The sequence below is a fragment of the Acinonyx jubatus genome, chromosome B1, assembly GCF_027475565.1.
Source record: "Acinonyx jubatus isolate Ajub_Pintada_27869175 chromosome B1, VMU_Ajub_asm_v1.0, whole genome shotgun sequence".
Taxonomy (NCBI): Eukaryota; Metazoa; Chordata; class Mammalia; order Carnivora; family Felidae; genus Acinonyx; species Acinonyx jubatus.
In genome coordinates, this window is record NC_069382.1 from 13502422 (window position 1) to 13574363 (window position 71942).

Here is a 71942-nt window from a genome sequence, read left to right on the forward strand (position 1 = left end):
TTTCCATTTCCTCGTGTCATGACCTAACGCTGTTTTAGCAGAACTTGTGCATATTCAATTGCCTTTTAGCCGCCGGGAAGGGGGTGGCTTGATCTGTGGAGAAAAAGGCCCCTCATGTAAATGGATGACGGCTGACACCACCCCACGGAGGAGAGAGGGCCAGATCGGCTTGGAGCCCCGGGGGTCAGCACCCCCCTGGGAAACGTCACTCTTTACCGCCACTTGGCCCTCCTGGAGTCAAGAGCCGCTGTCCTGGGCTTCTCGCCCCCAGCAGCCCCGCCCCAGGCCTGTCACTGCCTTGTCCTCCCGGCGGCCGTGGCTGGCGACAGGGCTGAGGAGGTCTGAGGGGGAAGCATCGGGAAATGTTTTGGGTTCCGAGAGCTTCTCTGCGGTTCGGGTACCGGAGAGAAAGCAAAAGGCAAATTCCCCATCTGTCTCCTGCGGCGGACGAGCGCCTGGACCTCGGGCAGAATCAGGCTGCAGATGAGGGTCCCCACGGCCACTCAGCCGCTCCGGGCCGGGAGGGGGGCCACGAGAAAGCCTAGTGGGGCGCCGTCTCTGTGGGCTGGCGAGGTTTTTGCAAATCTTTCTACGAATGATGATCTCTACCCGCATAAAGTAGCATAATAGCCTCTTCGCTTTACCGAGCGGGGCTGGCTGTTCAAGTGCTTATTTCTTGATTCTTCGCCCATTTGCTTTCCATTAGCAGTAATTTCAAGCCCGCAAAACTCCAATTACTAAGTGATAATAGAAATGCTGCTCTGCCTCGAATTCTCTAGAGCGTGGGGTCCAGAGCCGACCCGGGTTCCGTGCACAGCCACATTGCAATTATATTTATGCCACGGGAGCAGGACATCTGGCCAAGCCCTGGGTGGAAGGCCCAGGGGGAACGCTCACAGCAGGTGTCTGCGCGGCAGGGTCCTAAGGAAGCTGGGTGAGACGGGAAAGGTGCCCCTGACACGGTCCAAGGCACTCAGGCAGGGCCGTGGCATCTGGGGGAACCGAGGCATAGAGCAGGATGCTGAATGTGCGCTTCGCGGAATTCTCGACTCGGGGGCAAGGATGCTGGGGAGGGAGCGATTATAGAGACAGACAGAGCAGGGGAGGGGGGTGGGGTGGGTAAAGTCAAGGGGGCAGTTCGGAACTTCACCCAAACTCAGGAGACAATTCACCATCCCTGTCACCCCCTGGTGACCACACGTGGCAGGCGGGGGAGGGGGGGGCAGCTGGTTTTAGTTTTGTTCTTTGTTGTGTTAAAACACCCATAACATGAACTTAACCATCCTAATCACTTCTAAGTATACAATTCAGTAGTACATTCACATCAGTGAACCCAGTCTGTAGCACTTTCTCATCTTGTGAGACCGAAACTGTGTCCACTTAACTCCTTTTTCTCCCCCGTCCGCCCCGTCCGCTTTCTGCCTGTGTGAATTTTAACTACTCCAGATACTTTGTCTAGGGGCCATGATACAGTATTTGTCTCTTAGGGACTGGCTCACTTCGCTTAGCAAAATACGTCCGCATTGTAACACGTATCAGGATTTCCTTCCTTTTTAGGGCTGAATAATATTCCATTGTGTATCTATTCTACATTTTGTTTATTCGTTGATGGACTCGGGTCGCTTCCGTTTCTCGACTATTGGGACTCGCGCATGGGTCTCCTTTATAGAGGATACGTCAGTCATCATAACGGCACACGGGGGGTCCGTCGACCTGTCCCACCTGGCTCCTCCTGAAAAAGTCTGGCCACTCTCTTCCCCTAAGATTTCCCGCCCTCGACACCAAGTTCCCTACGCCCCGATCAGTGCTGTCTGTCTTCTTTCTTTCCGAGGCTCCCATCCCTCCAAATGTCTCCATTTCCCCGTTTCTGGCCTTCGTGAATAACTATTGTTTTTCTCCCCCCATTTCCTCCTCAGCCTTAAAACTACTCACCATCCTTAGCTTTTTTCACTTCCAAGCTCTTCTGCTGAACTTCACCAAGCCCTGGCCTTTCCTCTTCCAAATTTTTCTTCAAGTGTTCTCAACTGCAAAATCTTGTCCTAAACACACTAGAAAGGTAGCCTTAGGTATACGTACAGGAAAACAGACAATAGAATTTCTGGTGATCCGTATTCATTTTGATGAGTTTCGGTTTTTTGGCTCAGACACGTGTATACCCATCCCCCTTGGAGAGCTCCTAATTCACGACTGCCATCCTGCAAAACTGTGAAGGCTTTGTCCCCTGCGCAAAGTTCGTCCCAACGGTGTGTCCTCCCTCACACTGAAAAGTAGCAAAAAAAAAAAACAACCCCAAAACGATGAAGTGCGTGTGGTCTCTTTCCAGCCCCTTTGAGCTTTTCTGAGATGCTTCTCGCTCGGGTTGCTCATTCCACTTTTTTTTTTTCTCCAGATATTTAAAAAAAAAATAACAGACGCTATTCTGGGGAGCAGTTTTAGGTTTACAAAAAGTATAGAAAGTTCCCATATTATCCCCTCAATTCTCTACCCCACACCCCCCAGAGATTCTCCCGTTATTAACATCTTGGGTTAGGGTGGCACATTTGTTATAACTGATGATACAATATTGATACATTATTATGAATGGAAGCCTATAGTTCGGGCTTCACTCTGTGCTGTACATTCCGTGGGTTTCGATACATACATATATATATATATATATATATATATATACACGTGTATATATATATATATATGACCACATGTATCCCACATTATCACACGAAACCGTTTCGCTGCCCTAAAAATCCCGTTTTCCCTCTATTCATCCCTTCCCTCCCCTTGAGCCCCTGGCACCAGCCATATTTAAAATCACTTTGGACCAATTTTCATGAGACTTGCTACTGATCGTCTCTGGTACGTCTGGCCTCATGCGTCCTTGCTCAAATCCAAAGGAAGGGAGAGAGCGCTGATAGGACGGAGTGAACTCCATTTCTGCCAGGGTTCCTGCCCGAGAGGCCATACACCAGGAGATTGGAGCAGAAAACTGACTTACAAATCCTTTCTTCCGTGTCACTGCGTAAAAATTGTTAATTGAGAGAGAGAGGGAGAAAGGGAGAGAGAGAGAGAGAGAGAGAGAGAGAGAAAGGCGGTATGTATTCTTCTGACACACCATCCAAAACAGTGTAATGGCATAAATGTTCGTGAAGTGGAAAATGGTCGTATGTAATTTCTTAGACGATCAGATTTTTTTCCGCCTCCATACGGTTCTCAGTTGTGATGCCTTCCTGGGCCTGGGTCCTGAGTCCAAGCCCTTCTGGTTTGCTTCCCCTGACACGCTGGCAGGTTTCTCTACCCTGCGGTCTTAGGACCAGTCCCAGCTCTGGGCCCCAACAAGTTTGGGTGACACCCTGCCCGTTCCCAGTCCTGGCACTCGCGCCGACCTGCCTGATAACCCAGCCCCTGAGGTGGCCTTGCCTCGCTCCGGGAGTTCCCCTCTCCAGGTCCTGCCCTAGGGGCTGGGTCCCCATCAGCTGCTGACGAACCTGCCCCCACTGCCCATTCAGACGTCCCACTCCTGGACACCCTCACTGGCTCCTCTCGGCCTCCAGCCATCCTCACTCCGGGCTCGTCCCCTCGAGCGCCCACTCCCTCTTGGACCATCGATGGCTCTCCTTCCCATCTATCATCACTGGACCCAATTCCTGGAAGTCCACACCCGGCACTTGATTCCGACTCTGGGGCTGGCCCTGTCTCCAAAGCTGTAGCTGACCTGTCCCCCCAGCTGCCCCGCTCCAGGAAAGGATGTGAGGCCAGGGTCCAGAACCTCAGTCTGCCTCTGCTGTAACTGGCCTGACCACCATCAGCCCTAGGACAATGTGGCGAGGGTGGCGTCATAAATGCCTCTCTGGGAAGCACATTGCCAATGAGAAACAGATTCCATTTACATCACCCCTCCCTCTGCAACGTCTGTCCTCCGACCTCAGAGGCGGGAAAGAGACCTGCCTGAATTACAGAGAGCATTTCTGACCAAGACTTCCAGAGAGAAGTTCATCTGCTCACTCGGTCAGTCACTTCAGACCTATTTTTTTCAGAACTGCTCTTCCCACCCAGGCCCTGCTCTAGGCACTGGGGAGTCAACAGATAATAAGACAGACGTGGCCTCTGCTGTCTTGGGGGGGGGGGGGGGGACAAGTAGAAAACAACACAAAAAGCAGATGAAATAAGGACGATGGAAGGAAGTCGGGTGCTGTAGAAGCTGGGGGATGGGGCTGCTGGGAGGGCAGGTGGTCAGGGGAGGCCTCTCTGAGGAGTAAGGCCTCAGCGAGTGTGCACATGGGACTTTCTGGGGCGGGGGCCGGGGAGCTCCAGTCCAGGAAGGAGAAATAAATAGTGCAGCAGCCTTGCCTCGGACCGGGGGTTCAAGAAACAAAACAGACGCCAGCAAGGCCAGAGCATCGAGAAGAGGAGGGCGGGCAGAAGGCCGGAGACGCAGCCACGGTGGAAAGCCAGCGAGTGTGGGTGCCCTCCTGCCCTCGTGGGGCCGCGGACCCGGCTTCACCCCGGGTCACTTAGCCCGCGATCGCAGCCAGGCCTTAGCGTCGGGCAGCCTGTGTCCTCACCCCGGGGCTGCGTCTCCAGCTGCGGGAGCCTGGCTGGGCCCTTCCCTGCGCGCCCCTTCTCCACAAAGAGGGAGCGCCGGCCCACACGAGTGTGAACGCTCCGGTTCTCCGATGACAACGGTGCCCCGCTGCTCACCCACCACGGCGGACTGGCGGGAGCATCAGGACTCCGAGGGTCAAGGCGCCAGGCGGGCCTGGGATCCTCCGCGCGCAAACCCGGCGCCGCTCCTGGGAGAGTGGGAACCTGCCAGGCGCAGCCCAGGGCCGCTAACAGCTCACTTGGCCGCCGAGCGATGTCACCGCCGCGTCCAAGGGAGGACAGGCGGGAGGAGAGAGCAAACAGGCAGGAAGCCCACTCCCAGACAATGAGCCTCTTCAGCGTCCTGACGGAGCAGGACTCTAAATTGAAACATCATCCCGGGTCAGCGGAGTGATTGCACTAAAAGCAAGCTGGCAAAGCGTCAGACCAGCAGGTAACGCGGCGGCCCGCGCGGCGGTTCCAGCTGACTTCCTAACGGGGCCAGAGCGTCCCGAGCTTCGGATGCACGAGTGCACCAGCCGGGCCACCGAGCCGAAGCAGCTCAATGAAACGGGGCTTCCGAGGCGGCATGCTGCCCTCCCCGGAGGGTCCTGGGACTGACTCTTCTCATCTGCTCTGGCCTTGAGACCCACATCCAGGCTGCAAACCTCGGGAGCCTGGGGCTCACGCCCAGGCCTCTGCACCCGCCTGGCCTGGGCACTCTGCACCCCCCCACCTCCCTCCCACACCCCGGCAGACAGGCCTTAGCCCCGGAGGCATGCTCCACACTGAGTCCTTTCTGCAGCCACACGCCCATCACTGGGGAAGAATGTGCCCCGTGCTTTGAAATCAGGGTGCTGGTGCCCTTTGAGAACCCGGTCTCGGGGTGCCTGGGGACACACGTGTCACAGTGCCGCTGGGTACTTCTTTCCTCTATTGCACAAGCTGGAAGTGCGTTTCCAGGGAGGACAGGCGCTCATACTGGGCAGCGAAGGGCCGGATTTGTGTGCGTGTGTCTTTTCATCAGGCGCTGTTCATAAGGCAGCCTGCACCTTCCTCCCAAAGGCCCTGGGTGTGATGTGGGGCTGGCCTGCCTCGGGGCAGCATCCCAGACACGTGCTGAAGGGAGGTGAGCAGAACCGGCAACGCGGTCGGTGTCGTCCGTGAAATCTGTGGGCTAAGGGAGGGCTGCACTGTGCCCCCTCCCCAAACCCCTGCTTCCCTCTCCGAAGCCAGGGCTAAGGCAGGGCGGGCACTGGACCAGCTCCCTGCTCCCCTCCATTCCTGACTCCTCCATAGCACGAAGGAATCAAGGTCACAAAACATGCGGAGAACAGGCTCACAGTATGGAGTTTCTTCTAAGCAATACTTTTCTGATTCATTTCATTAAGAAATTAAATAGTTGGTCCATTTGAACTCTCATTAATAGATATTAAATGTTGCTCGTTATAAAAATGCTAATAAATCATTAGGTTTTTTAAAAATTAACCACCAAATGGCTAACAAATTAAATTTGAATAATTAAGTCTGATATTCCTAGAGAGGGATCACAGGGGGTGGTACATTAGAGAACCTGTTTTTTTATTTTGTTTGGATTTAAACAAAAGGAGCCCGTGCTGACTGCTGGCTCGGGCCTCCCCGGCCCCCTTCCAGAAGGCCAGGAGCATCTGCGAGGCAGCTGCCTGGGCGGAGGCTGCCGTTTGGAGGGTGGCCGGGCTACCTGGGCTGCGGGGCCGCGTCCGTGACCTTGGCCTCATTAGTCCTCGCTCTAAGCAGCCGCGCTAATCAGCGCCGACATGTGTTGTTCAAGTGCTGATGGCTCTGTTGCTTATCGCCTCTTCTCCGCCTGCCGCGGGTAATTAAAAGCTCTAATTCTACCACAAGGATGGCCAATCAGCCTCATCTGGAGTTAGAAGAACTATGGTCCCCACTCCACGAAAAAGAAGCAGGAAAGAGGAAGGGCCCAGTACGGAGACAGTTTTCCTTAGAACTCAGAGCCGACCTTTCCAGCAGCCCGCCTGGGTGGCTGATAGACTAGAGCCGAACACGGCTTCCTCTTGAAATACAAGGCTGCCGCCTGATTCAATTCACTGTCTTTTATTAACATTTGGACACAGGGGCATTAAATAAGAAGAGAGTCGGTGATGTTCTAATTTGCAAACCATTACGGACGGCTTCATGTGTTCAGCTGCAGCATACCACGCGAGCCTGGTATCTATCAAGGTTGGGTCTATTTTTTCTTCTCTTAAAGTGAAGATATTAATCAGACCTTGCATGCTCGCTGTAGTACGAGAGGAGATAAAATGACAGGGGAGGGGGAAATGATCGAGTCTTTAATACAAAAAACCTCAGGCGAGGTCACCCAGGCCGAGAAATGCATAAAGAGAAAGGGGCAAAGCCAACAGTGGACAGACATCCAAGGCCGCTGCCACACTGTCATCAGAGCGGTTGGTTCTCAAAGCACGGTCCTGCAGTCTTTTCCGGGGTTTCGCATTGTCAAAACTATTTTCTTGTCTTTTAAAAAAAAAAAATGTTTTAGTGTTCATTTTTTTTTTTTTGAGAGAGAGAGAGAGAGAGAAACAAAGTGTGAGAGTCGGAGGAGCAGAGAGAGAGGGAGACACAGCATCCGAAGCAGGCTCCAGGCTCCGAGCTGTCAGCACAGAGCCCGATGTGGGGCTCGAACGCACGAACTGCGAGATCATGACTTCAGCCCAAGTCAGACACAACTGACTGAGCCACCCAGGCGCCCCAAAACTATTTTCGTTACATTACTGAGATTTGGCCTTTTCACTGTGTTGCTATTTGCACGGATGAGACAGGGGCAGTGGTGGGTAAAGTGCTGGCGAATGAATCAGGGCAACGGCACCAACTTGGGCAAGTACCGTTACACTACACGCTGGGGGAAGGAAAGAAGAAAGAAAGGAGAGAAAAGGCCCGTTTCGCTTAAGAATGTCCTTGATGAAGCCCGGGAAAGGTATGACTTGTACTAAACCTTTGCCCTTGAGTCTCTCCATCACTCCCCGCATACCCAAGAGCCTCGATCGTCTCCAGGAAAAGTGCTCATTCGGTTGCTAGGTTGCTTGAGTTGCAAGCCAACCTAGCCTCTCGGCTCACGGAACACGTTTACTGGAAAGACAGACGGACAGACTGTGGTTAATCAGCTGTGGGTATATGGCAAACGTTTTCTTGAAAATGAACAAAGTAAGCCTATCGCTTCAAGGAAAATGAAATGACAAAACTCCAGCTTTCGAGATAAAATTAAATTAGAGTTTTGGAGAACTTGATATCTGGCCCTGAGCTTGATAGTTTCCCAATACTTAAAAGACTTTTCTAATGAGATCAGCTGTGGTATTTGTAAAGAAGTGATTTGGGGATACTGTAGAATGAAATGAGTCAACATACGGAAGATCTATCTAACTAAGTGAACCAGCATTTTCCAAATGACCAATGTTAATGTCATGTATGGGTAAAACATCAATTCAATGTACTAGATAGACCAATGGATTTTAATGTAAGATACTAGGAAATGTTCACTGATATCATTTCAGATTTTACATAGCAAGTCATTTTTTTCTTTTGTTTTTTTAATTTTTTTTTTTAACGTTTATTTATTTTTGAGACAGAGAGACAGAGCATGAACGGGGGAGGGGCAGAGAGAGAGGAAGACACAGAATCGGAAACAGGCTCCAGGCTCTGAGCCATCAGCCCAGAGCCCGACGCGGGGCTCCAACTCACGGACCGCGAGATCGTGACCTGAGCTGAAGTCGGACGCTTAACCGACTGCGCCACCCAGGCGCCCCAAGTCATTTTTTTCTTAATGTTTCTTTATTTTTGAGAGAGAGAGAGAGAGAGAGAGAGAGAGACAGAATGTGAGTGGGGGAAGGGAAGAGAGAGGAAGACACAGAATCCGAAGCAGGCTCCAGGTTCTAAGCTGTCAGCACAGAGCCCAATGCGGGGCTTGAACCCATGAATTGTGAGATCATGACCTGAGCTGAAGTCGGACACTTAACCGACTGAGCCACCCAGGCGCCCCCACATAGCAACTCATCTTAAAGAAAGTACCATTTATCAAGTTGCGATGTGAAGACTATACTTCCGGGGATCATTTCTATAGTTCGTTATCAAGTTGTGTTTTACAATTTTCTGAAAAGGCTAGTAAAATGCTCCTCCCCTTTCCAGCCACGTATCTGCATGTAGCGGGATTTTCCTCACATACTACAACTAAAATATTGCCACGGACAGCAAGCACTCACAGAAACGAGAATCTGTTTTCTACTAAAACTCATTTAAAAAAGGCAATGGAAGCCAACGCTACTCTTTTCACTAAGTAGCTTTTATTGTTCTGGAAAATAGGTATTTCTCATAGAAGTGTGTTAACATGTAAAGGGTTTATTATTGTTATTTGAAATGAATGAAAACATTTTAAAAATTTGTTTTAATCTCTAACATGGTACATATCAGTAGCTATAACCCACATAAACAAAAGCGTTTTAGGGTCAATATCTTTTTTAAGGAGGAATATGTTAATTTTCTTCCCTTCCGATGAGAACTCTTAGGATTTAGTCTCTTGGCAACTTTCCTGTATATCATAAGCAGCACTCCCTAGTCACCGCGCTGCCCATTAGAGCCCTCCTACTTCTTTATCTTGCTCAATAATTTTTAAGAGTGAAGAGGGACCCTGAGACCATAAAGTTTGAAAACTGCTGCTTCTAAGGAATCTAGTGGAAGGCAACAGGAGAAAGGGGCTCTCTTAAAATAAGCAGTGCCACTGCGGGAATGTTCCAGATCAAAGGAGCTAATGAGACACCACCACTAAATGCAACTCCAACCCCTAGATTGCATCCTGTACTTTCATACCGTAAAGAAAATTATGAAGTCAACTAACGAAAGTGGAGTAGGAATGGTAAAGTATCGTTAACGGTGTTAAATGTACTGAAGTCGATAAATATGCTGTGGTTATAGATGAAGATATCCCTGTCCTCGGGAAAGACACACAGCATTTAGGGGATGATATAACTTACCCCCAAACGGGGTGTGTGTGTATGTGTGTGTGTGTGTGTGTGTGTGTGTGCGCGCGCGCGTGTGCACACACATGTACATGTGCTCGTGTGTATTTCATTTTTATAGTTCTGCCCCAGCTGAGACATGAAGATATTTTTTACACAGTTTGAAAGCCGGCTCAAAGGTCCACAAAATTCCCAGGGAGCAGATATCACCGCCCAACTCAACAAACATTTTAACCCCCGATACGTGAAAACCAGCTGCGTAAATTGCGTAATTAGGCAACTTCCCAAGCAAGGCGTACGACGTGGCCCACGTCGTTACCACCGCTAACGCCCGTCCCCCTCGCGGCCTCCACTGCAGACCCTGGGACGCAAGTGCCCGCAAGGGGGCAGCCTCCCTTGCAGCCCAGGGCCGTCACGTGACGCGCGTGTGACCAACGAGGACAGAAGCGCATGCGTGCTGAGGCTTCTTCTGGGAAAGCTGCTTTCCGGGTGGGAGGAACGCGCCCACCCCACCTCCCGTCCCCTCGTTCTTGTGCTTAGTGAGGACTCTCGGCGCTTGATCACACAAACCGGAGGACGCAATGCCAGAGATAGCCAAGTGAAAAGAAGATGCCCAGATCTTTGCTGACCCGCTCTACCAAACGCGTGCCTTGTATTTCCTGCTCCTTGCGGGAACCGTGTGCTAGGTGTGGAAGCCACTGAGAGTCAGGTGTCTGTTAGGTACAGCCGCGTAGACTCCTGATGCCTGCCTGTTCGGGAGAAAATGGGGAAGAGACCGGGGAATACAAAGGGAAGGGCTGTATACACCATGCACGACTGTCTAGAGGAAGCAGCCCTGTAACGAAACACCCACCAAAAACGTGGACCAAGTGGCATTTTTAACAATACCAGAGACGTAACAGTTTTCATGCGCGAAAGTTAAAATCCAGAACCCCTGCTCAACAGTAAGCATTCTCTGGTGATTTAAGACCTGGAAAGGTCAGGACAGCCCCTAATCAGATGGGTTTAAATGGAAACAACATCTGTGGGTGTTCTGACAAGAGTGTATATTATTGCCAGATTCCTAATTCAAAACCGTATGTAAGAATGCTTCATCTGAAACACTGAAGTTAAAAATACGACATTTAAATAGCGATCTCCCTTCTCTCTCAAAAGATAAATGTGCCCATTAACCCTGCATGCTAACAGGAAGATTTCTTACATTCTCTTTGACCATTTTTTTCCCCAAGACACTCAAGAGGAAGTCAGTACAGAAAAAATAATTTAGAAAGTGGGCTCCTGATCAGCGACTTCACTGAATTAAAGTGCAATCAGGTTCATAACTTTTAAACAGAGATATTAAACATGGGGCCCCTGGGCGGCTCAGTTGGTTCAGTGTCCGACTTGGGCTCAGGCCATGATCTCCCAGTTCACAAGTCTGAGCCCTGGGTCCTGCTGTGTGCTGACAGCTCGGAGCCTGGAGCCTGCTTCGGATTCTGTGTCTCCTCCTCTCTCTGCCCCTCCACCTCTTGCGCTCTGCCTCTCTCTCTCAAAAAATAAACATTAAAAAATAAATAAATAGTAAACGTGTACATTATAGCCCTCTGTGTAAGGTACCTACCGAGCAAACACGTGCGTGGGTTGGGAGGCAATGGGCACAAACGTACACAAGGCACAACACCTGCTCTTGTGGAGTTAATCATCTAGTTAGAACAGGAAGAGAGCAACATGAAAAGTGAAATGAAGTGTTTCAATAACAGTTCTAGACAGTAGAAGAGATGTCATAAAACAGTGCACGATTCATTGCCAAAAAGATTGTTGCTGACAGTAACTGCTATAGGATTTCAGAGAAGAAAAAGGTCATTTTGAGCCGAGAAAGGCCTGGGGAGACTTTAGAGCAGGCAGGATCCCAGCTCAATCTGAAAGATGTATAGGAGTCTGTGGGTGGGCAAAGGAAGTGTATTATTAAGAGCCTCTCAGAGAGGCTGTTTTTAAATCTCTCTCTCTCTCTCTCTGAGCTCCTTCAGGATGTTTGGGTGACTAGTGTAGGAAGGGAGGCGCCCAGGGACTCAGGCGGGTGATGCCAAGTTGTAAAGAAACATTAAGACGTTCAAAAGAAAACGCGGCCAAAGGCCGGAAACAACCCAAGCGTCCACCAACAAATGAATGGAGAAACAAAACATGGCGCACAATGGAATAGTATTCAGCCCTCAAAAGGAAGGAAGTTTTGACACATGCTACAAGACAGATAAACCTTGAAGGCGTTATTGGCTGAGTGAAAGGAGAAGTCACAAAGAAAATTCCGTACGACTCCACTTACATGACATACCTAAGTAATCTGATTCACAGAGACACAAAGTAGAAGGGGGGGTGGCCAGGGGCTGAGAGGAAAGGGGAAGGGAGACTTCGTTATTTAATGGGGACAGAACTTCAGTGCTGCAAGCTGGAAAGAATTCTGGGGATGGATCCTCGTAATGGTTGCATGATACGAATGTACTTAATACCACTGAACGATACGCTTTAAAATGGCGAAGATGGTAAATCTTGTGTGCATTACACCACATTAAAACATGTATTTAAAAGTGGAGAGAGGGGCGCCTGGGTGGCTCAGTCGGTTGAGCATCCGACTTCAGCCAGGTCACAATCTCACGGTCCGTGAGTTTGAGCCCCACGTCGGGCTCTGGGCTGATGGCTCAGAGCCTGGAGCCTGTTTCCGATTCTGTGTCTCCCTCTCTCTCTGCCCCTCCCCCGTTCATGCTCTGTCTCTCTCTGTCCCCAAAAAAATAAACGTTGAAAAAAAAAAGTGGAGAGAGAGTTGGGGTGCCTGGGTGGCTCAGTTGGTTGAGCGTCCGACTCTTGATTTGGGCTCGGGTCATGATCCCAGGGTCGTGGGATCGAGCCCTGCATCAGGCTCCACACTCAGCGTGGTGCCTGTTTAGGACTTTTCTCTCTCTCCAGGGTGCCTGAGTGGCTCCATCAGTTGGGCATCAGACTTCCGCTCAGCTCACGATCTCACGGTCCGTGAGTTCGAGCCCTGCGTCGGGCTCTGTGCTGACAGCTCAGAGCCTGGAGCCCGCTTTGAATTGTGTCTCCTTCTCTCTCTGCGCCTCCCCTGCTCATGCTCTCTCTCCCTCTCAAAAATAAAGACTAAAAAAAATTTTTTTTTAAAGATTATCTCTCCCTCTGCCCCTCCCCTTCTCCTGCACGCGCGTGAGCACACGCGCGCTCTCTCTCTCTCTCTCTCTCTCTCTCTCTCTAATACATACATACATACCGACAGAGAGAGAGTAGCAGCAGGTGAGTGTTAGTAGGTCCTGGGGATCAAGGAGAATGGGGCTGGAGGGAAGAGATTTGGAGGCCAAGGGCAATAAGGGCGGTGACAGCCCTGGGCCCCACCCCCTAATTCCACTACTGAGTGGGGAGCAGGTGGTAGAGAGAACCCCTCTCCCAATTTTCTTTGGAAACACCGAACTCAATTTAATTCAGGACCTTTAAATTCTTTTTAAAGCTTTGACCTTGGAGAGGGGGTAAGAGCCAGACACCTGCAAGCATTCACTTCTGCCCCCTGCCCGTTCCCCACTGGCCTTACTCACAGGATGTGGACCCTAAAAGTAGACCACTCGACCCCAGAGAACGTGCAGGTCACAGGCACGTTGACAGCATTTTTGGTTCTTTGTTTTAAATACTCACTTAAGTAACCTCTACCTCCAGCATGGGGCTGGAACTCATGGCCCCGAGGTCAAGAGTCACACACTCTTCCGATTGAGCCCGCCAGGTGCCCACCCCCCCTTTTTTCCTTAGTATCTGGGTAGCGTTTTATCTGGCTTAGCAAAGAGGTCAGCAGAGCCAACCCAGCAGGACGGCGCCATCCACATTGTCGCACCCGTTCAGGCGCTGGCCCGCCAGCCCCCGAGGGGCTCCTCAGGGAGGGCAAGGTTCTGTGCTTGAGAGCCGCCGCGTGACAAACCCGGCTGGCGGAAAGTTGGGCCGACCTTGGGTCCCCTGCATCTCCTTGTCGCTCCATCCCATCCAACAACCTACTGAAAAAGTTTTAGAGTGTGAAAGAAATGGGCTGGGGTAAACTTTGCAAGTACCAACACGGTGTTCTCCATACAGTGATTAGCGGTCCTGTTGGATCCACCAATCTGTTGAGTTCAACGACAGGGAAAGGCTGAATGTGGAGGCAGGCCACCATTTTACACGAAAAAATAAAAACATTTTTGTTCTCTTCAGATTGTCTGTCCCGTGACGGGGTGTAGAAAACGTCCACTCTGAGGCTCATTATTGGATGCACTTCGGTGTGGAAGTTACCATCTGGTAACAGAGCCAGTGGAAATTAAGGACACGGTAAGAAAACTTGTTAAGGAGATAAATTTTGTAAATCACTACTTAGGAATTTACTCCTATATCAACTTGGAAAAAAATTTTTTTGAAAGGGAACGCACGTGCGCGGGTAAGGGGCAGAGACAGAGAGAGCGTCTTAAGCAGTCTCCATGCTCAGCACCGAGCCCAACTCGGGATTCGATCTTGCGACCCTGAGATCACGACCTCAGCCAAAATCATGAGTCGGACGATTAACCTACTGAACCACCCAGGTGCTCCAACTTTTAAATTTTTTTAAATTGTTTAAAAACATTTATTTATTTTTGAGAGAGAAAGAGACAGAGCGCAAGCAGGGGAGGGGCAGAGAGAGAGGAAGACACAGAACTGGAAGTCGGCTCCAGGCTCTGAGCTGTCAGCACAGAGCCTGACGTGGGGTTTGAACCCACGGACTGGAGATCATGACCTGAGTGGAAGTCGAAGGCTTAACGGACTGAGCCACCCAGGCGTCCTCCAACTTTTAATTTCTAATCAAAATAGTCTTTAGTGGATCAGGGTGTAGAACTACTTTATTATTCAAAATACAAATGAGCATTTCTTCTGGAGGAGCCACTTTGGTAAGTCAGAAAGTAAACAATGAATCCTAGTACCAGGAAAAAAAAAAAAAAAAACGTTGGCCAAGTTGGGCTTCATCAAGCGAGCAATTCTATTCTTGTACTACCCAGCCATCTAGGCCATCTCTAACTGTAAATAGGAGTCACCAGAGAATCCACCTGATGGCAGGTGGGTTAGAAATCTCTAATTTCTTAGAGATGCATATACTCTCGCGGCGAAATGGCTTTGGATCCCTCCAGCAGTTACAAGGGAAAACTAGGGCTAGCTTTAGGTCTTTCCAGAATTCTTGGGCACCCCTCAATGGGTAGGAACGTGTTAAGCTTTTTCCTCTGAATGTGATCCTGGATCCCAAAAGTCCTGGGCTCAGGGTTATTCTGCCCTGCCTCCGCCAACCATCAGGGGGCGCCAGCCATCAGGGGCGCTGGGCCCTTGAGCTCGGCTCTGCCCACTGAGTCTTCGGCAAGGCCTCCTGGCTAAGGACTTGCTAAAACTGCTCATTTTTTCAGTGGCCTTACGTTAAAAAACAAAAACAACCGAATCATGACTATTAAAGCTTCTTACCAGTGTTGCAAATAGACCTACCTTCTCTGCATCCTTGGGCCCCCCCTGCAACAATCTATCCTTCGACCGAAATATTTTTGACCCTCAGGTGGATGAGGACATCGGCAGATCAGAAATTATGCCCGGAATTATTAACCGGAAGTTTAGATCACTGGTGGTAGAAGCCTACGTTTTTATTCAAGCTCCTCTCAATTTTCCTTTATACGCTTGTTCCTCATTTGCAATTTAGGAAAAGATGGCTAATACATTATATCACTTTCGTTGCTGGGTCTTGTTGGGCTTCGGAAGTCTTTAAGGGCAGACTCGTTAAAAAAAAAAAAAGAAGAAAAGCATAAAATGTGTCAGGGAAATGGAGTTCCTATAATTTCACTCACAAATGTTGCCTTTTAAATGTAGTTCTCCTGCCGACAGTTTAGTGAAAGATGGTTTCCTTATTGTCATTTATTAGCCGTGACAGGTAGCAACACTGCTCTCAGATATAGTCTCCCTTTGCCACAATTATCTAGTAATGCCCGCAAGGCAGAAGACTGCTCAACCCTCCTTCCTTCTGGAATGCTTTTCCCAAAGGCAACAGTTCAAAGCAAACCTCTATTAACTGGAACACCGACATCTGCAGAATTCTCTGGACAGGAAGATCCCACTACTCCTATAGTGATACAAGACACGAAGTCATACTTGCACTCCAGTCACCAGGAAATCAAGGTCAGCAACCAGTCTATATGTGAAGCCTTACATACCCACACGGAGAGGATCACCACCACATAAACCACCCAACCACACTGGATAGACGTACTTCCTTCTTAGCAAAGATCTTTCCTTGTTAAACCCGTCCCAACAGGGGAAAAAAATTTTTTTCCCCTGCTAAAATTCAATGTAACCAATGGGGACAAGATACAGTATCGAAACGAAATAAATTAGATGCACTACTGGCTTATTAGTCTGCCGACATATTTACAGACGTGACATAAAAATTACACTCTTCGCCAACAGGGCTCACAACTCATAATGTACAGCCACCTACAAATCTAATGTATTTTCTACCTTTAAGCATCTTCACTGATTTCTTTCTTCTACATCCTTTTGTTTCATGCATTTTGGAGCAGAAGGCAAGTGGTTTGGGAGAGATAAGCGAAAAAAATGCAGGAGAGAAAAGAAGAGAGATTTAGAGAATAAGGTGAAGAAGACAGCAGGAGAGTGGGAAACAGAGGTGTCACGGGAGCGGGAAGCCTGGGGCCCACCGGATGGCCTGCGTGAGACGAGGGCACAGAGATAGGTAAGTGAGCCTTTCTTAACACCTTCAACTTGGTCCATAAGGAAGGGTCGCCCATCCACCCTGGGGACAGCACCCTTACCTCCAACTGCTCTCTGAGCATGAAAACATATGCCGTGTGTTTCACAGACAACACAGAAATGACAGAAACGGAGAGCTAAGGACACGATTACACTATAAAAACGAACATACTTCAGTGTGGTGGATTTTAATAAGATTTTAATAATATTGGTAAGGAGCCAAGTTACAAAGACATCCTGGAATACAGAGTACAAAACCTCAGAGACAAAACAAAAACTCATGAGAACACAAGAGCGCTTGAAAACGGTAATAATCTCCAGGATAAAGAACCCATTTTTCTCAACAAAGCTACCAAGTGTGTTTAATAAAATCTAAAGGAGAGTAAAGACAAGGTGCACAGCCACGCCCCCAAGGCCAGCCACGCCCCCGAGTCTGGGAAGACACTGGGGAGGTGTGCTGCTGGAGGCTCGGCGGCCAGGAGCCAGGAGCACAGAGGAGCTCCCGTTACCAGCAGATCTGGACTATAAACCGACTGGAGGCAGGCTGGATTTCCTCCCATCTCACTTACAGGGTGGGAAATCATTTATTCCCCGGTTGGAGAGCAGCCTTGGCCATGAACCTTGTTGGCACGTGGGGGCGCAGAGACTCTTCCCACAGGATGGAGGAAGCTGGTGCGTGCACCGCCTCGGTCCCCACAACCCTGATGCCCCAGCAGGCGCGGTCTCGGGGGCGAAGAGGGGAGACAGGCTGTCTCCTCCAGGAACAACTCATTGTTCAGAGAAGCTAATGTAAGAGCGCTGCGTGATGAACACACTGAAATTAAGAAACAAGAACAGGAGTCCCCACCCCCCCAAGAAGAATGTGCCATTACACCGCGGGCTGCAGGACAGCAGAAGCGGAGGAAGTGTCCCCCGCTCAGGTGTGCTCAGCATTTCTCAGGACAGATGTGCTATCCTGCCTAGGGTTTTTGGGTGGGTGGAGGGGGTTTCAACTCCCTGAAGCAAATCTTCCGCATTAGCTGCCGTCATGTGGGTCCTATTTTTGTCTTTTTTTTTTTTTTTTTTCCCAAGGGCACTACATGTTCTGCTTCATTGGGGCCAGGTGTTCAAGTCAGTGTGTCTGATCATCCTGCCAGGAACACGACAACAATTATTTATTTGTCCTTCCAGCACCTGTAGCGGCGAGGACCAGCTGTGAAATGCAGGGGAGCCACCAGCGTCCTAAGCAAACCAGGACACGGAGCGAGAGGCCACTCCTGCCCTGTGCGACAGGCCATCTACAGGCTTCTTTACTTTAAACCCTAAATCAATAGTTTAAACAGATGCAGATTCCACGTGACAAGAGAGACAGGAAGATTTGAGGCTTTATATTCTTTAGATGTCTACTTTTGCTGCACTTGACCATTAAACAGTTATGTGTAACTTCAAGATGGAAGGCATTAGCAGCTTCTTAGGAGAGGATAATCCCAATCTTTTGGAGATTTAATGAGATGTAACTCACTGAAGCTTCTGGCTCGGTCTGCTGTTAATTGAATCAAAGTCAATGACAATCTTGCTGCACTTTGGTGTGAATTTCCTAAACATAAGAAACAACATATATAGAGATATTATCCAGTGAGTAGTTTAAAGCAATTTGTTTACTTTGGCTTAACCTACATTTTCTGTGGGGAGGAAAAAATTTCCCGGGATTCCCTTGATGTCTTATCTCTATAGGAGCCAATTATAGTGCACCATACTGAGAGGGACACGAACCAGAAAAGCCTAAGACAAAAAAAGGGATACATGGGGAGTTCATGAATTATCAGGGAGTCAAAGGATTTCTAACAAGTTAGCTGCACAACATGACACCCGATTACTAGTTTTCCCACCAGATTTATCTTCCTTCCTGGGAAATTTCTGCAGCCAACCTGGAATCGCTCAAAGGCAAAAAAAAAAAAGAGCAAATTTTCCTTTGCCTCTTGTACACAGCAAAAAACCCAGCCAGCTTTAGTGTGGAGTAATTTTTAAAGTCACATTTTAAAAATGCAGAAGTAAAATAAACCCGCTATATATTTTTACTCATTGATGTACCTTCTTAAAACAGTTAACAGGACAGTATTTGCGGACTGACTGTATTCTTTTAAAAACCAGTAAACAGTGAATATCTAATTATCATTATTATGCAAACAATCTGCATGTAAAGTCTCATAAGGCAAAGCAATTCAAGAGATCCGTCACATCTAACCTCTATCCCTAGTGATGAACAGAAGTACGTTACTAATTACAGCACCCCACTGCTGACCACCAATACTGCAAAGGAATTGCTTTGAAAGCTTTCAGTCTCAAACGAAGTTTCTTACCATGAATCGAAGGTGGTAGAACTTACCTGCAAGTAAACATACCTCCCAATCTTTGCCCAGCAAAGATAAGCATAAAGGTCGAAATAACTTCAAATCTCCATTTAAAATGTTGTTGTAAAAAGCATTTTTACATGGTGTTTCAACCTAGCGGGTTACTCGCATCCTAAATTTTCAATGCCAGAGTTGTTACATTTGCAAACTTCACAGAAGTTTAACGTTAATATGGTAAAACTTGTGACGTTTAAATTTTCTCCCTACTAGAATAATTTTAGTCCAAACCCCAGAAAGCTACTAATATTTAAGGGCAAGATCATTCCTCAGATCATCGTCAGATACTTCTGTCACTGCTCTTAAAAATCTACCCCTAAAATAACGTTGGGATCCTTGGCCCATCGCACGTAAAACGAGGCTTCCAAGTGTGGAAGTCAGGCATCACAAGTAGAAATGAAACATCAGCGAGCTCAAATGTTTCGTCAGTAGGCCTTCGACGACCTTTACCCCAAGCCCTTCTGCTTACCTGAAGGCCACCCCAGCCATATCAAACAGGAGCCTCGCGGCTGTGGTCTCATCGCTATCGTGGTACTTATCAGATATGAAAATAACTTCTTTGATACCTTTGACACCGAAAGAAGCCCCATTAGTACATGCACAAATAGACACGGCAACAGAACGCAGACATATACCGAGCCCTGCCGTGTCTATGATTAATCACCTTTTCCCAGTGTGCTTACACAGTGTCCAGTTACTGAAATACATATCGGCCACTTTCCAATACGGCAGACGATGTTATCTTTAACCTGCCCTCCAGTCTTTACAGATTTTTTTTTTTTTAACACGTGCAAAGTAAAAACCTGTCAGGTAGTCGAGCCTTGATCCGACTAACAAAGTTTCTTTACTTCGGGCAAATACTCTTTAGTCGCAAGACAACTTCTGTCCGCTCAGGAGGCTGATGCAGAGGAGTGGACATGTTGGCGAAAATCAGAGGCAAGTGCCATCGTGGTTCCCAGGATGGTTCTGCAGACCAATTCCAGCCAACTCCATGGACAGCAGATTTGTTTTCTTTTCCTGTCCCGCAGGGCAGGGCTAACTGGAGGGCACCTGATACACCACCCTGCTCCTCCTCCAGCCCCTGAAGGGACCACAGGAAGCTGGGTACACGCTGGCGGAGGAAAACTCTACGACGTTCTTTAACAGGGGCCGGCCTCTGAGTCTGATATCACCAGACCTCTTCTCCTCGAGACCCCCGGGCTCATGATGAACAGCCCCTTTAAACCACACATCTGGCTAACATGGTAAGTCTTTAAATCTCAAGCTGAGAGCTTTATGGAGATAAAGTGTGGCTGAATCTTAGATGTGACAGTATGAAAAAAGGTGAACTATTCAGAATACAACGGTGTAGATTTATGGTAACTGTAGCGTAAGGAAAACTTAAAGTAGTACCGTTCGAGTCTTATGACATTTATATGCGAAGATACGTTTAGGTCCTAAAACATCTACCATATATTAATACAAATTAAAATTGCATATGCAGCCTCCCAGCTGACCTTGCTTCTGACAGAAGTTCATTCCTCTCCCTCCCCCTAATCTATGCACAATATGTCAGAGAACAGTAAATTGACGGTAATTATATGCAACGCCGGTGTGGTTTTTTAGCAGCTTGCAGTTCAGGTTGCAAACTAAATTAAAAACATGCTAAGAATCGCGGAGGATACAATTAGTCTTAGAATACCTGGCACCGTTCAAAACCAAAACACAGGAAATACCTTGCAAAGTTGATAGTGCAATTAATTTCGGTCCAAACAATAACAATTTAAGACCAAGCACTTTTGCAATGAGCCGCCGATGAGCGGGCAGCGACGCAAATGTGACAAATGGAACCGGCCCAGCTCCTACCTGCCTGGATGATGAGCTTAGCACATTCATTACAGGGAAACAAGGCAACGTACATAGTACAGCCTTTCACGTCGGCCGAGTTTTTGTTCATGATGGCATTCAGCTCGGCGTGGCACACTGCGGGTTCGAAAGAGAAAGAAAAGAAAAACAGCATAACTCACGAGGAACGTACCAACGCTGCCGAAGCATTCCACTCGCCCCTCTGAAGAAGACGCATGGAACAGACTCGGTTTTTAAAAAAGTGATTAGAAACGGAAAGTACCGAGAATACCAAATGAGCGCCGCGTGGTCTAACAGGTTGGCTTTTAGCAGTAAAACCGTTCAGGGGGGGCTGCAGCCCTGGGTCTGTAAGCACCTGGCGCGGCCAGGAGGGGCCAAGGTCAAGTATCTCTACCCACCCTAAGCACGGCAATAGCTCATGGCTCCACAAGACCCTGGGATACGGAACTGCGCACATAAAACGGCTCATTTGTGCGTTGCTACTCACATGCAAGGATATTCGCGGTGGCCGTTAGGAGGGCAGGGTGCGATTTTAAGAGCAAGAGAACCAGGAAGTGAAGCTGAGTATTTCTATCCCGAGGGATCCGCTTCACCCCATGGATCTCGGCCCACATACACACAAGAAAAATGCCGGCAGACAACCAGCGGCTTTTCGTTTAGAAGGAAACATTCATCCACTTAATGAAACGTCAAGTTCTTGCCACACTGGCCCGTTCCGGCAGCCATCCCCAAACAGCGATCCCCACACGGGCCTGAGTTCAAGGGTGAAGGGAGCACCGCCTCTCCTCTCCCACACCTGGAAGCCCACCCATCTTCCCCAGCCGTTGGCCAGGTGCTCCCACCTCCTAAGCTTCAAGGTGCCCTCTCCTCAAGGAAACACTACTCCCAGCCCTGATTCTGTTTAGAATCCCCTGCCCGCTCAGTGAGGTGGCCGCTTTGCCCTCTTCTGTCGTGATTCAAGTTTCTGGGTGCATCGCTCAAACTGTGTCATAATCTGCAAACTCGTCTGCACTTGTCTGGGGTGTGGCCTGCCTGGGATGTGGATTTCCAAGAGAATCGCCCGCATGATTCTCATGTGCAGACACGTTTCAGAAACACTGCGTTGCAGAATCCTCTGGTAACTCCAAGGGGACTTAACACACACTAAGCACACAAGCGGTAAAATAAATGTCTGTTGAACAAATTAACGACAATCCGGCCGTGGTCCAAATCATACAAAACTGCCAGAATTATAAATATGGGGGCCCTCCAGGGGGGCCCCCCACCTTCTCCAACCCACCAATCTTCTACACTTAACACCTTCTTCTGATGAGTACTGAAGCTTTAAATGAAGAGCAGCCTAAGCTCGTGGCTCTTGTCCACATTAGCTGTGACACAGTCGGTCCCTGAATCGGTATTAATATGGCTCAGCCATATTAATTATTCTGGCTCAGCCAGGATAAAGCCCCTGGCCCACCTTCCGCCCCGGGGCCGCCCGCTTTTCAGGTACCGGTAGAATTGCAATGCCCGCCTGTGCCCCTGTCCTGGGGCCCTCTCAGGAAGCATTGGGAGGGCTCCTTTTAGTCTCTGAATGCCACGACTGAGGGGGTCTTGGTCATATGTGTGGAAATGAACAGTTGCCGGGCACTGTAAGAAATTCTAAAAGTAAATAAATAAATAAACTGCGCTTAATCAGATCACAGCCCATTGGAGAATAATCCCCGCCGGCCACAGAGGGACCTGGGCCACCATCCCTGAGATGCCACAAGAGAGAAAAGAAAGGCTCCCAGGCTCAGTGGCTGTGAGGACACTGGCCTCAGAGAGTCCCCTTTTCGCCCCCATTTCCATCCCTGGTGACCGGGTTGTTCCCAGGCTGGGATTAACAACGGCTCCCTGTAAAAAACAATTAGATGTAATTGTTTCTTTTATTTCCCCCTGGAGGGCAGAGACCAGTCTTCTAGGTTCTTTGTAACTCCCCCAGAGTCCAATGCGGTGCCATGAACATAATGGGTGTTAAATATTTATTGAATGAATAAAGGAGGAAATGCAGATTCCAATTATTGACGGTGACATTGGGAAATGCAGGAAGTCCTCTTAAATTCAAATATCAAAACTATGCTTTCCCATCTAATAAATATTTTTTGATAGTGTTGGTATTAATATTCAGAACTACAGAGTTTCCGAGTCTGTTAGGAAACACTATTCTATTGCTTTCGTTTGAATCTCTAAAAATGGTCACAGTGACTCCAACTGTCTTCCTCTAATTCATCTGAGGCAGTTTGGGGACAAAATTTAACATCGTGTGGTCTGGATTCATTAATGAAAATTACCATAGGAAACAGGTTCTCGGGGGCGGCCTCCGACATCCCCGTATAAAGGGTGGTCTACAGAAAGAATACACGGGGTCACAAACAGACTTCCTTTCTCTCAGCTGCTTCTTGTTTGTTGGAGAGATGTGAGGTCTACTGGGCACTATGACACTGAGGAGGCCCCTGAAAAGGGACCATTCCAAGTCCCCAAACCCGCGGATCCAAAACTGGACAAGACGAACGCAAAGCTCCAGTGTTCCATCCACACTTGACTTCTCTCGCTCATCCCTGTGCCCCCTCAACTTCGGTCCTGACAAATGCCCCCTCCAGCCTTCCCCCCAGAACCCCTGGCCCGCCAAACCTATCTGGTGAACACCAGCTTCCCAGGCTGAGGAGGGAAACCCCAGCCCAACCTTGCCCGGTGATTTGCAAACTCCTCACGTCTGTCTGTCTGTCTGATCCTGAGGTCTGAGACGTTTCTGGCCTGGCACTGGCCTCTGAGGTCCGCGCTCCACACGACCTCTGCGGCTAAGCGCCCTGCGTTTCCCTGCAAGACTGACCCATCGACGAGGCACCATCTGGTCAGGCCTCAGGCCCCCACCACGTCCTCACTGAAGAACGGGCAGACTCACGTGACTGTCCATCGGATTCGTTTACAGTAGGCCGGTCAGAGTGGGGTCTGAGGACTCTTTTCACCACCAAATGCCAGGTGACCCCCAAATCTGCCTCGGGCCACAAAGAGCAGGCTGGCCTGTGAAGGGCTGGCCCCAGGGCTCTGGCCAGCCTGACTGCAGGCTGAGAACCTTCCCTCTACTCTCCACCTCCCAGGCAGGGGTGGAGGAAGCGGGAGCTTTGCAGTCAGCACCAGGGTCAAGGCCCAGCTGCCCCTTGAAGCTGTGTGACCCTCACCGAGGCATGTGCGTGCCTTTGGCTGGCAAGAGGAAGCGACGCTGAGAAAGTGAACTGCCAAGGAACTAAATAAAAGCGAGTTTTGCAACACCAGGTAATCTAATTTTTGGCCGTTTGCTCTCGTGTCCAGTTTCCTCCCTCCATCTACTAGAACAGCTGGTTCTTCTCCAAGACAGGCTCTCGATGGCAAATCACGAGGCCCTGCTCCTGAGGCCCAACGGCCTCGTCCCTGCGCCGCGTCTCTCCGTTACAACCGTGGCCTCGGTCTCCACTCTGACCGGGCCATCTTCTCAGCATTTTCCTTTCGAGATGAAACTGTCCTGTCTACAAGCGCTAGGCTAATTCATTTTTAAAATTATCAGCTCTTGGGGTGGCTGGGTGGCTCAGTCGGTCAGGCATCTGACTGCGGCTCAGGTCATGATCTTGTGGTTTGTGAGTTCAAGACCCACATCGTGCTCTCTGCTATCAGCACAGAGCCTGCTTCGGATCCCCTGTCCCCCCCGCCCCCCGCCCTTCCCCTGCTCTCGTGTGCACTCTCTCTTTCAAAATAAATAAATGTAAAAAAAATAATAATAAATAAAATAATCATCTCTTCACCCAGTAATGAATATAAGCTCGAGTTTTCACTAAATCAATCCTTTGCAAACTGTAGGTCAAGAAATAAGTTTACTGAGTTACAAACAGCTTTTTCATCCCTCTGTTTAGTGAAATGTTTGAAAGCAGAAGAGATCTGAATGTGTCCATATGACAGAGGTTAAGTGCTGTTCCTAAAAACTGTTTCAGGTGTGTGTGTGTGTGTGTGTGTGTGTGTGTGTGTGTGTGTTTCAAGTGTGAGCTATGTGTGCTGGGTTGCCATGTAAAAAGTATGTAACTATGGAAACCTGTTGACCTCTGTAATATGTTAGTAACATTTACAATCATTGGGCGGGGGGAGGGGGAAAGGCCCTGATTTATAGAATCTGCTGATTTCGGGGGTGTGAATACTCCCACGTGGCCAATTTCAAGCTCCCGACAGACAGACAGTTGGGAAGATAGAGCGCTCAGATGAGCGGGGGAAGAGCCAGCTCCCACATACGCCCCTGGACGGCCTTATCTTCACCAAAATGCAGTCTCCCTCTGGTTGCCATCTCCGGATGGGCCTGCTCGCCAGGCCCATGCTTACGGCCGGCTCTCCACTCGAAACCCTCTCGGGTGCGCGCCAGGCCCTGTGGAGTCTCTTATGTTTCTGTGGGTCCTTTTCTTTCTCTTGTCTTTTGGGGCCTTTCCCAAGGTCCGGTCCTGCTCTTGGATTTTTTTCCTGTGGTCACTAAGAATCCATGCATTTGCAGATTCTCAGAGGGCGGATCTATCGGTTAATAGCCTAGACTCTGCATTTCCAACCCACCTTCTCTCGGCCTTTGCCTCAGGTGTTCTGAGGCTTCTCCGTAACTCTTCTCACTATGATAAACACTCCACAGATATCTGACAGCAATAAATGAAAGAATAAATCGATCTTTTCCCAGTGCCAGCATTTTCATTGTGTTGCCTGGGAATAATGACGTCAAGAGTTGCAGAGAGGTAAGAGCAGAAACCAACCAACCGGGAGAGGTTCTGCTCGTGACCTTGAGATGAACGTAGTTTTTATACTCCTAGCAGGAATAGGACCAAGTATCCCAAACATACACAGGCCCTAGGAGGTATTCCTAAGATAGTCCAAAAAAAAAAAGAAAAGGACAAATTTTCCAACTCTCTACCCAGAATTACTCATCTCTGACTCAGTTATAAGCAGAAGAAACCTCCAAGTACAAGTATATTTGATAAGCACAGAGGATGACACACAACCTTTCAATTGTTCTCAACGTTGTTGAAAAGGAAAAGAATCAAATGCTGGAAAATATCAGATTAATGCTTATAAAGTTCTTGATTGCCAGAAAGAGAACCTCTATTTCAGGTAATTATAAGACAATTCATATACTGTGGTCTTTTTTTTTTTTTTTCCTTTTCTATTACTAACTGTCAGAATTCAGAACTGCATTAACCTGGGACCACTGAGAAGAGATTGTATAATTAGAAAACTGTATTTTTCAAATTCCCTCTTCCTAGGGCTTGATTAATCCTCACTGTCTCATGTAGGCGGTTCTCTGGAAGTTTGACAAATTAACAGGATATATTCCATCCTGGCTCGATGTGAGAGACTCACCATTTTATAGACTTGACTTTCATCTCATGTGAGACTAAGACAGTATCTGTTTTAGATGGCGGTATTATTAAGGTTACTTAAATAAGTGTAAAAAAAAAAAAACAACCCACAAATAACGCTAACCAAAGGCTAACTGCTGCACAAACAGTTCAGCAGCACTAGTGTGGCCCTGGCCTCAGCTGCTCTCCGTGTGCTACCAGGGTGTGAGGGGAAACGCTGGGCTGGACAGAGGTGGGAGTTGGGAAAACCAAGGTTCTCTTCCTGCTGAAGAAAGTCTCCAGGTTGGTTAAAACTCCTCGTTTTCAGTGGTCCAGGTTGAAGCAGATGACTTGGTCGGGCCTGAGGGGTACTCTGGCAAGGCTGACCTAGAACGTGGGGCAGGCTGGCGTGCGGCCCAGGCTGACCTAGAACGTGGGCTCCAGTAGGGGCGGGTCGGAGGTTCACACCGGGAACACCTGCTGCCCCTCGGCAGGTGCCCGCGGTGCTTTCCGCTGACGCTCTCCAGCATGCACTGCACGAGCCTCAGAAAGTCTCCGGGGAGCAGGGTGGGGGGGCGGGTCCGCCTCTGCCCCGACTGGGAGGGCGCTCGGGCGAGGCGGCCACCCACACGACAAGCATGGGGCAGTTCGCTCACTGCCGGGACACAGGGTCAGGACTCAAGTGCCAAGACGCGTCTGCACGTGGCCTTCCAGGCTGAAAAGGTGGCAGGCTTCACCCTGCAATTAATAATTGACATAGGGGCACTGGGGCTGAGCGTCCGACCTTGGCTCAGGTCATGATCTTGCAGTTCGTGAGTTTGAGCCCCACATCGGGCTCGCTGCTGTCAGCGCAGGGCCCGCTTCGGATCCTCTGTCCCCCGTTCTCTGCACCTCCCCCGCTAGCATGCTCTCAAAACTAAATAATAAACATTAAAAAAAAAAAAAAATCATTCACATGAAATGGGGCACCCGAGTTCAAAGTTGACCTATGCGTTTTAAAAAATAACTCAATGTTAATTTTTACAAGATATTCCATTTCCATGCTGATGATGAAGCTGTCGTTATTTCTTGGGGCACCCAGGTGGCCCGGTCGGTTAAGCGTCTGACTTCGGTCATTTCACCGTTCGTGGGTTCGAGCCCTGCGTCGGGCTCTGTGTGGACAGCTCAGAGCCTGGAGCCCGCTTCGGATTCTGTGTCTCCCTCTCTCTCTGCGCCTCCCCGACTCATGCTCTGTCTCTCTCTCAGGAATGAGTAAACATTAAAAAAAATTTTCTTTAAATCCTTTCTTGAAATGACGGTCTAAGTGTTTTTATTTCAGGGGTCCTATAGCTATCAGAGTCACTGAACCCCGGCACATCTCTCTGTCGGGGCTCAGGCGCCCTCTTCCCTGTGCTTGAAGCCCCACAGCTTTGAAAAGTCCACCGAGGGGTGTGGCATGTACATCCTCCTCTAACAGATCCATTTAGGGAACTGGGGCTTCTGGAGCTAAAATGGAATTTCAACTACTTATTTCTTAATTATTGAAAGATACCCTGACAGGGCCTCATACATCACTGCCAGCCTCCAAAGGACCCATCCTTCATATCAATAATTTAACAACAGAGTAGCCTCTACATTTAAGCACCCCCCCAACCCACCCCCACCCCTACAATATCGCCCCCGAACGTTATCAAATGCTCACTATTACGGCTACCCCAAGATCCAAAGCGAGCATCCCGAGAATTTCGTGCCCAGGCAAGGCCAACTCTCTACCTTATCTCCCCTCCGTCAAGTTTCCATACCTGAGAAGTAGCGACCAGACTCAGTACGAGAGTGCCCGACGGACTGGGGACAGAGGTGGGGTGAGGAAGAGGGAGAAGCGAGTTAGAAGGCAGTTCATCAGTGCCTGAAGCCAGCCCCAACCACCCAGGCCCACCCACCGCTGGCCCTCAGCCTTCCGTCTGCCACTTTCCGGCGAGTTCCGAAGCCCAGCTCGCTCTTCGGCTTCTCAGCTAGAACTCGGCACCCCAGCCGACGGAGCCTCCCTTTGTACCGGGAGGAAACGGTTTTAAACTGAAGCCATGTGGTGTATGCATGTCGCGATGAGTTCTGGTCGCGGGCAGGGCACCCACGGGGCAGGGCACCCGGCCCCGGCGGAGCTCAGGCCCGGCCCGGTGGGGGACACCCAAGACACATACCCGAGCACCCAGCAAAAGGCTGCAGGTGCCAGAGAAGGCGCACCGAAGAGGTCAGGTGGTGGGAACGGCCGGGAAACGAGGGGTTAAACCTGCAGGCTGGTCGGTAGATGGGGAACTGAATTTGCAGGGAACAGTGCTTCCATGGGGAAAAGTACCTGGCTTACAAATGGCATTTCAGGACAGAGTGGGTCGAAACCCTGGCACTGGCCACACGGGTGTTCCAGTCCCGGCGTCGCTCAAGGACAAACAGGAGTAACAGTGGCCTCCTCCTGGTCTCCCAGGGTTACAACAAGACCCACGTGAGGAGAGTGGCAGAGAAAAGCTTTGGGAACTAAAAAGAGCGCTGCAAGCGAAGCCATGTGCCCAGGGGCAGACCTGGGCCTGTTTCCCGAGGACGGACGGCCTCAGCCCTGGCTGGTCCCCACTGATGAAGATGCGTGGGCATCAGGTCCCCGGAGGAGGGTCTTCCGGAGCGGAGGTGACAGGTGATGGGTGACAGGTGACAGCCTGTCACCTGACCACGCCCCAGCTGTTCCACTCCGTGTGCTTAGACGCAAACACCACTGCCCCCTGCAACCCCCCTCCCCCGCCGCGCAGTGGAACGGGGCCGCACAACCTTCTGGCTTTGAGGGACACACGATTCGAGCAGAGAGACGTTCATTATTCCAGCGTGAAGTCTGAGGGTGGGAAAAGGGCAGGTAACAGCGACAGCCCCGAGCCTGGAAAACGTCCTGAGTCTGTTCTGCTAGGCCCGTGCCCAGAGGAGGTCTCGGCCAGAGGAAAGGAATTCTGGCCAGGTCTGGGAAGACGGACGTCACTCACTCACTTAGAAGGCGGCCAAGTCCTCGGGCGTCTGGTGTCCCGGTCCTAGAGGGCGTTCACACCCATCCCCGCCGGCACACGTCCTGGGGCTGGACCCGAGGCACCCGGTTCTTGGAGCCATCGGCAGAGGGCCTCTGCCGTCCCCTTGCCTCCTCCCTGCACGTCCCCTCGGCCACTCCTCACACGCTGCCTCCCCCACCTGCTCGCTCTAGGTCCCTACACCTCTTGTGGAGCCTCAGCCTCCCGGCCTGTGAAATGGGCAGCAAAAGGCCCGGCATCGCAAGGACGAGCGTCCGTGAAGAGCACAGCACAGAACCTCTCCGTCCCCGGCTGCTCAGCTCGGAGACGGAGAACGGACGTTCCTCCCTCTCTGTCTCTCCTACTCTGATCCCCATCCCCTGCCTCCGTCCTCGCTGCCTCTCACCAAGGCTGCTGGCAGCAACTCATGGCACCCAGGGGAGCCACTTAGCCCCAATGGTAGTGCTTAGGGCTAAAGAGAGTTCTGACTGTGGTGTTTCCATTATTGACAATAAAGCCCCCAGAACTCTAATTACATCGCTTCCCCATGTGCTAAGGGCACACAATCAGGTCAGAGGGAGGAGGGTGTGGAAATGCTGCAGTCCATCGGTGGGTAAGCCAGGACAGCTCCCTTCCTGCGGTTCATGAGAAATACAGGCTTGAGGCCTAAAAGCTACTGAAGAAACATGAATAGGAACAGACCGCTAATCGCTGCTTGACAGCTTTGTAATGCAAATATGCGCCACAAAGATCCAACGCCTCCCTCTTGCATTAATGGCTTTCAAAGGGTAAACTGGGACTGAGCAATGAGCACTGGAATAGGAGTCAGGATGTGTGTGTTCTAATTAATTCCAGCTCTACAAGGCCCGCCTCAGGCAACTCACTGATGCTGTTTCGGCGTGCAGAAAATGGGACTTAGCCGACCTGACTCAGGCTTCTGACATGAGACACGAGCTGGAGACCCTGCCCTACTTTCCCTACTCTGTGCTCCGCACCGCATTCTTTTCCCTCTCCCCCCAGCGTCCAAGCCCGAACCCGCTCACCCCTCTCCTCCCTCCTTGCGGCTGATAACCTTGCCGCATCCTTCACGGAGCTGGGACTGATCACACTGCCACCTGCCACCCACGGACCTCTGTCAGCTGCCCCGCTCGGTGTCCCTCTTCTATCGCTCATCAGTGTGCCCGCAATCTCTCTCTGCTGAACCAGCCCACGTGCGTGCTGCAAAAACTAACAAGACCCAGGCCCTCCCTTCGTAGAAACCCTTCTCTTGGCCCCATCTCCCATGCGGCTGCCACTCTAACGTCTTTTTTTACGTTCTTATTTATTTATTGTGAGAGAGAGAGAGAGAGAGAGAGAGAGGCAAGGAGGGGCAGAGAGAGATGGAGAGAGAGAATGCTGCGCTGACAGAGCGGAGCCCGACACGGGGCTCGATCCCACGAACCGTGAGATCATGACCTGAGCTGAAACCAAGAGTCGGAGGCTTAACTGACCACTGAGCCACGCAGGCGTCCCAAACATCCTGCTTTCTTAACAACCATCCCAACCCCCTCTCCATACAGGGTCCTGCTTTCCTCGCCTGCTTTTCTTCCTTCAACAGGCTGTCCCCTCCCATCCCCACCAATCCGTCAGCACTGCTCTCTCCAATAAGACCTGTGTGTCGCTGACCCCCGAGGGACGCACAGCTCCCTCCTCCTTAGCGGGGGGGGGGGGGGGGGGGGGGGGGGGCTCCGAGCGATCCCTGCGAGCAGGCTCCTTCCTCCCCTCCTCCACCCACCCTCGTAGTGTTGCAGTTCTGAGACCAGCCCCAGGTCCAGCCTCTGCACACACTCCCTACGTGCGCTCATGCATTTCCATGGCACAGTGTCACCCGAATGCCACACATGCCCACAGTGACGTCTCGGACCGAGACCTCTGTCCCCACTCACACCCCCAACTGACACTTCTACTGGGAGGTCTCACAGACACCTCAAACTTCAGGGGCCAAAGCTCCCCCCATACCTAGGCACTCAGGCTAGGACTGCCCGGGGGAGTCAGACTCCCTCTCTGAGCCCCGTGTCACCCAGCCCTCTTGATGCTGCCTCCATTCCTCTCCATCTCCTATCCCCCGGACCACCCACAGGTCCCCCCGCACACCAGCTTCATCTTGTAAGTCCAAACTCCTTACCTCCGCCCCCTGCCGGCCCCCAACCTCGCCTCTGTACTCCGTGTGGCCCAAATTCTTTCCCTCTCACAGAAAGTTCCAAGCGCCCTCCTGCCCTCTCGCAGCGAATGTCCTTCCCAGCCCCAAACACTGACTAGCCAACCCTGACCTTTGGGAACCCATCGAATCCTTCAGCTCTCAGCCTAAAGGTCACTTCCTCAGAAAGGAATAAGCAACAGCATCTGTTTATTTCATTAACGTCTGCCTCCATCACTGTTAGTCTGCCAAGTCCTTGAAAACAGACCTTGTACGTTTTTATTTGCTGGCGCGGGGTGCTGGCATGGGGTGTGCGGAGAGGATGCCGGGCCACAGGTCAACGTCCTCCGAAAAATGTATTGTGATATAAAATATAGTCGTGACTTTTGGGCGCCTGGGTGGCTCGGTCGACTGAGCGTCCGACTTCGTCTCAGGTTCATGATCTCACGGTTTGTGGGTTCGAGCCCCACATGGAGCTCGCTGCTGTCAGCACAGATCCTCTGTCCCCCTCTCTTTCTGCCCCTTCCCTGCTCGTGCACTCTCTATCAAAAATAAATGTTTAGAAAAATAAATAAAATACAGTCATGATTTTTAAAACGGAAACAAGTGACTTGAGAACTCCCCCATCACCAACAGACAACTCAAACCAATAGAAGAATGGATGTTTCCTTAGTATTTATTTCAGCTCCTAGAAAGTTGTAACTCGCTCGCATAAGGAAGAAGGACAGTGAGAGATTCTGCTTCCCTTTTCCACCTGAACCCGAAATTAATGGCATTCTGAACAAAGTCTTTTAATTGCAGAATTAAAAAATTCATGCTCAGTTATCATATTCAATATTTTAAATTTACTGTGGCATCTATCATTTGGAAGAAGCACAGAGACAAAATTCACACCTCCGCTAAGTGGCCGGGACGACCCTCCAGAGCGCAAGCTGAGGGGAGAGTGTGTGAGCCCTCCCGTCTCCACTGCCTTGCTCTCACCAAGACTCTGCATTTATCACGGGATTTCCCGATGCCCGGCAAGCACCCACGTTTCAGTAAACGTGGTCGCGCAGACTCACAGAAGGACTTCTGAAGTCCTTCCCTTCCATCTGGTCTAAGACTACCCTCTTCTCTCATACAGTTCTGTACCTGCCTCCTCTCTTCATTTATTTTCCTGCACTTCGATGTGGGGTCCTTTTCTTCACTGCTTATCTTCCAACCTTTCTTCATCCAATGTCTTTGAATCTCCAGGTTTGTGGGGTAACCTATACTCTTCGACTGCCCCCTCCTGCTTGTGCGTCCTGTCTTGTCCCATGTCGATTCATCTTAGGACTGGAGCAGATTTCCAATCGCTGGAGGGAGAGAGTGAATAAAGCCTGTTTCTCTCCTTATTAATTTGTCCCCACACATGATGTATATTCTCTCCGTGTCACGGCCACCAGCAGCGTTTTACAAACCTGCAGCTTTCCCCCAGTATGGCTTCAGAACCCCCTGGGACCCCGTGAGCAGAGAAATGGCACTCTAATCCAATGTGATCCAAGCTGTATTGTTGAATTGCCTTAGAATTCTAGCACTGAAGGGGTCCTCAGTGATCATTTGTTTCATAAAGATACTGAGAAATAAACAGCAAGTAATACAGTAACATGCCCACAATCACTGGGTATAAACATACCACACCTAGAACCTAAGTTCCAGAAGCCCTGTCCAGGATCCTTCCCCTTGAATCTGACAACTGCTGCTTTAAGCACTGTGGGGACTTTCTCAGCTAATATGTGTATTAAAGACATATATAATTGGGGCGCCTGGGTGGCTCAGTTGGTTAAACATCTGACTTCGGCTCAGCTCAGGTCATGATCTCACAGTTTGTGGGCTCAAGCCCCACATCAGGCTCTGTGCTGGCAGCTCGGAGCCTGGAGCCTGCTTCGGATTCTGTGCCTCCCTCTCTCTCTGCCCCTCCCCACTATCTCTCTCTCTCAAAAATAAACATTAAAAAAAAAAAATTGTAAAGACATATATCATCTCATCCAAATATAAAACAAAAGTCCTACAAAGTAAATGTGAAAAGCGATACAAATATCCACAAAAAATCTCTAGGAACCAGGTTTTACTGCATATTTCCAGGAGCAAACAATATACACATATTCCATTTTGGTACCGGTATCAACAGGGTATAGGAAAGAGAGATTCTTGATGAAAAAAATTCAAAATAAAATAACACCTTAGTAATTCAGACCGATTTCAGAGAAGATCAGCCCAAATCAGCAAAACAGATAAAGAACAGATCAAGAGAATAAAGACTAAGGCAGCTCATCATTGTCAGGTCCCCCCTGGAACCCCACTGCATGGTGGCCCAAAGTTCTAGACAAAGACTTATCGGAATTAAAAAATTTGAAAAAGTTATATTTATCACAAGGAATAACGGCAGGGGGGGTGTGGGGGGGCCCCTGGGTGGCTCAGTCGGTTAAGCATCTGACGTCAGCCTGCAGTTTCTGAGTCTGAGTCCCGCATCCGGCTCTGTGCTGACAGCTCAGAGCCTGGAGCCTGCTTCAGATTCTGTGTCTCCCTCTCTCTCGGTTCCCCCCCACCCCACCATTCGTGCTCATTGCTCTCTCAAAAATAAACATTAAAAGAAAATTAAAAACAACAAAAAAAGGAATATCCACTTGCACTCAGACAATGTGCTCACGTACGTAAAAATCTAAAACAGATTGAAGGTGACCCTGAAATTTTATTGGTACTATTAAATTTCCCAACAAACTGTTTATTTTGAGAGACGGTACAAAGATAAAACTTCAGCCCACTTCCCGTTCGTTAACTTGGAAATCACTACCCTTGGATTATTTAAGGTTTGAATGCAAATTTCCATGAGGTAAACTGGTTCTTTGTAAAACGAAAGACAAATGCCGTGTATTTTTATGAGAAGGTTGGATGCCCAGAGATGAGCATTTTAGCTTTTCTTGCATATGCTTCTCAGGACTTAACCTGTTCCTATCTATACATGCTTTGTAGATACTCCTAATGAAATAGTAATCTCTAGCTCTTCAAAAACAATTAGCCCTGAATCTATAGATTAAAACACGCAGATAAATGGGCTCCCGGCTGGCTCAGTTGGTGGAGCACACAACTCGATCTAGGGGTCGTGAGTGGGAGCCCCACATTGGGCGTAGAGATTACTTTAAAAAAATAAATAAATAAAATACATAGATAAAAATCTAATAAACTAACCCCCCAAAATCATGATTTATTCTTAAGACCGTTTATAAACAGCTACACCTGAATGTGAAATACGCTTCCATCAAGCTGATTAATTTCCAGGGGGAGCCTCCGACATAAGCCGTTATATTTCTACGATTTGTCTCAAGCATCACACAATGAAACCTGAGTTGGCCCCTTGAGTCATAAAAATAATCTACTTTATTTCTTTCTGGGGTACAGTCGCTCAAAGGTTTCCTGTTGGCTATTCGTTATTTGGTGCAAAAGGTCCTCCCGGAGCCCACTGTCAGGGCCACGGCTGCGAAAAGGCCGAGCAGGGGAGGGGCGGTGGAAAGCCGCGACGTGAAATTAGAATTCAGTAGGAAAGGAAACAGCAACTCATCAAACCCACGGATCTGCCTAACAAAACCGGAGGGTGTTCAATTTCAGCCGGCTGAAGGAACAAATTTGATCTTAATTACGAAGAAGCTCTTACAAGTTTTGAGGAAGTCACAGCTTAAGAAGGATCAGCTGCCTAACTTCTTGATAAATTAGTTTCTCAGGACTAACCTTTTGGATGCCGAAGAAATACATCACATGCGTGGCAGTCAGGAAAATGTCAGTGTTCAAGGGGGTAAGGTAAATGGCTAAGTAATCACTGAAATGACATCTCTGCATGCTTAACAATATGCTAAATCTGAAAAGACTAAATTTAAATATAAAATTTAAAGAAGCTCCACCATGCACTGGCAAAACCGATCAAAGTTGCTGCGCTGAACAATGCCTTTAATTAACTCCTCCCCAGCATGATATCCTCTTCTGAGTTTTCCTACGGAAATATGAACGGACCCTGGAAGGAGCCCCACGTCTCCCATTTCTGCCTGATGCACCTTGAGTGTGGCCACCGCCCACTCTGGGCACATCAGAACCATGGTCGCCTCCATGATGAGCAAGTGGGATGCGGCAGGCAGAGCGATCCTGGCTTCTCGATCGGTTGGGACAGAAGAGGCGGCCAGGCAGAGAGGCAATCTTACCCGCACATCCCTTACCAACAGGAAACGACGTAACAGTAAAACACAGGCGAGCTGGATGAGCACTGGAACTACTATTGAAAATGGGAAGCCTGGTTTTTCTTTGAACTGTTTGTTTATTTATTTTGAGAGAGAGAAACCCAGAGTGAGCAAGCAGGGAAGGGGCAGAGAGAGAGAGAGAGACAGAGAATCCCAAGCAGGCTCTGCACCGTCAGCACAGAGCCCGATGTGGGGCTCAATCTCACGAACCATGAAAGCACGACACTCAACCAACTGAGCCACCCGGGCGCCCCCCCAAACGGGAAGTTTTTAACAACGGCTCTCAAGGATGAAAGCTGTTGATTCCACTCCAACTCTCTGGTCTGTAAACTGTCGTCAAAATCCATTACGAAATCCCAAGGAAAGTGTGCTATCTGCATTACCATGGGTTATTTTACTTCCATTTTATAAAATTGGTATTTTGATCAAATGTGCTTGGTTCTAATGAATTTCACGAAGAGAAAGGAACTAAAAATGTCAGCTGAATACTTCATCCTAGGTTTAGCAACTACCCCCTCCTAAAAATAAAAATCTTCCAAAGCTTTTTTATAAGGTTAAATTAGATAAATCTGCTGCTTCCCGGTTTTTTTAATTGTCACTCGTGCGAAAAGGTGTCACTTTTCGCGCTGACTTCTTCCTGCCGCTTAATGTTACTGACATCACACTACCTTTTGGGTTTTTCAGGAAAAGAATGAGATAAAAGCAGTTTCCGTGGCAGGGGAATCTTCATTTTCCATATGAATACTACATTATAATCAAATAGTTTCGTGACGTTTTGATCCTGAGGTTGGAAGAACAAAAACGCCCCTTAAAAATGCCTCTCTGGAGACACAGCCCGGAAAACGCTCCGTCCTTCTCTGTTACAAGCATTCTGCGCCTCCCTCCTTTCCACAAAGGGTCAAGCAAGACTAACGGCTTCTAAACTTCCAGAATTAATAAGGAGAATTAAGTTGTATATGTTCTTGGTCAACCCAAGCTCCCCTTCGGAGAAATGTTAAAGCAAACCATGTGCCTTCTGCCTCATGCTAAGCACAGGCCGCCACCACCTGAGCTCCTGACCTCCACGGAGTTACTCGCCTAAGCCTCCGTGCACTCAAGTGCATAGTGAAAAGGAGAGAACGGGTGATCCACTGTGTTTTGACCAAAGCAACATTTCAGAAGAGCTGAATTCCTGGGCCCCACAGAAGAGACAGCTGGGTAGCAAAGAGCATTGACCTCAGGATGTCTCCCTGTCTGTGTGGCATTACAGAGGTGATTTACATTTCTGGGCCTTTCTTTTCCGATCCATACAAGACATTAGGCTTAGACTCTGTAGGCACAGGAGTCCGAAGCACTCCCCAGCTTCTGCAAGGGGTCCAAGTACGTTCCACAGACAGCAGAAACATCACATGTAGCACACACATACGCTTTTTCCAAACGCACACAAATGCTGTTTAATAAAGTACAGAGTAAGGCAAAGCGTTACTGGTATCGAGTAGCTTTTGTTATCCATGGATTTTCTTACCCAAAAGATGTTAATGATCTCACTTATGTGTGGAATCTTAAAAAAAAAAAAAAAAAAAAAAAGCTCACCGATGCAGAGAACAGATTGGTGGTTGCCAAAGGTAGGAATGGATGAAACAGGTGAAGGGGGCGTGGTCAAAAGGTACAAACTTCCAATTATAAAATAAGTAAGCCCTGGAGAATGTAATGTATAGCATGGTGACTACAGTAGCAGTGTGTTTCATATTTGAAGGTTGCTAGAAAGATCTTAAAAGTTCTCATCGCACACACAAATTTTTTGTAACGATGTAAGGCGATGGATGTTAACGGGACTTATTGTGGGAATTGCTCAGCCGTGCATACAATTATCAACAAATCATTGTATCGTGCACCTGAACTCTACTATAACGTTATACGTCAAATATGCCTCGGTAACAAAGAAAGATAGGGATAGTTTAACTAGCATTATACAGGGGTCCTGGAAGTTCTGTTGACATTTAAAAGAGGGTCCTCATATATTGAAAAGAATTAGGAAATCACTGGTCTAGAACTCTGGATGATCTCTAAAGCTCCTTTACAGGGATTAGCACATAATCTATCTTTCTCAGAGAGCAGGTCAGCCACTATTAATAGTGGTGAGGAAAGAGAGGGTTAAGCCGACTAATTCCAGACATTGTCACTTAATTTCAAAATTAATTGAAGTCTTAAAACGGAAGGAAAAAAAAGAATTTGCGTTTTGGTCAATTATCACCAAACGTTTCTATTACATCCAAGGCTATCCAAACATGTATTTCTCTGAGGCCTGAAACCCCTTGAAAAAAAAACAAGTCTGAGCATACAGTTCATAGCCAGCCATCACTATTTAGACTTAAAGCCCATCTTTCCGTGTATTATGATGGTAGTAATACTAAATGCCTTTTAAAAACCATTTAATACCTTCTACGACTTTTATGGTACATCAAATTACAAGCCTACTCTTGTGAAAGGAAATTGTCTACATCCTTGCATAACCACGTGTCAAATGAATAATTGAGAAACAAGGCAAAGAGCTTTGAAAACCTAGAGGTATCATATGGATAGTAAAAAAAAAAATAATGCAGACAGACGATCTCCGCCCTGAAATTCAGCAACTATTCAATAAAAATTAGAAAAAAAAAAATCAGTGAAGTTGGACAAATCCCTATGTAGATTTTTTTTTCATTCCTTCTAGAAAGGAGCTCTGAAAGGTACTGTCTCCAAGTTAGACAAAAGGCAGCGAGCGTCTAAGAACAAATACAATCAGCTATTTGAGAGGTTTCTGACCACTGGGAAGTGAGGGGCTGCAAACGTAGGCAAAGCTTTGGGCTTCTGGGTCACTGCCACAAATCTGCCGGGGCTCACAGGGACTCAAGAAGGCACAGGTCCTGAGGGAGAGCAGCTCAGGAACCAAGCAGGAGCCGCCTACGCCTACGCCTACCCACCTTTCTACAAGCCACCTCCCGGCGACAGACTGACACCTAAGAATTCCCCCATTCTGGGGCGCCTGGGTGGCTCAGTCGGTTAAGCGTCCGACTTCGGCTCAGGTCATGATCTCGCGGTCCGTGGGTTCGAGCCCTGCATCGGGCTCTGTGCTGACCACTCAGAGCCTGGAGCCTGCTTCGGATTCTGTGTCTCCCTCTCTCTCTGACCCTCCCCCGTTCATGCTCTGTCTCTCTGTGTCTCAAAAATAAATAAACGTTAAAAAAAAATTTTTTAAAAAGAATTCCCCCATCCGGCAGGAGGACCGAGGCTTCACTGTGTGGACCGGGTGACATAGTCACTGTGCTCGTCATGTTTCAGCGCAGACCTTGAACACATAGACCTTTTTCACTTTTGCAGTTTTTTAAAATGTTTTTGTTTATTCATTTTTTTGAGAATGAGAGACAGAGTGTGAGCGGGGAAGGGGCAGAGAGAGACGGAGACACAGAATCCAAAGCAGCTCCAGGCTCTGAGGTGTCAGCATAGAACCCGACGCAGGGCTCGAACCCACAGACTGTGAGATCATGACCTGAGCCGAAGTCAGACGCTTAACCGACTGAGCCACCCCAGCGCCCCACAGTTTTGCGGTTTTTACGTGGGACGTTGAACTGTACTCTGAAAAATTACCGTCACGTGTTACCTACAAACAGCTGATCACTTCCCTTCTCTCTTACCATCGAAAGCTTACAGAACCAAAATCAGGATAACAAAAAGTTTCTCAAATACGTTAGCACATTTATCTTTTCACTAGAGCTCCACTCAGCTACAGAGCTAAGGCTGAGAAAACAGGTTTACTACCTTCCTGGGTCCGGGACCGTCCTCTCCTCCAGGGCTGGAGTGAGAGGGACAGACTGACTATAAATCCCCCAATCACTCAACTCTGTTTCATTCCTGGAAAACCCTGACTGCTTTGCAGCCCCCACCCCCACCCTACCCTCATTCCTCTGTCCCTTCCCCACCTCCAGTCACATTCTTTCTTTTTCTTTGGAAAACAGAACAGTTGCCCTGAAGCAATTTAAAAAGAAACTCAGGGGGCTTATTTAACGTGATTAAGGTCCAGGAATATCCGTATAAATATATAAATGAGGCTAATGTAGACTTAGAATTATTCATGAGAAAACCCCAGAGGACAGCCTACTATGGACAAATCAGCAACGCAGAAAGGTCTTACATTATTCCTTGACTCGGGTTTCCTACAGGCATGAGCTTTCCCATTTGAATGGCCTGAGTCTACTTTCCTCCCAACCGAGGTGATGGGTTCCCTTCCAGACATAAACACAGGTCCTCATATTACGAAAAATCAGCAACCAGCGTTCGCAGCCCGATTCGCCTCTCTTACAGCATTGGTTGTCCGGGGAATGAAAGGAAAAGCGAGTGAGGCTGTGGCCTGTTCCCGCCCCCCCCCCCCCGCCCCCAATCTCGAAAGTGGTTCTCCTTGGGGCTCAGATACGCAACAAATTACAAGAAGCACCCTTCCCTAATTGAATGATGAAAACCAGAGCTGGCCAGGCCATGTGGTTCCACGCGTCTGGCTTGTGGTCCACCCTGGGAATATACAGCCCCCAGAACAGGAAGAAGAGACGGCATCATCCATTTGCTGATGCCCCGCTCACAGTCATTTCCTACTTCCCAGAGATGAGCTTGAGATTTCCTCCACAGGCAGAGGGGCTGAAAGAAGCCTGCTTCTCCTCAGAGCAAAGCCCTCGCCAGACCTTGGTCAGGTGGCTTTGCTTCCAAGCAGCCAGGAAAGCATGGGCAGGGCCAGTGTGCACATCCCTCAGCTACCTCTCCCCGGGGGCTGTGGCCCTCTGCAGAAGCCCACTATCCACGCTCGGGTGTCGCCCAGCCTGGCGGGCTGCCAGCGAAACATACCAGGCCGGCCACAGACAACAGATCCCTGGACCTCAGGGCCAGGCCGTGTACAGACCACTAACAGGCCCCCATGCACTGACTCTTTGGAACGTAAGGGTCGGGGGCAGGAAACGGAGGTGGTTCAACAGGATTCTTCTTCTGTCCAGCTGCTGATGACTGAAAAGAGATGATACTTTCTGACCAACTATCTTAGCTGAGCACCACCAAGGCTATGGCACCAAACAGAAGGAAACACAAGGCAGGCCTTACCGTAAGGGTACTTGGTATCCAGCTTTCTCTCTGCCGTCCTTCTCCAAGGCAACACGTCATCGCTGCACCCATTTGGCATTCCATTATACCCGATGCCAACAATCTTGTTCTCTGCGTTCACGATGCAGGCTCCGACCTACAGGGAAACGTGTCCAGACACTGGTGACGTCAAGTGGCCCGTCAGCCCCTGGACGGGCAGTAAATGAAACCACAAGCTTGCAGAGCTCCAAAGCGAGCATGCGGCTTCTGGCAGTGTGGTAAGAGCTCTCTCTATCTCCTTGCTCGCTTTCTCTGGCAGCTCCCATAAGCCCCAGGAAGCACCCCCTAACCCCAGAGCGGGCGCAAGAGGCGGTGAATGATGGAATGTGAAACATGAACGCACCCAGGGAGACAGCACAGGAGACAGACTTCCCCTGCCTTTCAGGCGACAGGCATCCGTGGAGTCTTTCTTTTCCTTTCGTAATGTGTTTGATTTGCAGGGATCTCTGTGCCAGTGAGGGTCCAAACATTCTCCCAGAACACTCACTTACCTGCGAATTTGGATCTTTGCTTCTCTGTGCCGATAAGAAGGCCACTGCCATGAAATACTCAGGCCATTCCAGGTAGTCATCACGTTTCCTGCAGGGAACTTCACTCATGCTGGGTCTAGACGGAAAACAACAGTTGAGAAAAGCACTTTGGCAAATCTGCTTTCCAGTTCAACGCAACCACATTTAACCTTTGGGTCTGCAAAGTTAGACAATTTCGGTTACAATCAGAAATCACGGATCATGGGACCGCAGACAGTGTCGGGCCTTAAGAAAAAAATAAATTAGGTTACTATTTCGGAAGTTTGGATTCACGCCTAGTTTCACATTCCCAAATATTACACCTAGTCACTGCTTTCTCATAGGATCGTTTTCCACTTAGTACAAACGCCTGCCCCACAACTTGTTCTCTCCCCGATGAAACAGAGCCAGCACAAGAGAATGGGAGGGAGAAAGGAGAACATTTATTGATCACCTAATATATTTCAAACACTGTGAAAGTCAGACACATCATCTTACTCACGCCTCATGCCAGCAAAGGTAGTAACATCCCATGTTACAGACACACAAGAGAACTTATCCTGAATCACACAGGATTATTATCCATGCCTGTCAAATCCCACGGGAGCTGTCCCAGCTCTGATGTTAACCGGATTAATTCGTCCCTTTTCTTTCCCCTTGGTTTCCCCAGCTGAAACAGAAGTTATCAACCCTGAGTACGAATCAAATGAGGAGAAACTGACAAGCGTCGAGCCCTATGACTAAGGCAAAGTTTTAGTAACAGGGGCTCTACTCAATCCGGGCCAGGCACAAGCTGTTCTCCAACAGGCCTCCAAAAGGGGGCCTAAAACTTCCAGTAAGGGGTGGGGTGCTTTCAAGGGAGGCCAAACAGGGCAAGGAAGGAGGGCAACTCAAGAACTGAGAAGTCTTGAGCAAGCCTAGGCGTCTGGGCTGAAGGAAGCCGGGAATTTCCCTGTATCTGGGCGGGGCGGCGCGGCAGTGCCTAAGAATGGGAACCATGATTATCCCGATGATGTTGCCAAATTCCGAGAAGGCTGTAAACCCTCTCGACACCGAGCGATGCTGGACCGCGCCGGTTTGCCGCCGGCCTTAAGGGTTAGCATCCATAACCGCTGCAGGGTGGGTACCAGATCGGTGCCAGCCTAACAGGAGGTGGGAGGGGCAGCAGAGGCGAGGGACGGGAACGTAGTAGCCCCGGGCGCTTGCCCCGGGTCGGCTGTGACGCTCGCTGGAGCCCCGGAACCCAGCTGCGGAAACACGAGGGACGCCACTCCAGGGCCGGGAGGAACTCCCGCTCCCCCGCGCACCACCACTCCCAGATTCCGTTCCCGGACGGAAAGCAGGCGCCCCCCACCCCCTCGCCATGTGGGCGCAGGAAGTGACTGCCAGTCTCGGCCTCCCAGTACCACCCTCCCTCGGTTTCCTGGAAGGAGAAAGCTGTCGAGCCCTCCCGGCCCGCACCCGCATGAGGTTCACCCGGGAGCCGGGATAACCTCAGGGCTCCCCGCCCCGAGCCCCGGCCGCGAGTCCCCCACCCCCGCGCCCAGGCCGCGCCGCGTGGCGCGCAGGCCGCGTACCCGCAGGGCTGCCCCCGCCGGTCCTCCGCTCCGGGTCCGCGAACGCAGGCCACCGCCGCCGCCGCCACCGCCCAGCCGCGCGCCCCGGGAAAGGAAGTCGGGAGAAGAGGCGGGGCCGCCGCGGGGCCGGAAGGTGACAGCGGCCGGGCGGTCACGCGCTCCGGGGAGGGGGCCTGGCGGGCGCGCACCTGGCGGGGTGCTCCACGGCGGGGTCGCCTCCGCTTCCCTGTCCCGGCCCACGGTCTGGCCGTGCGACCTTCGGGACCCCGCGCCCTAAACACTCCTCCCGGGGCCGGCTGCCTCCCTTCGTCGAGGTGGATGCTTTGGGTTTTGCCCCTGACTTGGCGCCGGCTCCGGGATGCCCGAGAAGCCGCCCCGAGGCCGCTGGGCTGGGGGACCCGCGGGGTCGCCCCGCCGACCCGCGCCCGGTGCTCCCGGAGCCTCTCTGCCCGCGTTCGTGGTCCCCGGCTTGGGCCCCGCGAGGTCCCGGCTGCTCCCGGGGCTCCGACTGCATAATCTTTGCATTTTTTTCAGATCTCTGATGCTGCGGGGTTGGGTCGTTTTCGTTGTGGATGGTGAGTTTGTTTTTACTCACCGGGCTCTACCGTCAACTTAAAAGCTCTCGCTGTAACTATTATTGTTTGTAAATCAAAGACGCCCCGAAAGAGCACGGAAGTGCAACGAAACTGAAAAGGGCAGGGAGTAAGGAGACCTGGTTTTGGTCTCTGGAGTGGGCCGGCTGTGTCGCCGTGTCCTGGGGAAAAAAGGTAGAGCTTCACAATTTCCTACGGGAGGGGTAGGGCGGGACGCTATGCCTCGAGGCACAAATGCCTCCAGGTTACATTTGCATTTGTGCTTTGCTTGGCCAGCTTAGGGTTTCCTCTCAAACGGTGTGGAAGGGCCAAGTGCGCTGAAGCCTGTTAGCCTTCCCGCCCCCCCCCTCCCACCGCGGTGCGCGCACATCTCCGCCTTCCCCCACCGGGTTGGCCCAGTATAACTGTGCACACTGTTACAGCTGTTAAAGTTCAGAGATACAGAGCATGGGTCAACAGGAAAGACGATCAGTGGCATTTATGAAGCTCCACGCCCCAAGGAAGTAAATCTGATTTTCTTGAACTTCATTATTCTATTCAAACGTGTAGCCTCTAATCCTGGAGGAACATGGGTTCCAGCACAGAGAATGACAAAAGAACCCTTTCTGTTTTACACACAGAACCTGAGGATGTTGTCAGCACTCCATAAATAATAGCGACTGTAATAATCATGAGTTCTGATCGGCACATCCCAGATCTGAGCCACTAAGCCAAACAGAAGCTTGTTAACTTTATTAATTTACCCTAACGGGGCAAGAATGATGAGAATAAACCGTTGGTTCTACCTAATTTCTCACTCCCGCAGACATACTGTTCTTCATCATCATGGGCCAGCCTGTAGATTCAATAATTAAATTATGTACGGCTTTTGGTGGATGCGGGGAAAGCAAAGAGAAAAATACTTCATGGTTAACTATAGATTTTTTTTTTTTTTTTGCTTTGATAAGAGTCAGGCTTGAAAGAGCTACACAGATTAAGATGATGCTTTTTAATGTCAAGTTAACTTTACTTGGCTGGCTTGTTGCCACTAAAATGCATTCTATAGGGAGCCCTTGGTTCCCCTCCCCCCTCCCAAATCCACTGCTTGGTCTTTGTCAGGCTCATCTATAGTCTTCGAGTCTTCGTGGATTCATTTCTCTTCTTAGCAATCTCCAGCCAATACATCACCAATTGCTGCTGGGCCTTCAACCACAATATCATTAAGCTTTCTTCCTTCCTCTGCTCTATAAAGACTGTCATACATAATTTAGTTACTTCTCATAATTCTCCATTTTGGTCAGCTCACACACTCCCCTCTGCAATAAATTCAGGATCCTGCTTGCTGCAAACACATTACCCTGAATGTTCCTGCATTTCAAAGCAAGTCTCTGGCCTTACAAGATGACATCATTCATAACACAGGAAACCCTCCTGATTCATAGTCTCAGAACTTGAAGTTTCAATTATTCTGCACCAACAGCCAACCCAGGCAGCCAAGGAGGAAGAAAAATGCATTCCTTGGTTTATCTTGCTCATTAACACCTTGTAACTCCAAGCGTGACTGTAAGTGTTAAATCTCTCTTGCTAATACCTTGTGTTTTGGTTTATAATTGAGGATCTTTCTCCGCCTACCACAGACCCAGAGGCTCACTCTGTTTTCAGCCACAACAAGAGCCAGGAAGAGGGGGCTTCCCATAGGGGTGAACACAGACGTTTGTTAAGGAGTCCTGTCTCAGGCTTGGTGTGGCTCCTCTGTTTACGGGACTGTGGGTTATCTGTGCCTGATCTATAGTATAACCTGGAATACATTTCAGTACCTCAAAGGTGGGGGATCCAGATTAAAAAGATAGAATTCAGGGCACCTGGGTGGCTCGGTTGGTGGAGTCCCCGACTTCGGCTCAGGTCATGATCTCATGATTCGTGGGTTTGAGGACTCGAGGATATTGTCAGCACTCCATAATTAGTAGAGACTGTAATAATCATGAGTTCTGATTCACCACCGTCAACGCAGAGCCCGCTTCGGATCCTCTGTCCCCTCTCTCTCGCTTCCTGCCCCGCTCATGCTCCTTCTCTCTCAAAAATAAATAAACATTCAAAAAAAAAAAAAAAAAAGGAAGAAGAAGAAAAGAGAAGGTAGAAGTGAAGGCGAGATTCTTTGGGGGCTGCCTCAGATGGGGCTTTGATGGCATTCATGAATGTCTGCTCTATCAAGATACTGCTTACCACTTCCCCCCGCCCCCCACCTCTTCTTGCCCGAGAAAGGATGTGGCTTGCAACCCAGAAATAGAGAGTCTGGAAAGCTGCCAGTGTGTGCATCAGGGTTATCATGGGAGTAGGGCACAAGCCTTGGACTCAGACCAGAGTCTGAACTGTAGTTCCATTTCTGATTACCCAAATGACTTTCAGAAGGGACTCCTGTTCTCGGAGTCTTTGTTTCCTCATCTGCAAATTCGGTAACATTCGATCATTCAATCTTTTTTTTTTTTTTTTTTTTTACTAATTGCGCGCTCAGTGTTGCGAACACCAACAATAAACAGGATCAGCCAGTCCTTGCCCTCACGGGGCTTACCCACTTGTCTCAGAATGTCGTTGCTGGCTCAGTGAACACAATAAATGTTCTGATGAGGGGCAGCTGGGTGGCTCAGTCGGCTGAGCGTCTGACTTCGGCTCAGGTCATGATCTCGCAGTCTGTGAGTTCAAGCCCCCTGTTGGGCTCTGGGCTGACAGCTCAGCGCCCGGAGTCTGCTTAGGATTCTGTGTCTCCCTCTGTCTCTTCCCCTCTCCCACTCACGTTGTGTCTCTCTCCCTCTCCAAAATAAATAAACATTTAAAAAAATTTCTTTTAATGTTCTCATGGAAGTTTCCTTTTGGGATATCTTGGTTCTTAATTCAATAGTCCTGAGGGTCAAAAATTGTTTTTCATAGCTCATCAGCTTAGATGCAAAGTACCACAGTTCCTGTTTTTCAGAGGAATAATTGGTTATATTTCCATGAAGCAGTCCAAACTAGAGAGAACTGTTTAAACCTTATGCAGGGGAATGACTGGAATATCTGCTAAACCAGAAAGGGAGTCAATGAAAATTCTAGAAAAGAATTAAATGTGTGTTCTTGTCAATATACACATTTTTATATGTGTGTTGGCACATGAGGCCAGGGGCGCCTGGGTGGCTCAGTCAGTTCAGACATGATCTCACGGGGTTGAGGGCATGATCTCGCGGTTCGTGAGTTCGGGCCCCACATCGGGCTCGCGGCTGTCAGCACAGAGCCCACTTTGGATCCTCTGTCCCCTCTCTCTGCCCTTCTCCTGCTTGTACTCTCTCAAAAACAAACGACCAAAAAAGAACATGAGGTCAGTCGTTCATGTTCAACGGAAGACACACAGACTGCAAACTGCTAGAATGTTAATATCAAAGAAAGTCAGGATTCCCAAACAGGATTTTTGTTATGAGTTAATGCACCCAATTAGCTTTATCATCACACAGCTTCAAAATTGTAATGAAGATCAATGAGGAAATGTTAACTTGGCATATGCCCAGAGCTGGGTGCTTTGCTATATTGTAGGTCAGTAAATGTTAGTTGACCAAATGAAGGAATAGACAATAATTGCTTTGTGCCAAAAATTTCAGAGCATCCAACACGTAAGGAGAAGCCTTCATGTGTAAACCCTACTCATACCTCTCTATCTGCTGCCTTTCTCTCCTTGCATTTAATGGACCTGAAAAGACATTGGATAAGTGAAGCCTTGAGGCTGGGGGATCAGGAACGAAGCGTGAACAGAATTGTTTCCAGGACACGTCATATCTCAGGATTAGGATTTTGGTCTTGGCCTGCAAAGAACCATCTCTAGAATCAGAACGAAAGGCGGCCCGGAAAGGCCGTCGGCTTTTTCCGGTTCCAATGGTTCTCCCCACGACTTGCTTTTCCTCTACAAAGCTGAACTTGTAGCCTCTTTCATACATAACTGGTTGAAGTTGATGGAAATTACATGTCTTATCACTTCTGAAAAGAAAAAAAAATAACAGAAAATGTAAATCTGAAAGAAATGGGCAATTTTCTTGTACCACTTTATATTTCTGTGTAAGTTACCAAGTGCCAATCATTCTTACTTTTTAAAATTCAAATTTGTCAAGCAGCCTGTAAGCTTTCAATGTTGTACAAGAAAAGATAATGCCTCGTGTGGAACAGTCACTTATGCTAGTTCTGCAAAAGTGCCTGCCAAAAGGGAATTTATCAGATTACTGGTTTTATAGAAATATTAACGACCTCATTAAGTTGTCCCTCTACTGGGGGGGTCACCGCGGAATCTACTGAAAGGTAATCAGCAAGGCATTATGGCCCTGGACATAGAATTCTTTATTGACGTCAAAGCCCCTGCTCCTTTCATAATGTGTATTCGAACTACGAGAATCATTGTAAATGAAAGCCCGTGTGAAACTGTCTTCCGAAGTTGATGGCTATCATAACCTGCTTGACATGTTGTGTCTTCCCTCAAGCTACCTGGCGAGCTCACAGAGGGTAAACTTCTAAAATGAGAAAGCAAGAATTAAATGAATATTTTAGCAACGTGGTTCCCCGTGTACGTGTGTATGAAAGGTAACATCTGTGGTCCTGCCGTGACAACAGTCGATGCCGTCAGGTGAAACGTTTGTCTTCTACAGAGCACAAACAAACAAGGAAGCAAGCCTATCTTACCTGCATAAGCATTGACACTGTTCACAGTGAGAGATTTTACGATTCGGCGCGGGAGGTGATGGGGAGCAACGTGGCGGGAGCAAGGTCAGAGGCTTCCAAAAGTCTCATTTTTTTACCAACCCCTGTCTGCGACAGCCTTTGATCGACAACCCGGAGGCAAGGAAGGGTGGAGAGCTGCCAGCCACGAAGCATTTTTGAGACAGTTTGATGGCAATGCTATCTTCAAATTAGCCCTGGACCGAGTTAAATATCAAACGAAGGGAGTAGAACGACCCTCGCGAAGTCATCCTTCGGGGAGGGAGAGAGATTTAATAGTTTGGTGGTTACCGTAACTGCTACCCTGCATGAAAAATCAATACCTACACTGTGTTAGAATCACACCGACCACTCTTGGAGCCGAGCCATTTCACTGAAGAATAAACCCAGATTCGTTAAACCAGAAAGTCGGGATGTGGCGGAAGGTCAGACACAAACACACCCTGGGCTCTTTTGTCCGGAAACGCAAGAAGATGTTCTATTTTTTAAACACATGGAATTTACAGAGCTGGAAGTGACCTCAGCAATCAGGAGTCCAGCCCCTTCTTTTTACGGAGAAGGAACTAATGGCCCAGGAAGGCGATGTGGCCTGCTCCCATTCACACAGTTGACCTGCTGAGATTTCCTCCCTGCCACACTATTTGGGCCCAGCCTTGGAGCCTCAGAATCAAACCACAAATGTTTACTAAGAGCCTCTGTGGAAGGCACTCTGCTAAGCCTTCAGGAAGCCTAAGAAAAAGCCCAACCAACGTGGGCAGAGAGAAGGCAAAGCCACGTAACAGGTTAAGCAGCATTCAGTGGTCAAGCAGCAGTGAGAGACTGGAGAAGCGTGGGTTTCTTTCTAGAGCTGTGGCTCGGCCCACACAAGGAAGAGCGAGCGTCTTCTCTTTGCATTCACTAAATATTCCATGGTAATACGTCCCCTGCGTGATCAGAGCCCCCGAGAACCAAGGAGTTTCGGGCAAATGAAAATACATACGTGCACGCAAGACTGGGCTCTCTCTGCTTTGTCCCATGTAATTCAATCCTTGTTGACATCCCAGGGATAACATTACCTCTTAGACTTCTACTATCTTCCACCCACACAAAAAGCATCGCATGAAATAAATACATAAGTGTGTGCGGGAAGAAGACCCTCTAGGATTTGCAGAGCGAGATGCCCGGACCTGGCGAAGAGACTGATAGCTCAACACTAAGTCTGGCTGCTGAAAGCCGACAGTATCTCCGCAATGACGCTCACACCCCCATGTAAACTCCTTATCTTTGCCTTCCACTCCTTTATATTTGCATGGCTCCTTTCATATTCATGGCTCCCCGTGAAACCCACAGGAGTCTATTTCTTGAAAGTCTTTGTTAATAGCCCATTCAAATGGTACGCGTTGGCAAAGGGTGAGATAGGATGTTTACATTTTAGGGGGCCATCTCCTTCCGAAGCCATCCATTTGTTGGTAACAGCCTGCCGCAGTTGTAGCCAGATTCTATGAGCCAGGGCACCCGGATCGCGGAGCAAAGCACCCCTTCTTGTAAAAAAAAAAAAAAAAAACAAAACGGTGGCAAATTCTATTAGCGATTTCAGCGGCACATTATAAGCAGGTTATTATTAGACAGAACTGACATTTCACATGCAGAAATATTCATCACTTGAAAGTCAAGTGTCATTCAAAAGAGGGAGAAATTATTTGGAATTTTGAAAACATCAAAGAAGTCCCCCGCAAATCTCTCCTTATAAACACCTCCGTGGGCTGAGGGAACAGGGCTAGAACCGAGGCCTTTGATTTCTCTTTGATGCAAACAATAATACCAGAATGAAATGGGCTTTGCGAAACGCTCAGAAGCAGTGGTCAGGAAGGTAGATTCTTCTATCTCCACGGCCAGACCCCAGCGCCGCCGACAGGCCGAAAAGTCTGTATTATTCATTCACAATGCGCACCACAAAGTACTCCCCACCGCCCTCGCTTCCCCAAACAGAATCTCCTCCTTTTGCTGTACAGACAGATACTGCAGTAGTAACTGAGATGCTTGAAGAGTTTTTCACTGCATATGCCTTTAGAGGTACACATTTGGCTCAGCGGAAGCTACACGTTTTTAAGAGCGCAGTAAGAAATAGGCCAGAAAACATCAAAGCTTTATAGCTTTTTAGAAACCTTGATGGTCTTGCTGGTATAACTCCCTATGATATGGTTCAGTTGTAATAACAATGGAAAGTGTATCGGTGCAAACTGCTGATGAAACCTCAGAAAATGTAGCCAAGGGTCTTTTAAACACATTTAAGAACTGTTCTTTTGAACTGCGCCTCTTAGCCTTGGAAAACCTCTTCGAGATTTTAAACAGGGCGTTGGATGAACCACAGAGGGAGAACCTGAAATTATCTCGTGCACTGGAATCAATATCAAGCAATATTCTCTCTTTGAGAGAAATTCAATCTGACAGAAAAGAGACGGAACAATAAGGAGACCGGGACCCTGGCTAAAACGCTCGCCTGAGAAACACGCGGCAAAGCAGTACAAATTAGGTGATGTCACCAGAGGCAGAAAACCAAAGTGACAGAATAAAATGTTAGCTGGGCTTCAGAATACTTCATTATCACTACCACAGGTCACTAAGCTTCACAAAATGCATCCATCAGCCTTGATAGCCATTTGTAAGCCACTGCTGTAGCTAGAAGGCGGGGTGACTGAACGCAGCGGGGAGCCTGGGGTTCAAAGGGAGGCCTGGGTGCCCAGACCAAGGTTTGTTAGTCTCAAAGTGCTCTCTAGTGGCCAGAGGGACATAAAACCCCCGACGCACAGGAGGTACTTTGGGAGAGGATTCAGAAGCACACGGTTGTCTTGGAAAGGCCAGGCAGACCCCTTCCGGAGCAAATGGCATCTCCCGGACCCGTGGGAACGTTTTACAAGCAAACGTGCCTTTTCCCCCTGTTGTGTTGCCACCCGTACAACAGTTATAAATTATTAAACTCCGCTGTGTCATTTGTGTACCGTGTGTTAGAGGCTGATCAAATTAATGGGGAAGCCTTTAGGTTTGAATGAACCCTTGTGCGCTTCTGGGAGGTTCATTAATGAAAGGTATTTCTTTCTACACGGAATACGAAGTACATTTCGTCTGTCCGTGCGTCTGGTTCTGCAAATGCTCTGTACCGGGCTTCGAAACCACCCTGACTGGAGGAGTCACTGTTTTGGGGGGGGGGGGGGTGAGATGAGATTAAAGGAACAGATTGGTTGCAGGGAATTACTTCTCAAGCACCTGCGTATTCCAGGCGCAGACCCGTTTTTTATTTCTAGTGCCCATTTAATCCTCACACACAAAAATAACCCTCTGATGTAGGAATCATTATCCTTTTTTTCCCCCTCAACCTGCCAGGTGAGGCAGAGGTTGACAAACTTTTTTATAAAGCGCCAGAGAGGAAATCCCATCTGTGTTCCCTGCACAACTCTGCTGTCGCAGAAGCGGTCACGGACAGTATGCAGACAAATGAGGGTGGCCGTGTTCCAACAGAACTGTATTTACGAGCACTGAAATGTGAATTTCATGTCATTCTCACAAGTCTTAAAATATTGGGTGTCTTTTTTTGGGGGGGGGGTTCGTTTTAGCCGTTTGAAAATGTAAAAACTGGCGGCCATACGATAAAACGGGTAGTGAGCTGCGTTGTGCACCGGCCAGAAGATGCTGAGCCCTGCGATAGGGAAATTGAGTCTCAACCCACAAGTGTGTAAATGGCGGCATCAGCAGCCAAGCCAGCAGCCTGTCTGCAGTCTTGTGCTGAACCGGGGATCAGCCGTTGTGCGTCCATTTCTACCGTATCAGACCTCTCCCTGCCAACAACACCAGAGTAAAACTTTGTGTGTGTGTGTGCGCGCGTGTGTGTGTTGAGAAAGAGAAGAACCAAAAGAATACGTCTCCAGGAAATGCCAAAACAGAGACAGAAAAAAGAAGAATAAAACCAGTAAAGGAAGCCGATTAGGCATTAAGAAGCAGGGACAGTACCCTTTCAGGAAGACCGCTTTATAAATTTAATAACTCTGATGAAGTCAGGGAGTGTAATCTCTCACTGTGAAGTCAATTCAGATGAGATCCTGCATATGGACATAATCTTAACAAAGAGAGATTGAAATAATGGAGACACCTAAAAAAATAAGACTTTATGGACATTTCTGACTCACACAGAAGGCACAGTTCTTGAATTCAAAAGACTTGATAGCGTATAGGGACCACATAAGAAATTCACGGGAACATAAATAAAAACTTGCAGGTGTATATCCAATCACCTTTACTGGTCAAGGACATGTAACAAGAGTTGCTTCTAGGGGCGCCTGGGTGGCTCAGTCGGTTAAGCGTCCGACTTCGGCTCAGGTCACGATCTCGCAGCCCGTGAGTTTGAGCCCCGCGTCGGGCTCTGGGCTGACGGCTCGGAGCCTGGAGCCTGCTTCCGATTCTGTGTCTCCTTCTCTCTCTGCCCCTCCCCCGTTCATGCTCTGTCACTTTCTGTCTCAAAAATAAATAAAACATTAAATCAATCCATCAATAAATCAAGAGTTGCTTCTGGGAGAGGGACCTTGGGGAGCACAGGTCTCCTGTTTACAAAGGTGTCAGGCATTAACTCATTTGTAGTCTGAACAACAATTTCAAGCCACAAAACCCGGGTGAATAAAACCAAAAGGTACACTTTCTGATTTTTCCAGAATTTAGAGTAAATTCTGTCCTGAGCTCTAACGCCGTCTAGTGAAAGAAATGCGGACTTGGTCACTGCAGGTTTAAAATCAGATCGGCATTTCCTACGCCCTCTCCTGCTGTCTAGGAGGCGACAGTGCCCTCTAAGTGTTCGGTGGAAGGAACCTTTTTAGCCTCAGAGGGAAGGTCGGTGGCCCTCGGTGGGCGTTCCGTGGCCCCCTCCCGTCTCCAGTGGTGGGCATAGATCCCCACTGGTCTCCACGGTGATGGCCTCCAGGAACCCTGTGAATTCCTCATGCCAGCGCAGAGGCTCTTCCTGGGTGGCCACCAGCCCCCCACCCTGCCAGCACTGCTCAGGCTTCCCTGCCCAGCCGTGCCATGCAGCCCCCCTTCCTCCCTGCGGCCCAACCCCGCCATGCCGCCGTGCCGGCCCTGTGCTGCACGACGCGGGACCCCGCTCCCCTCCCTTCACTGCGCCGGGACACAGGCACAGACCCCGCTGTCCCCAGACCCCCAAACTTACGCATAAGCACACAGCTGGCGTAAGGTGCAGGAGACTGACTCACAGCACCCGGGTCACTCACTTCCCCTCCAGCGCTCAACATGGAGCTCTCTGTAACCTCCCCCCCAGCATCCACACCCCCCGCCCCCACCAGGATAACTTCAATTCACTCATCAGAAGTCTTCCCTATCTATTGTCAAGGTCAAGATCTTAGCTCCGGAAGCTTTAAATTTCCTTTCTTCCCCTCTCTGCATTGCCAGGAGCCCTGCCCTGACAATCTGAAGCTCAGTGTCTCCGTTTAACTGGGGAAGAAGAGTGTGACTTTTTCAAAAGGTGTATGTTTGGGTGGGGGGGAAGGGAATTACAGGAAGAGGCGCAAAGGAACATTTCACAGTAATGTCCTACCACACTGTCTAAAAAGTACGTATTAAGCGTCTATTATGTGCTCAGCATCTGGTTAGGAAAAAGGACCGTCTCTGCCCATAAGGACATCCATCCTGGTGGGAGTGGGCGTGGGAGATGATGGGACAAGAAAGTAAGTTCATGTATCACCACGACCCAAGAGAAGAACTGTGAAGTGTAGGGGGAGTGTCCCCATCCATCAGGGGAAACACTTTCTAAAAACCCAGAGACTGGAGACAGCTTGATATATATTCGGAATGAAACAAAAGGGTGCCCAGAGCGGCCGAAGCCGGGGTGACCAGGGGAGAAATACAATAAAGGCGGTGACATTGGAGAATAGGGGCAGTACTCAGATCGCTGCGGTGGGATCTGATCATTCTGAATGTGGTGGGAACCCAACAAAAGATTGGAAACCTAAGGGCACAGGAGAACTCCCCTGCTGCACAGCGAACAGGGTAGAGGGGGAGCAGAGAGGTGGCCGTCACTGGAGTCCAACAGGACGTGACGGGATGGCGTGGGCTAGACGGCGGCGCGTGTGGAGGTGAAGGGACAGATCTTAGACTTCGTGGGGGAAAGTAAAGAACTGGGTACAGAGGTTAGGAGGATGAGGAATTAAGAATGACTCCCAGATTTCTGGCTGGGGCAACTTGGTGGGGTGAAGTCATCATCTTCTGAGACAGGGAAACTGGCTGAGGCATGAGGGTGGTGGTCGTCGGGGAGTGGGGCCTTTGAGATGCCACCAAGACATGGAGAGGAGATTCCAGAAAAGCACTCTCCGCCTGCCCCATGCTGCCCAGGGCCGCTACTCTGCATCTGTAGGATGCATACTGCACAGTAGGAGCAGTAGAAACCTCTGGGCGCCGAACAAGCATGGGTGTGCTCTGAACAACCCAAAAGGTGATGGGTGAGTAAGGTGCCCACAAAGGGAGTTGCTGAGTGGAAAGGGAGGGCTTCACCAACATGCTTCGCAGGTAGAAAGATGCAAATAAGGGAAGGAAGAATGTACAAATTATGGGACATATTGCCAAGAGCATTTGTAACAAGCGTGTGGTGAGGAGGGCATCCACTCCGAGGGAGGGGCCCAGCATAGGTGCCAAAGTCCAAGCAGGCCGAGGAGGGTGGCAAGCGCCGTGGGTGCAGGTCGAGAGGAAGGGCGGCCTCAGGGCAGGTTGTCAGAGGGAAGGAGAGCCACCACCGTGGACAAGGGGGCACCTGGCATTGAGGGTCAGCCCAGGGGAGGGGAGGTGTGTGCATGGCCCAGCATAGGTGTTGAAACCCAGGTGCGGTGAGGAATGCACCCATGAGGAGGCGAAAGGGAACTGAGAATGACACCAGGAGACTTGTTCTTTGCAGAAGAACTGATCAAATAAGTAAATATGTTAGAAACACTAGGAGCCTGGTTTTTCACCGTGAGACAAAGGAATTACAAACATGAGAGGGGAAACTGGATGAACTCTGGGGTACTGAATAGCAATTAAAGATACCACTGTGAGGGGCGCCTGGGTGGCTCGGTAGGTTACGCGTTCAACTTCGGCTCAAGTCACGATCTTGCGGTTCATGAGTTCAAGCCCCGAGTCGAGCTCCGTGCTGACAACTCAGCCTAGAGCCTGCTTCTGATTCTGTGTCTCCCTCTCTCTCTCTCTGCCCCTGCCCTGCTCGCGCTCCCTCTGTCTCTCAAAAAAGTAAACACTAAAAATCATTTTTCAAGTAAAGATATCACTTTATTTTTAAGTAAAGATATCATTTTAAATATACAGATGTAGAGATTAGCACAAAAAGAGCCCAGGGTTGTGCTATTGAGGTGTCCCTGTTCCCAGAACCTCCCAGATGACAAAGCTTGAGAATACACACACACACAGACATGCTATATTAATTTCTACATCCAATCAAATCAGGGATAATTTGACCATCAAAATAAGTAACAACAGTAACATAGTACAGACCATTGAGTGCAACAGAATACTATCAGTCCATACTGATCCAAATTCATTCATTCATTCATTGAAAGCTTATAGAGATAGAAGGTATTCATATAATTTCAAAGTATCTTCTCCAAGAATATTTAATCCAAGGGAAAAAAATGTAACTTTACAGTGAAGCCTGGTAGACGCCACCTTAATCAACGGTTCAAAGTTAATATGACCCATAATGGCACAAATCAAATTCATGTACCACTTGAGAAGATTCGAGGAGAACACAGCATTACCATCGTGATAGTTCTGCCAAAGACATACGACCTGGGTCTAAAAGCGATCGAACATGAACAAACGCGGACTGGGGGACTTTCTACAAAGTAAATGGCCTATAATCTTCAGAAAGTGTCAAGGGCAAAACATTCAAGGAAAGACTGAGAACTGTCCTGAATTGAGAGCGACTAAAGACACATAGGCTGAGTGCAGTATGTGCTTCTAGACTAAATCTTTGGGACAGCTAGAATGGAGTCTAAAGTTTAAATGGTAATCCTGTGTCAGTGTTAACTTCCTGATTTTGATGGTTGATTTTACAGAGGAATATCTTTGTAGGAATCCACTGAAGTGTTCAGGGGTGATGGGGTGACCTACTCTCAAATGGTTTATAAAAGTTCTTTGTTCTGTGCTTGAAACTATTCTATGAGTTTGAGATTAAAGTTTATTTATTTAGAGAGAGGCAGAGAGAGACAGAGAGAGGATCCTAAGCAGGCTCCACGCTGTCAGCATGGAGCCAATATGGGGCTCCCTCTCACATCCCTGGGATCCTGACCTGAGCTGAAATCAAAAGTCGGATGCTCAACCAACTGAGCCCCCCAGGAGCCCCAAGATTAATTTAAATTAAAAAAAATAATAAAATAAAAGTATGCCTGGAAATATAAAAGTTCAGGAATAGCCAAGACGTTGCTGAAGAAGAACAAGGTGAGAGAAGTTGCTTTACCAGATGTCAAGATATATTTAAGTATGGTAATTAAGATCACGTGGTACTTATCAGCACCAGGGTAGATAAATGGGCTAACGGAACAGAATAGAGAATCCGTAAACAGGCTCACCGATAAATAGAGACTTCATAAATTACCAAGTTAGCCACCGCAGAGCAGCAGCGGGGAAATAAATAATGCTGGATTCACTGGAGATCCATGTGGAAAAAATTAAAACTTAACACTACCAAACACATACACAAAGATTAATTCCAGGTGGATTGCAGAACCAAATGTGAAAAGGAAACAAGACAATTTCTAGATCGGTGCTGTCCAATGGAACTTTCTATACTGTGCAATACATCAGCCACTAGCCACACGTGGCTGTTGAGCACTTGCAATGTGACTAGTACAACTGAGAAACTGTATTTTTAATTTAATTTGATGAAATAGTCATATACGGTCAGCAGCTGCTATATTAGCAGAGATCTAGAAGATAACTAGATACCCCTTCATAACCCTGTGTTAGGAAAAACAATGTCTTAAATAAGACATGAAGAGTACCAACCATAAAGAGAAAATGATACATTGTACTTAATTAAAATTAAGAACTTCTGGGACGTCTCACTAAGTGAGATGAGTCAGTCACAAAAGGACAAATACTGTATGATTCCATTCATATGAAGAATCTAACGTCTCAAAAGCACAGAAACAGGAGAAAGGTGGTTGCCAAGAGCTGGGTGGAAAGGGGAGGGGGGTAGTATTTAGTGGATATAGAGTTTCAGTTTTACAAGATGAAAGCATTCTATTGCATAACAATGTGAATATACTTAATAATAATGAACTGGACACTTAAACATGCTGAAGATGGTAAATTTATTTTTTTTAAGTTTATTTATTTATTTTGAGGAGGGAGAGCAGAGAGGAAGAGAGAAAATCCTAAGCAGGCTCCATGCCGTCAGTGCAAAGCCTGATGCGGGGCTCGATCTCACAAACTGTGAGATCATGACCTGAGCTGAAATTGAGGGTTGGACACTAAACCAACTGAGCCACCCAGGTGGCCCATGATGGTACATTTAATGTTATGTGGTTTTTACCATGGTGAAGAAGAAGAAGAAGAAGGACTTTTGATCTTCATTAACAGAGTGGGAAAGGTAAATTAAAGTCAAGGAAAAGCAAAGTATATAGTGGATAGAAGACTTATAATCGGTATATAAAAAGAATTCCTATGAATCTACGAGAAAAAGATAGTCCAAAACCAAAATGTACGAGACAACTGAACAGACATTTCACAGAAGGTTATATCAAAACGGCTGGTAAATCCGCACATAATGTAGGCAACCTCATCAGTTATCAGGGAAATTTAGACCACATAGGGAGTTGCCCTGAATGCACAGGAACTGGCAGCTCTCCTCCACTGGGTGGTGGGAGTGTCTGCTGGTAGAATCACTTTAGACGACTGTGTAGACTTATCCACTAAAGCGGAATATATGCATCCCCTGCGACCGGGCAATCCCACTTGCAGGCATACACTCACAGAAGCCGGTACACATGGGCCCCCAAGAAACAGGTCTACAATGTTCATTCTCACTCTCATTTGTAGTAGTCAAAATATAGAACCCAGACATCCATCAACAAGAAGATGGTAAATATATGGTGTGATTATTCACGCAGCCGAATAAAAACCCCCGAGCCGTGGACGAGCCATTGACGCCCATCACATGGACGGATCACGCGAAGAGCATGTTGAGCTGGAGGGCCTCCGCCGGTTGTTTGGCGGTTGTCTTACAGCTTCAAGCCCTTCCTTCCACGCTGGGCTTCCAGGGCTGGGGCTGGGACCCAGAAGCACAGTTGTGCTCAGCGAGCTGGCTCCCCGCCAGGTCCCGCCACCAGGGGGCGCTAGAGGCAGGCCACAAGGCTGAAAGAGGAAAATGGACCTGCTCCCCGCTGCTGCGTCAAGTGTTTCCACTTTTTGGTTTTAAATGGTCGCGGAAGAAGCATCGCTGCATTGCCTCGGACGTGGGAGCTTCGGTCCCCCGCACCCCGCCTCTTGGTCTGCCAAATGGTAGCAATTCCGACTTGCTTTCTCTGCTCCCCTAGTCCTAGAGGTGGCAATCACATCCCGAGGTTGCCGCCTCCATGCCATCCTGGGGTGCCTTGTTGCCTTCTCAGTCCCCCAACGCCAGCAAATCTTAGATGAAACGAAATTGCCCCTGTTGATATAGCCGGTGTGGTTTCTGTAATCGGACGCTACCAAACACAAAATAATAGTCTATGATTCAATGTGCATAAAGTGCAAAAAGAGGCAAAAACTGGCGGCACCTTTGTAGAGGCAGGAGGGCGGGGCCCGGAGGAGGGGTGTTTCCAGGGTAGGGGGCAGCGTTGCGTCTGTTGACCTGGACGGTGCTCACACGAGTGTGTTCCTGCCTCGTAAATCCCTGGGCGATTGATTCATTTCTGTTTTGTACCTTTCTGTGTGTGGCTTCTGCTTCAGTAACGTTTTCCTATTATTTTCTTATTTTTATTTTTTAAGTTTATTTAGTTATTTATTGAAAGAGCTTGGGCAGGGGAGGGGCGGAGAGAGGGGGAGGAAGAGAGAAGCCCAAGCAAGCTCCACACGGTCAGTGCAGAGCCACACTCCGGCTCAAACTCAGGAACTGTGAGATCACGACCTGAGCGGAAATCAAGGGTTGGATGCTTAACCAACAGAGCCACCCAGGAGCCCCGCCCCCCATTCTTTTTTTTTTTTTTTTTTTAATTAAACTTCTTGAAGTGTAAGAGGAGATTCCTGAAACGGGAAAGTGACAGCCTCTGTGACATTTTCTTCTCCTTGTGTGGACCACTGGCAGCAGTCAGGATTAAACGGGGTCGGCATTTGAAATGCAGGTGACAGAACCTCAGAGGTTCTAAGTCAGCAGGTCTGGGACGCCCCTCAGAATCCAAAACTTGCTCAGGCTCCCTAGGAGCATCTCACACACAGGCCAAGGTTGGAGGAGTGCCAATCCTGGCTGACCCCGAGCCTCTTCCTATCAGACCCAGTAGCTCCTGCTAAAACTCTATGAAGCCCAGCGTGGACTCTATGTATCTCCAAATTCCTGTTGACGAGGAGTTTCTCGTGTATTTATTTTAATAAGGTTGCAGTGTAGAGAAACATCTCATATATTGGAAATAATGGGACTTCGCTAATAACCTGCATCCTCTGCTGACCGGAAGACTGGAAGTCTGGAAACTTTCAGGAGATCTAGGTATAAGATTGACCCAGATGATGGGTGATTTGATGGGTCCTTTGAGGATTTGCTGGCAGCTGTGGAAATAGGTGCGGAAGCACAGTTTGCCTACAGGGTGGGTTGTTCTCAGAAGCCCAGCTGTGAGCCTCATAGGGACCCATAGGCTCGCCGTTAAGAACTTCTGCGGTAGAGACTCAAAGCCCACCACTCCGAAATTCTTTGCTGGTCTGTTTTGGATGCCTCGGAATGTGGAGAAGCTGGCAAAAGAGAAGTCGGCAAGGGTCGAATTCTAGTTCCACCTCTAACGACTGTAGGAAGGAACCTGTTCCCATTTCTTAATTTCTGTTCCAATGTCTTCTCTTGAAAAATAGCATTGATATTTGTCCCGCTTTCTTCACGGAGCTGTTCTGAGGCTCAGGCAAGATGTGGAAAAGCCTATGCGTTTTGCAAAGTGTAAGCATCACATGCATTTACTCAACACGTGATGCGGGTTCTGTGTGCAAACAGTTGTCAAATAGTTATACAAATCCAAGGTACTATCCATAGTCCATGGACAGGGGTGGGCGGCCTCAAGATGTGACAATACAAGAAATAGGTGAAACCAAAAAATACGGGACAATTGAGTTTGGTTTTTTTTTTTTTTTTAAGGGAAAGAAGGGAAAAAACCTCACAGATAAAAATCATAGAACTGAAGGTCCACAAAATTCACAGTAACCACCTTTGTGAGGGCATTTTTATACTCTCCACAGGGTTCTGCAGAGAAAGCTCTGTCAGCACGCCCTCAGGAACCCTGGTGGGGGGACTTTGAACTCTTTGGGCTCCGCCCTGTGTGTCTCCGGTCTGCTTTCCTGTCTTTGTTTCCTGCCCCCTCCACCTGGAAACATCCTCTTACTTCAGCTAAAGCAATGGGTCTTTGATGTCTTGACTAGTCTAGATTATTATAAACCATGGTCTACATAATGTGAAAAATTCGTGCTAATTTCTCACCTCGTGTAGACACAGCCTTCATCAAGGGGCGCAAACCCTTTCTGTCGAGAGAGAGCGTAATGTACCCCCCACACCCAACTGAGCACTAATTAATTGACTGACAGTAGCAATTTTAAATATCTCTGTCGTATTGGTCTTGCCCAGATTCTGCCTTCTGCTCTGTTTGATACTCTCGGGTCTCTGGTTTTAATATTTTTACAAGTGTGTTTGAAAAGGTTGGAGTAGTAGTTCTTCCAAAATTTGCATATACTACTATGGGAAAGAATGATATTAATATAACCAAAGCTAATTGCTTCGTGCATTGGACAGATCTCACACAGCTTCAGAAGAATTTGCGTGACATCGTTGAATTCAGACCTGCATCATCAACGGAGAAAATAACTGAGATTCTACCAGGGTTTTTCTCTGACAATGACAGATATTGTGTTGAATCCATTAGTGCTTGAGTCCTCAAATAGAAGATTATGTCGGGGAAAATAATGAGTTTAGTGATCATATGAAAACCAGGGTGACATAGGCCGGGTCCTATTTTTAGTATCAAGGCTTGAAGGCAAAGAGGACAGTAATAGATGTATGTGTACTTTTATTCATCATAAAGTGACATTCAGTGACATAATCATTGGGCTCACCAAAGCTCCCTATTTCCAGAAGAGGGGAGACACTCTAGGTGTGACTCAAAAATAATAAAATTGATTGATTGTTGTGGAGTCTGTCTTGTTACTTTATAATCAAATTACAGCCTCTCGAATTGGTCGACCTTTGTCTTTGATTCAACTGTCTTACTAAAAAAAATTTGCCACGTTAGTTGCTACCATACAAGTTTGTTTTTTTTTTTAAGTTTATTTATTTTGAGAGAGAGAGAGAGAAAGAGCATGAGCAGGGGAGGGGCAAAAAGAGAAGGAGAGAGAAAGAGAATCCCAAGCAGGCTCTGCACTGTCAGCATGGAGCCCCTTGCGGGGCTTGAACTCACGAACAGTGAGATCATGACCTGAGCTGAAATAAAGATTTGGATGCTTAACTGACTGAACCACCCGGGAGACCCCAAGTTTTATTTTATTTGCACCATTTAGAATCTTGAAACATATTTCGTCCAGTGGCCAGCCAGAGCTCCCTCATAAGCTCTACACTTTCAGTTAACCTTAAACTCTAGAAATTATAAAATGAGTTATGCAATTGACATACGTTGGAAACATCTTAAATATTTGGAAACACCACCACACCACCAGCACCATCATCATCATCACTAAGATGTTCTGAGTACTTCACATGTATTGTATCAGTTAAATAGCATAAGAACTCAGGAGAAATCTACCCATTTCTGTTGGGAAATTGAGGTTATAGAAACCCAGTAACTCAGCCCAAATCATATAGATAGTAAGCAGTGGAGTCAGAAGTTAGACCCAGGCATTTTGATGCTGGAACCTGCCATCTTGCTATGTTGCCTTAGTTTCTACATTATGCTATGATCAAAACCGAATGGACATAGAGTACATAAATATAATGTATTTGAAGAATGTTTAATAGAATGAGAAATTTTCATCATATCTTAAAGAAAATAGAAAAATTTCTTGAACACTCACACTGCGTTTGACATTGTGGCAAGTTGTTATATATATATACACGATCTCACTTAATTGGTATCTGCACTGGTGGCATATTTAATTTTTACTATTATCTCTATTTTAAGAGTATGGAAACTGATCAGAGAGTTAAGAATCTTGGCCAAGATCACACAGATAATAAATGGCAGAGCCTGCATTTGAACTTAGATTGATTCACTCCAGAGCCCACGTATTTAAGCCCACGTATTTATAGCCCACTATGCCTATTGATTTTAGGACACAAAATCATACACAGTATATAGTGTCCATTTGGGTAATGGAGACATGTGCACACATACCTGTGTGCACACGTGTAGGAAAGAAAAAAGACCGGAAGGATATACACAAAATATTTAAAAGTGATTGTCAGCAAGGGTCAGATTATTGATGATTTTCACTGTCTTTGTTATCCGTTTGTATTTTTTAAAATTTTTCTTTAATGAGAATTTATTTTAATTGGTGAAAACATTATTAACAGCATACAATGAGTGTGTTATTTGCGTATGATGCACTGAGCTCTCTGGAACCCCCACCCTGTGATAAGCCAACCTCTCCTTCCATCGTAAGCCTCTTCTTGAAGCTTCACCCCACTTCCTGTCACTGAAACCTTGAGCTGACCTTGAGCTCCTATGCCCCAGGGGACTGTTGCCACTCCAGACCATCACTCCCCCTCCCTTGAGACTCACAGCACCTGTTGGTACCACTCTCTCCTCCACTGAATGCTGCCATTAGCAAAGCTGGCCTCCTTCCCCTAATATGTCCCTTCCCGTTGACCCTCATGATCTTTCTCGACAGCTTCAACATCTACATGGATGATCCACCTAACGACCTGGCCCATCACTTCCTTGGCTTCCTGTGACCAAAGAATAACCTTTTCCTCCCCCCCAGTGCTGTCATCCTCTTACCTGACTGAATACACATCACCAAAACTTGTATCACCTTCAAAACAAACATTACGTACACTAACCCCAACCTCTTATCTTCTATGACACTTGACCAAGAACTCCCACCATATCTCACATTTATCACGACATAAAATCCATTGACTTCTCCATCCGCATCCACCCTTTCCCTTCTTCACATTTCTTCTGATTAGGCTCCATGGCCCGTCACATTAATCACCTAGCCTTTCTCTCTCTCCCCGACACTTGCCTGAACAGACCCAGATGCCCACCAGCCCCAAGTCTGCACCCGGCAGTTGAACTTTGCCAGATACACACAACTGGGCAAATTGACTTTACTTTAGAATTTGTGATCCCACACCCCAGGTGGCCTCTCATTGTAACCTACCTCCCCGATGATTGTTTTTGCTCCTAAGATTACTGTCCCGGTTTCCAGGAGAACCATTTCTTCTCTCTTCTCAAACCTTCTACCTTCCCAGTTTGCTCATATCTTTCATCCTCCTACTTTACACTTGGTTGAGAAAGTAGGAGCTATCGGGTAGTTATTTTCTTACCTTCCCACCATCAGATTTACAAGCTCCCTGCCCCCATGCTGTTGTTTATCTTTCCCCTCTTTTAGCAACTGAGGACACACAAAGGCTAATCCTCCCGTGTCTTTTCTGGATCCCATCCCTTCTCAAGGAATTTGCTCCTTAGTAATTCCCTCTTTCTTCTGCAATTGGTATTGCATTTTTCCATCTTTTAACATTTTAGCACATGCCAGGCAAGGCCAAGACTTAGGGATCTAATTATGGAATTATGGCATTGGGCAGACGTCCTATAAAACCAACACATGCACACATACACATACATGAACATAACACCTAACATGTAATTTTCTGAGTTTCAACTAACTTGTCTTTTAGCCCTGAAAGAGCCGTAACCCAGATTTACAGTAAGCATTCTTCATGAGGTTATTATAAACTGTGGTGACCTTAACGTATGGAATAAACCTTTTAAAATGTATTGTCCTCACTAAATTATTTAGGTTCAACGTTTAGGTGACAGTTTTGAGAACTCGGGATATGTTTCCATCATATCCAAAGTATTCCTACCCTCTGGACACCCCAGGGTAATTTCTGACATTATGACAAATATAAAAACCTGAACGACTGACCTGCGAGTATGATGGCTCCTTAGCTCTCAAAAGAACCCATTCTGTCATATATTAGAGTTCATTTCTATAACATAAAATTTCACACTAGGGAATCTCAGGAATAGTTGCTATATATGGTTCTAGGCTTTGCTTTTAAGCACAACAGGAAAAAATGTCTCTGGTGTTACCAGAAGAGTACAAGAGGGAAGATGTACCTTGATACTGGTGGCCATAACTGTTAGTTGTCATATCTACAAAATATGACTATGTATATTTTGTGGAATGTATTTATACTTACGTATTTTTATATTTAGTAGCTAATATAAATAAAATACAAATAAATACATATTTATGTTCATAAACATACATATAAGTAAATTTAAATTTGTCAAAAAACGATAGTGAAATTATGGTACAGACTTCTTCCGTCTTCCTTTTCACTGCTGGTCATCTCCCCTTTTGAAGACTCCCCCTCCATTGGCTTCCATGATACCCACTCTCTTTCTCTTCTTCTGACCTCTCTGGCTACTTGAGAGTATTCTCCTCTGATGGTTCCTCTTCCTCCAGTCCCTGCTTACACACTACCTTTCCCTGGAGACTCTAACCCCAGAGAGTCTACACTCTCTCTGCGGATCCCACTCATGGCTTTTCACTGCTGCTGATGACTTTCAAATGTCTTCTTTGAGCCAGAGTCGCTCTTCAGAACTTCAGATTCATGGATGTGTCTTCCTGCTGGACATCTCCACTCGCATGATCCATAGGCACCTCGAGCATGACACGTCCAACGCTCACACAACCCTTCCCCCCAAATACGTCGTTCCTTCTGCATTTCCTTGCTCAGCAGATGATATTCTGCTCCTGCCATGAAATGTTGGGGGTTATCTGAGACTACTTTCTCTCTGTTGCCTCAAAACTAATTGTTCAACGTCTCCGATTGAAACTATAGCCAAAATAGCTTTTAAATGTTTCTCCATCATCTCTGTCTTCACATTTGATGAGTCGATGGATGGCTCAATATTTCTGTAACATTCCAAAATCTTCTGCCTCTTTTAGGAACTATTTTGTGGATCTACCCCTTACCTTATTGTCAGAAGGATTTTCTTAATACGCACATAATATCCTGTCCCTTCACTGCTCAAAATCCTTGAATACCTCTTCTTTGTTTTTTTAAGTTTTTATTCTAATTCCAGTTAACATATGGTGTTATATTAGTTTCAGGTGTACAATATAGTGATTCAACTCTGCCATACAAAACCGGTGCTCATCACAACAAGGGTCCTCCTTAATCTTCATCACATGTTTTCCCCCACCTACCTCCCGTCTGGTAATCTCAGTTTGTTTGCTATAATTAAGAGTCTGTCTCTTGTCTCTTGTCTCTTTTTTCTTTGGTCATTTGTTTTGTTTCTTAAATTCCACATACAAGCGAGATTATGTGAATACCTCCTCTTTACTCTCAGAACACCCATGCCCCTTAGAATAATCTACAAGGTGTTTTCTGATCTTACCTTTTGCCTATACACACCCATTGTCCAACAATCGTATACTGCATTTAATTTCTAAATCTTGCTCTGCTGCTTTGTACCTCTTTGCCTTTGCACACACTGCTGTCTTTTCCTGGAGTGACTTTCTTCCATTTGCTTGCCTAGCTGACTCCTACTGCCCCTAAGAGAGTGAACTCAAGCAACGTCTCATCTAAGACTGTCCCAGTCTGATTAGCTATCTCCCTTTGTGCTGACACACTATTCTGTTCATATATCTATCAGACAAAATAATACAGTGATACTGGTTTATCATTGGATTGTGAAATTCCTAAGTGTCAGACTCTGTCTTTTTAATCTCTGTATCCACACGGCCTCACAAACAACACTTGGAAACTAACAAGTTCTAAATGGAAATCTGTGTTAACAACTTGTATCAAAGAGTTTCAGTGCATTGGGTCATTCATGTAGGATAGTGGGTGTTGAAATTGAACATTGGTGGTGATACCCACAATTAAACATCCATTTTTTCTCAGCATCGGTGCCCATAGATTTGTTGTCATGGAAAGGAAAAAGGTACATTTTAAAGTGGTCTATGGAAACTTGCCCTAATGACTATAAACTCTCTAACGGCATTGTGGTAGAACCATTAATATCAGATATTGTTCTGAATTCTCAATGCATTTTTTCCTTGCATGTGAAACCTAGTTTCCAACACTCTAGGTCTTACTTAAGGTTTCTAATTTGCATCCAGCTGAACTGGGGCTGGCTGGAGATTTTGAGAGGAAATACTCTTTCATCATTTATACAAGAGCCGAGGTTCTATAATCTTTATGAAGTTCATATGAACCACTAATTTGTGACAAGATCAGCTGACATTTTATAGATCATCAGAATCTTCCTCAAGGCAAAAATTTAGTCTTGCTTCTAATAGCCAACGGTCGCCAAAGTACTCATGCACCTGCTAACATTCATATTCCCGAACCTCACTGTACAACTTCATTGTACTGTATAGCAATTCTTTCTCCTGTTTCCAATTATTTTTGGTTATGAAGCTGTAAAATTATGAAAACATGAGGAGTAGGATCTTCTTTTAACATTTTCCTTGACTATGCTTTTTAATGGAAAAATGAAATTATTCGGCCAATATGGAGACTTACTTATATCCTGCATTTCTTTTCATTGTCAGTCTGCTTCTTTCCAAGGGAAAGACATACTTTGTTCCTTTGGCACGGAAGACAGAGAATCCTAATTCCTCTGGAACTCCATTTTCGGAGCCGGAATCTTGTTGAGATTATAGTCCATAGCATTCCCTTTTGTTTCGTAAATGTCAGGGAAGGTTACGCAGGAATCTCCAGGATCTGAAGGCCAAAAGACACAATTATGTGATAGTTCAGCACCACAGACAGCGGGGCAGCACTCCACTGCCACATCAGATTTTTTAACTTCTCCCCACACAACCAACGCCCAAATTGAAATCACATTAAATGACCTTTTAGGATGTCAGAAGAAAAATATTAGAACTCTTACTTATAATCATTTTTTCTACAAAATTAAAAAGTTAAGCTTCATTACTGTTAAATATATGGATAGACAGGAGCACACGTGCATAATTTAAAAGTAAACATATATATTAGGGATGTGTGATCAAAATACTTTCATTGAGATGTACGCAATCAAATGAGTTTTCAGACTGTGTCTAGACATGATGGGGCGCGACTGAAAAATTTGGCCATGATGAAGACATGACGAAAGGGGAATTTTAGGAAGAACAACCCAAAAGCAATACAAAGATTAGATATTAGGTATTAGATATTAGGGAGAGTAGAAAGAGTAGGCTGGTGGCACTGGGGAAACAGGAAGCCATTGCAGAAGATGCTGTAAAAGAAGAAACTTAAATGTTAGGAGTGAAAAAAAAATGTCAAGGAATATGTAGAAATTTTGAGCTAGGCTGGCTGGAAAAAAAACAAGGGGAATTGGTTGTGGGACTCGAACCACACTATAATCACCACACACAAAAAGGCCCACACAAATAATGTGGAATTTACCATGTTATTTTCCGGAAATCCTTATAGTAGGAATACATAGCTGAATACACCACACCTTACAGGTTTGCTTCGTGGAGCAAGGATTGCACTCAAACTTGTGAAAGCCTTATGAATTTTTACGTTGGAAAAAATAAAACAAATACTCAGACCCCTCTAAATAGTTTTATATCCACAAAATAAGAAGCAAATATTAGATAAGAAACAGCTCTCAGTTAAGGAAATATCAATAAAATGGACACATATATAGTTGGTCATAATTATGATAAATTAATTTGCATTTCCCAGCTATCATACACTGGGAATTTTTCAGGTTATTCCTCTCCTGTTTTCAAGATGTGCTTTGAAATGTATTTCTTTTTTATTGGTAAAATGGCATACAGGAATTTTTTTTGTTGCTATTGAGTCTTATCCTCCAAATCTCTTCCGGATCTTTAAGTTGGATATGTTGCTTTCTGTTTCCTGGATCCCAATGTGATTCCAAAGATACAAAGTAATTTGAATGCTGAAGATACAAAATCTTTGGGTAACCTTCAAAGCACCTGAACCTAGGCTCTACCCACGAAAAAGTAGGGCTAAAATACCTGACAACAGAGTACCTAAATTTCTCCTAGACAATCTCTGCTGGCCTTTGTGCCAACAGAAAAAGGTCCTTCCTTTGTATAGATGTGGCCCCTGACATCACTGGGTGAATTTCGGTCTCCATTCTCACCACCGACCAGATGTGCTTGCCCAGTACACAACTGCTGTCGTGTTAAGCCCGTCCGTTGGTGATATTTTGTTACAGCAGCCCTACCAAACTAAGGCAGACACACACCTGCAGAGGCAGATTTAGGTACAAAGCTAGTGAGCTTACGTCCCAGGACACACAGGACTAACGTTTTATTCACACTTCTGGATTTGTTTCTTGAGGAGGCAGGCCTTCCGACTTGTACAAGCTTTGGGTCCCACAACCCCTGGCTTGCCCCTGCCTTTCCCGGCCGCTCTGTTTCACACCACACCTGCCCCTTTCCCCATCTCGGCACCCCTGATCGCGCCTACCCTGTTGTAATTTTTCTTTCCTTTGCTCTTCTCCATAGCACTCATCACCTCTGAACGTACTCTGTAATTTACTTCTGCTTGTTGCTTATTGGCTGACTCCCCACCCCCCATTAACATGCAGACTGCCAAGAGACGGGGATCTTGGTATTATTCCTGGATTCCATGTGCCTAACACAGCGCCTCGCACATGGCTGATGCTCAAAAAATATCAGGGGAGAGGAAGGCAGAGGGAGGGAGAGACAAATGGAGAAAGGGAGAGAGAAGGGAGGAAGGGAGGGCCGTGGGAGGAAGCAATTGTTGAGTCACCGCAGCCACAGGACTGAGGGGGCAAGGGGCAAGGACAGCGCCCCGCCCCCGCCTAGAGAATAGACCACAAGTTCATCAGTCGCGTGCGTCAACCGTGATCAACAGTGATTGCCGGCGGAGCACAAGGAGCCGGCAATGAGCAGGTGCACAGGACGACCAGCAAAGGCTCAGAGAGCAAGCAGCAGGAGAAGCTGAACCTCAGGACCTGAGGCCTCCTGTCCCGGCCACCATGAGGTCACTGAGTCCACCACGCCCAAGGCAGGAGAAGGCGGAAGGGGAGAACCCGGGATTCCTGAGCCCTGACCCGGAAGAAAGTACTTACACCGGAAGAGGAAGCTTTAATTGGCAACTCTTTCCTCCCTGCTCCCACGCGCCTACTCCACATATCGACTGAAGGTTTGAGCACAAAATTCTATCGGCGATGGAAACAAATCCGGTGTTCTCTGCAGGTCTCCGCAGCCGTATGCATCTTTTTGAAGATGAAGTAAAACCAGCGGTAGAAATACACGGAAGAACCGGTGGCATTTCCATATGCTTCATTCCGCCGGTCTGCACATCCGGTTTATTAACTGGGATGTGGATGATCCCTAGCTGTGAGCATGGAGGGGGTGAGCTTGGGGTCCTCCCGCGTGGCCATCTTCCCAAGCTCTTTCCATGTGCTTTATTCTGAAAGGTCTGAGCATCCTCAAAAAGGAGGTGTGCCATCAGTATTTTGGTCAGTTTTATAAAACGGAAGCCTTTGTTGGTGTTTCTAATTTCATGTGTGCTGACTTGTGACTAATGACAGCCTCTACCAAAATAAGAGACACCTGCTGGTTCTTAGCGTGCACGAAAAGTGTCGTGATACTTTTAAAAAATCTTGCTTTGCATTAGTTATTACATCATTTATAGCATTTTGTAGTGCCGCCTTATGGCACGTAGCTTCTGCTATATTAAAAATTAGATTTCAATTCATTGGATTTTAGGGGCCCCTGGGTGTCTCCGTTGCTTGAGCGTCCGGATTTGGCGCAGGTCATGATCTCACAGTTCATGAGTTCAAGCCCCGTGTTGGGCTCTCCGCTCACAGTTCAGAGCCTGGAGCCTGCTTCAGTTTCTGTGTGTGTGTGTGTGTGTGTGTGTGTCTCCCTGCCTCCACTCACACTGTCTCTCTCTCTCTCTCTCTCTCTCAAAAATAAATCAACATTAAAAAAAATTTTTTTAATTCATTGGATTTAAAATATTTTGTAAAACAAATGAATGGAATAAATAAATACACCCTTTATTTATGGTCACATTTTTACTCCAGTCATAGGATAAGGGATACATACTATGTACACACACACACACACACACACACACACACAGCCTGAGCTTTAGATGTAGAAAATCATCCTCTCTGGCAAATGAATACACTTATCTGACATTCCACAAAGCGGGGAACACGAAATATTTGTTTTCCTGGAGTAAATAAAAACCCACATTGCCTAATTCCCGTCGGGACATGGCGGGAAGCCTTTCTCCCCAGATGAGGGCCAACCGCTCAATAGAAAATGCCAGTGGAGTTCATTGTGATGGAATTCTACCCATCTGTAATTTCCATTCCAAGAAACACACACTTTCATCTGTTCCCGACTCTTCCAAAAGATGCGTACTGTCAGTGGTAAAAGGAAATATCTACAGATTGTCATCTCGTTTTTGAGAGCCATTCAGAAAGAAAGAGACACACTACAGGCTTGGGACCAGGAACAGATTGAATTCATAAAAAAAAGGCACAAAAGCCAAACTGTTCATCTCTGGTACATGAAAAATTACCACTGTTGTTGTTAAAGCCATATGTTCTAGGTAAGGGGACAGCTTTTGTATTCGCTCTGACATTTGTTCTGAGGAATGTTAATGTACTTAATGCTAGTGTGTGCTTAGCAGCAATTTGCAAATTTGAAAAGTAACCCAGAGTTCAAAAAATATGCGTAAGGAAGATAAGAAACTTCATCTGAGATATTTCTCAATTATCATTGTGTCTGAATGTTAGAGCATAAGTGAAGACCTGTGACATTTGTCATTATTTCACAGCTTTAGGTATGCAGATTCAACCTTTAAAAGTTGGTTCCCTCCCAAAGAAGTTAAAAAAAAAAAAAACTTAAAAAATGTGAAGCAGCTGTAAGGTGAAATCAGTGGGGGCTTTGGCCACTGGAAGTGGCAGCGATTTGCATCTTTCAGCTGAGACTCTGCACAGTTTCTCGGCCCCAGGTTTAAAAAACAACACTTTTTATTGATGTAAACAGTGAAAGCGTACATGAGGTACAGCAATGTGCAGTAGATCGAAAAGGGTACAGATCAGACCCGTTCATCTTGATAAATTAAAGCCAGGTGCACACAACTATGTAACTTCCCCACAATAAAAGGGGACCAGTTCGCAATGGCTACAATTAGCAACTCAGGAAACAACAGATGCTGGCGAGGATGTGGAGAGACGGAAACCCTCTTGCACTGCTGGTGGCCATGCAAATGGGTGCAGCCGCTCTGGGAAACAGTGTGGAGGTTCCTCAAAAAATGAAAAATGGAACTACCCTACGACCCAACAATAGCATTGCTAGGAATTTATCCAAGGGATACAGGAGTGCTGATGCATAGGGGCACTTGTACCCCAATGTTTATAGCAGTGCTTTCAACAATAGCTGAATTATGGAAAGAGCCTAAATGCCCATCCACTGATGGATGGAGAAAGAAGGTGTGGTTTATGTATCCAATGGAATACCACTTGGCAATGAGAAAGAATGAAATCCCGCCATTTGCAACAACATGGATGGAACTGAAGGGTATTATGCTAAGTGAAATAAGTCAGTCAGGGAAAGACAGATAGGTGCTTTCACTCATATGTGGAGCTT

At 47.6% G+C, this 71942-nt stretch overlaps 1 protein-coding gene across 1 annotated transcript; it reads right to left on the reverse strand.

The window, feature by feature from the left end:
- Positions 1–16531: 16531 nt before the first annotated feature.
- On the reverse strand, positions 16532–42748 carry DCTD (dCMP deaminase). The gene is made up of 6 exons (XM_027077069.2): positions 42598–42748; positions 41003–41117; positions 40473–40608; positions 20582–20698; positions 19206–19302; positions 16532–17925 (listed from the first exon to the last, which is right to left on the reverse strand). The coding sequence occupies exons 2-6, from the start codon at positions 41108–41110 to the stop codon at positions 17847–17849; spliced, it is 537 nt and encodes a 178-aa protein (XP_026932870.1). The 5' UTR covers positions 41111–41117; positions 42598–42748; the 3' UTR covers positions 16532–17846.
- Between the last annotated feature and the right edge of the window lie 29194 nt (positions 42749–71942).

What these genes read in the sequence shown, in the direction of transcription:
- DCTD (XM_027077069.2), bottom strand. Translation starts at nt 41,110, where the DNA reads ATGAGTGAAGTTCCCTGCAGGAAACGTGATGACTACCTGGAATGGCCT. An exon ending in GCAAAGATCCAAATTCGCAG is followed by an intron (nt 40,609 to 41,002) that starts GTAAGTGAGTGT and finishes GTTTCCCTGTAG; the next exon opens with GTCGGAGCCTGCATCGTGAA. An exon ending in ATGGCTGGGGTGGCCTTCAG is followed by an intron (nt 17,926 to 19,205) that starts GTAAGCAGAAGG and finishes TCTTATGTTTAG; the next exon opens with GAAATTCACACCAAAGTGCA.